Genomic DNA, 72089 nt, shown 5'->3' on the forward strand with positions numbered 1-72089 from the left:
TCCCCAAGCTGCAGGTCCGGTTATGATAGAAAACTCAGCAGCTTTGGCAGTAAATTCACAACTCCAAACTTCCCGTCAACCATCCAAAATCACCCCGAGGCCTCCGGGACCTCATCCAAAAGCACGAATAAGGCATATACCACTAAACAAACTTACACCAATTCCAAAACACCTCAAACAACATCGAATCAACCAAATAACAACGGATTCAAGTCTAAGGTTCCAAAAATCTTCCGAATTTTGATTATAAGTCTATCAAAACACCTCTGAATGACCTGAAATTTTGCACAAACGTCACGAATGACACACGGACCTACTCCAACTTCCGGAATTCCATTCTGACCCCTATATCAAAATCTCTCCTATCAACCGGGAAATGCCAAAATTTTAGTTTCGCCAATTCAAGCCTAAATCTACTCCGGACCTCCAAAACACATTCCGATCACGTTTCTAAGTCTCAAATCACCCAACAGAGCTAACCAAATCATAACAATTCCAATCCGTGATCATATGCAAAAAAGTCAAAACTTTGTCAAACATTTCAAATTTTAAGCTTCAAACTGAGAACTGTTCTTCCAAATTCATTCTGATTACCTTTAAAATCAAAACTGACGATTTACATAAGTCATAATACATCACCCGGGGCTAGTCATGCCCAATAACTGGCGAGTGAAGTGCAAAACCTCAAAACGACCGGTCAGCTCGTTACATCCTCCCCCACTTAAATATACGTTCGTCCTAGAACGTGCCTAGAGTTGTTCCAAAAACCATCAAATCGCTATGTAACCTGACCATGCACATATCCGAGGGTGATACCATGTCACCCTATCTCATATAGGTCAGATAATACAATGTAACTGAAATTTCACAATCCAACCTAGCCGATAAACCTTAGAACCACATTTCCACTTTTGAGATCATCCACAAGATCAGAATCTCATGTCTATACTCTGACTATGCACGAACAAGCTGTAACAAGCTATACCTGCAACCTCAGATGCAATTACATGATATACCACATAGCTCAAACTCTCGTAGCGATAACTTCTGATAACAACCGTTGCTCAGAACAACCGACTATCGATAATAAACCTCTTATCAAATAAAGCCTCATTCCAACACTTCTGTATACTGTTGATGATAAATGAAACACGTAGAAAGTGATAACCATTCCTCAAATTAACCATTCGTGAAGCCACTTCTCCTTTGGCAAGGACCATAGCAAATTTCTGAGCTGAACATCGATATTATCCTTCCAAAACGCTGAAATCGAATCCGTTTGTATTCATCCTATATCCCAACGGGTTCATCTAATCCAATACAACTACTCTGATGACATGACACATCAATATAATCTAAATACATAAATCGTGCAATCCGCGCACCAATAAGCAACAATTTGAACGTACTCAAATCATAAAAAAATGACTCAAATGAGAGAGTTGTACCGCAAGCCCACCAGTACCACCACACACAATGCTGAGAACCCATCACACCTCATAGAAATAGGACACACGAATCTAAACTGAAGGGTCACACCTCTACATAACTTCGCTGCAATCTGTGACCCTATCCAAACACTGGTCCACATGAAACACCTCAAGTCACTATGCCCAAAATCGACAACCAGGCGCGATTTGATGTTTAGAACCAAGAAAATCATCATAACCACGACGCATCAATTAACATAACATTACGCAAACTTGAAGGGGACACAATCGATACGACATCCGCCTAGAAATACCCAATACTCTTCCCGCTCGAATTCCCACTAAGAAACCCCAATAAAACCGCACCACATGTGCCTATAACCAACAAATCCAAATGTCTCGCTACACGGGAAGATAACTCATAGATCTCCCTAGATCAATAATAAGCTCAATAATAATCGAATCAACACATCCCTCAATGATACAACTCAGAGTCAACCAAGCCGACTCGATGTAGAACACACATCCATATTGTCCTACCAATGAACCCCTTATCAAGGAGTTCCTGAACCTGCTCCTTCAACTCATTTAACTCCGCCGGTGCCATATGATATGGTGCCCGACACCAGATCAATACCAAAATCAACAACCCTATTCGGCAACATGACCGACAGCAGGAAACACATCCGGAAGGTCCCTCACCATCGGAACTGAATCAATGGTAGGAGTCTCTGCACTGACATCCATTCATGAAGGCCCAAATAAGAAAGACAACCCTTCCCAGCCATCCGCTAGGTCTTCAAAAATGAAATCACCCTACTGGGAACATAATCCATCAAACCTCGCCACTCAATCCGTGGCATCCCCGGTATAGCCAATGTCACCACCTTAGCGTAACAGTCCAGAATAACACGACATTGAGACAACCAGTCTATACCCAATATCACACCATAATCTAGCATACTCAGCAACAAGGATCCACTCAGGTCTCCAAACCTCCAATCGTTAGCACACAAGACCGATATACGCGGTCCATAACCACGACCTAACTTGTTTATGAGAACTCCCAGTCTCCAAATTCATACAGCACGAGAATCACCATATCTGATCCCAAATCCACCATTTGAATATGCAACACACCTCTAATATGCAATCATCCTATGAGAGGTACTCTTATAATTCTTCTATGCCACCAAGTAAACTCGAATATCAGCATTCGATCCAACAAGAGGGTGCCGCAATACTAATGAAGTATCCTCAACTCAAACACATTGTCGTTTCTAAAATGTATACCCTCATCAAGACACACCAATCAGTGATCTCATTTATCTAGTCATCTAAAACTATCCATGCTACCTAAGAATTTGTGACCTTCCTTTCAAAACTGAACCGTGACCTTACACATGCAAATATCAATAGTAAACAACATACCGTATATACCATACCATCGTAGGATAAACATGAGAACTTCATATCCATTTCGAGCCATAAGCAACTATGTACTCAACTAGACAAGCACTTTCCATTGATCCCAACTAGAAGAAAATCACTATACGTCCCATGCTCCTCACGCTCGTAGAAAATATACATCTCTAACAGTGGTAAAAACCATCAAGAACTCTCTGAATTCCATTTACACAAAACCAAACCGTCAGAACTGAATCCTTCCAACTCAACCAAGCTACGCAGGCCATCAAAACCTAAGAGCATTGCCAGGAAACACCTGTAGAAACTCATTACCTCGTAAGCACCCAAAGAACTAATTATATCCTTACCATGCCAATCTGGCCTACTACCAAGCTATACCATTTATCCAAGTTTCTTATGCATTACCTTCGAATTGATACTTCTCCTTGCCATAATACCGCAATCCTCAACCTAGACTCGCCTCACAAGACCCAAGCATAAAGACACACCGCCCTAAAACTCATAAAAAAGTGTATTCTTCTAAAGCACCCCCAAAAGTACTACAACCGAGATACCCGCTCTGAAAAGACCTTATGCAAATCTAAAGCCATTACTTCGCCTTCCTAATACTGGTATGTAGAATCCATAATGATATAGAAATGACACAAGTCCTGACATCCTCCCATATAAAACTCAGTTTCTAGTCAAATACACACCTAAAATCCCAATTATTACATGTAAATTCTTGAACCATTAGAACCATTCTGGAGAGTCATCCACTTTGCTCAAACCTCAATTAGACTGACCGAACGACATGTGACTCATTAGAACAGCAACACCTATGGAAGTAACCCCACCTTAATGCAACCGAACAACTTCTTGTTCTATGCACCGTACATCCTTTACCAATAACAACTCAAGTCATTCCGCGATTCTCATACACCCATAAAGCATAACATGACCTTCATTGAGATTTCCTTTACTCAAGCCATCCTCGGTCTCAACCTCCTTAAGCCATAACCGATTCACTGGTACGCCTAAAACTGGATCCAACATAGCACATGACCGTGCAATCAACTAATTAATATCAAACTCCCCCACTTAGCTAAAATCCATAGATCAAAATACACAATAACTCATGATGCATATACTCTATTACTGCCATAATACCATAGTGAGATTAAACTCAATCCTTTATAAGCTCATGCAACACAGACCATCTAGTACTTCAAATCTTCTGAAAATATCTCATTCAGCCTCATAAGAACCAAGCCCACTCTCTTAAGCGACCCAAATTCAAGTCACAACACATATATTTCACTAGTAATAGAAATCTTCAAACAAACAACATAAGGATCACACAAACTTCAAAACACTCTGCAGGAGATAACCCACCTGCTTCGCCTCAAACTAACATCTCTTTATACCCTTCAGTGGTCATAAATATTATGCTGTCACTTAATATTCCTGAGTCTAAACTCATATCACAAGGTGAAAATCTACTTCATTTCCCAACTAGGTAACATGAAAAGATCCTTCAACACGCCCATAACTCGGGTCATACCTCAACTCTCGATGGAAATCAAGCACTGGATAGTTCTTACTACCCCCAAGCAGACCCTTCTCATCTCATTCAACATCATATGAACACATCTCACAGTCACATCATACTCATCACACAGTCATCCAGCCATCACTTCCACTAATAGGGACACTACCGAACATATAAATTCAAAAAGCACATGCTCACACAATCAATGCCTCAGTGCTCAAGCTATAGGAAAAACTTGGCCTTAAGTCCTCCAAACTCGCCCAACATCAACACCAGAGATCACACCTTGCCCTTAGATCAGGGAATCACAGGCCATCGATGCAAATTTGATACCGAGCACTCATGCGCGCATACGAATGCATAGAAGGAATTCAAAAAGTTACATTTCAAGATGAATCAAGGGCGCACAATAAGAATTCAAGAATGTGAAGTTTTTCCTAAAGGTTCTGCAACCTCCCAAAGATAAATACAGACATCTCTGTACCGATCCGCGAGACTCTACTAAACCCGCTCATGACTCGTGAGACCTATGTAACCTAGGCTCTGATACCAACTAGTCACGACCCTAAAATCAACACGATTGTGATAGCACCTATAATGAAACTAGGCCAGCCGAAACAACCCCCAAATTAAACATTTAATCAATAACAATCATTTTAAGCCTTTAACTAATCAGATATCTCATAATGTAAGTCTAAATGAACAACGCGGAATACATACATAAGCCCGACATCAGGGTGTCACAAGTTACGAGCATCTACTAAGGTCTGGATACAACGAAGAGTTAAAAAATGTACTAAATATAGTCTAAGGAAGAAAAGAGAGAGAAAAATAGTAATGTGAACGTCGGGTAGCTACCTCGCTAACTTCGATAACTCTGCCACTGATCAATCAACACCTGCTACTGGGTTCCAAAACACCTAGATATGTACACAAGGTGCAGAGAGTAATGTGAGTACGCCAACTTAGTAAGTAATAAAAGTGAATGAAAGTAGAGCAGTAAGAAAACACGTAAGTCACGTGATAACACTACAACAAATGTAGATCATTTCTAAAGTAGTACACAAATCATTTACTTCGTAAATCAAGATCAGTTTCAGTAAAAAAATCTTTTAAAACAACTTTCAATAGTTTCAAACGAGTGATAAAATAGTGAGTATGAATGATAGAAAATGTAAACAGCCCCTCGGGAAAAACATGTATTATAAACTGTCCCTCAGGCATAATATCAACAGAACCAGCCCCTCGGGTTACCTCACAATCACTCGTAATCGGCCCTTTGGGCATAACATGAATCAAGAACCGCCCCTTGGGTAAACATGGATCAACAATAGCCCCTCGAGAAACAATAAGAATCAACCACAGCCCATCGGGCTACATCACATCACTCACACTAAGCATTTGTGCTCACTGGGGGTGCACTGACTTCGGGAGGGGACCCTTACGACCCAATCAAAATAACAAGCCATCTCGTGGCATAATCAAACAGGCTCTCGACCTCATATCAAGCCACCTCATGGTGTAAGAACTTAGGCTCTCAACCTCATAATCATGAATCAATATAATACTGCTACGGTGCATAGCCCAATCCCATAATATCCTCACAACACAGGCCCTCGGCCTCATTCAGTCAGAAATCTCTCAAGCTACTTGGGCAACAGTAAAAAAACATAATGCTCAGCCCAAAATATCATTTAAAATATGCAAACGGTGTAAATATGGCTGAGTTATGAAATCAGTAGAATACAGCATGACCGAGTGCAAATATGAAGTCAAAATAGTGAGAAATAGTTGTAAAAATCCCCTAAGGGTCCAAAACAGTTGGTTCGAGGCCCAAATATGGCATTCAGTCCAAAAAACAATAATACTTTCCAAAACACAATGATATCAAATAGTTTTCAATCAAATACGCGACTTAAGAGTCATACGGGATGGGCTAAGTCACAATCCCCAATGACTCCACGCTCGTCATCTAGCGTGTGCGTCACCTCAAAGTACCACAACGATATGAAATCCAGGGTTTCATACCCTTAGGACAACATTTACAATCATTACTTACCTCAATCCGGTCCAAACTTTAGCACGCAATGCCCTTTGCCTCTCGACTCAGTCTCCAAATTCTCCAAATAACAGACTTATACCATCAAAATATGCTAAGGGAACAAAGCCCACTCGAAGCCAAACCCAACCCCTGGGCCCATGTCAAAATTCCAATAAAAATCACAAAACTAAAATCCTTACACTCTCACGAGTTCATACATATCAAATACATCAAAATCCGACCACAAATGACCCCTCAAATCCCTAGATTTAGGTCTCCAATTTCCAAGCCCTAACTTCCAATTTGCTACTGATTTTCCCATATAATTCAAATTTACAACATTAAAAATTATCATAAAAACGAGTTTAGGGACCAAGGACCTTACCTCTAAGAAACCTTCTTGAATTCCCCTTTCAACTAACTCTCCAAAGCTTTCTCCCAAATGAAATATGGTGAAAACCCACTCAAAATTGCGAAGGGTAAAATTTATATGTTCTGACCCAGTAAAACTGCATCTGCAGTCCATTAATTGCACCTGCAAACCCGCACCTACGGTCTCAGGTGCGCATCTACAGATTCCACTTATCCGCCCAGCCACCGCACCTGCGGTCATATACTCGCACCTGCGCCATCACAGGTGCGCCCAAAGTTCCGCTTCTGCAGTTCCAGCCTTTCCCTCTCTTGGCCGCATCTACAAATTCACTTCCGCTTCTGCGGGCTAGCACCTGCGGTCCCCAAGTCGCAAGTGCGGTTGTGATAGAAAACTCAGCAGCTTTGGCTGCAAATTCACAACTCCAAACTTCCCGTAAACCATCCAACATCACCCTGAGGCCCCTGGAACATCAACCTAAAGCACTAACAAGTCATATACCACTAAACAAACTTACACCAATCTCCAAAACACCTCAAACAACATCGAATCAACCAAATAACATCGGATTCAAGCCTAATGTTCCAAATATCTTCTGAATTCCGCTTTTGATCAGAAAGTATATCTAACCACCTCAGAATGACCTAAACTTTTTCACACATGTTACAAATGACACAACAGACCTACTCCAACATCTGGAATACCATTCTGACCCCTATATCAAAATCTCACCTATCAACCGGAAAACGCCAAAATTTTAATTTCGCCAATTCAAGTCTAAATCTACTCCGGACCTCCAAAGAACATTCTGATCATGCTCCTATGTCCCAAATCACCTAACGAATCTAACCAAATCATAACAATTCTAATCCGAGATCATATGCTAACAAATCAAAACTTGGTCAAACCTTTCTAATTTTAAGCTTCAAACTGAGAACTATTCTTCCAAATTCATTCTGATTAACTTGAAACCCAAAACTGATGATTTACATAAATCATAATATATCACCTGGAGCTAGTCATGCCCGAGAACTGGTGAGCGAAGTGCAAAAGCTCAAAACGACCGGTCGTGTCGTTACACTTTCCAAGGCCCGTGCTCATCCACCAGCTGCACAAATCCATTCACTCCTTGTGGACATCAACTAAATGTGCAATAATATCTTCATATCTAAAGTCATGTTGCATCCTTCTTCATATCAATCAATACTTTCCGTAATATTCAATCTCTCGGTATATACCAGCCAACGTTTCAAACTAAGCCCGTAGGCCCAATCACCATCAACTAAAATTCCCAAATCATTTCAATTTTCCTTCAAGGAGTGCATTTATCCTGCCACTGAACCCATATTCTTCTCTGCCACTCTCTCACTTTGGCCAAACCCTCTTCTTTAAGCAACTATTCAATTTCCGCTTCTTGCACCTGGCTTCCATAGAAATTTAACCACCACATGAAACTTTCCACTTGTCCTTCCTCATCTCTTGTTGCCCAGTTTTTGCCTTAATTTAATCCCTATCTCTGCAGCATTTGAATCAATAGATCGCTACTAACTTTAAATCCCCGAAGATCATCTTTCTCGAGACATCAACACTAGAAACACCGGTTCAATCCTGAACCATCGCACATCGCGATCTTTTATAGTCGCTTCCCATCATTTCACAATACCCTGCCCCAAAGGTGAATTGAAGAAAACCATTACACTAGCGAACTTAACATATTCAATCAAGGACGATGATACCACGTAGGCAAGTATCCTACCATCACGTCAATATTGCGCGACAACCATTTATGAGCATCATAGCAATCTGTGCATAGCCTTAAAGCTCTCAGAAGTGTAGCTACTGAACTGAAGTGACCAAATATCCTTCCACAAGGCGGCGACAATAGCCCAATAAGCTATGTTGGGAGAACATCCCGCAACACATTTGTAGTATCATTACAGTTCCTCAGTTCCCAATTTGATAACAAGTGTTTCACGTCGCACAGGATTGAATAGAAAGGAAACAAGGGAATAAAATTTATAGGAATCAAACTACATGATGAGGAATCAAGAAGGGAAGTACTCCTAACAGCCATGTAGCCTCTCGAAGATAAGTACAAATGTCTCTGTACCGATCCGCAAGACTCTACTAGACTAGATCATGACTCATGAGACGTAAGGGAACCTAGTGATATGATACTATGTTGTCACGACACAACATCCAATAAGGTCATTATGGCGCCGGACACAATTGTCAGGAAAGCCAACACCAATTTACAAGAAATTTCTTGTTTTAATATTTTCGAAATCGTTTCCTTTACACATTAAACAATAAACAATGAATTCCACCGAATAGATATTTATGTCTTAAACAAACTTAATGTTAAATAATCCCATAAATATCTCAGAACCCGGTGTCACAAGTGTATGAGCAATTACTAAAAAATCAAATAAAGCACAATAACTGTCCGGAATACAAATTGGTCAGAAAATAAATACAATATATTGAAAGATACTATATTGGTTGCGGGTCGCCTCGAGGAATACAACTCACCTAGTCTCTGTATCATCCATGATGCTACGCCCAGTAGGCAACTAGAATTACATGTGCATGTGCAATAAAAATGCACAGCAAGTGTAGCATGAGTACGAAAACAACATGTACTCAGTAAGTATCCCATCTAATCTCAAAGAAGTAGAGACGAGAGGTCGACTTCGACACTTACTAGTGGCCCAATAAAGATACACCAATAATATAATAAATCAAGGATTTTATACACATGATTTGTAGTTCAATAGAATGAAGCAAGTATACAATTCTTTATTTTATAGGAAATTACCAAATTCCTTTTCACCAATTATACATTTATTTCCAAGCCAGGGAGAAACAATGTCAACTACAATAAATTTCAAGGCAAGAAATACAAGCATGCGCAAATCATGCCGAGGAAGTACGACCCGATCCAACAATAGATGCATCTATTTAATCTAATGAGGCGTTCAGCCCGTTCCACAATAAATAAACACTTTTAAACAGTCAAATCAAGAATTCATCAAGGAGCAATTATTTAGGAAAAACAAGTTCATCTTTTAAAAGTCAAGAAACGATGACTAGTTTTTTAGGAATTCATATACACTTTCAATATGTTTTAAGCATTTCAAATTGACAACAAGATTTGCAAATATTACAAGTAAAGCATGCTTTTTGGATCCTAGACTACCCAGACTTAAGCATAATAGTAGCTACGCATGGACTCTCGTCACCTCGTGCATACGTAGCCCCCACAAATAGGAGTACATAACCAATTAACTCACCTATGGACACAATTCCCTCTTACAAGGTTCGAAAGGAGACTCACTTCACTCCGAAGTTCCATAACCAGCATTTCACGCCCTTCTGAAGACTCAAATTGATGCTCAACATTCCAAAACTAGCCAATAATTATATAAACCCATTAATACATGTTCAATTACTCATAATAATCTAATTTATAACAATTTCTAACCCCGATCGAAAAGTTGACAAAAAGGCCCTCAGGCCCACATGCTCGGATTCCAAAAAATTTCGAAGATAAGCCCATAATCTCGCGAACTCAAATATATAATTTACTCTCAATTTCATGTCCAAAATCGTGGTGAAAATTCGAAAATACCAATTTTCTAGGTTTTTCTTCAAACCCCAAGTTTCTACCAATTTTCATGCTAAACTCTATAAAATTTCCATCTATTTAACTCAAAACTAGCATAAACCACTTACCTCATGCTGGTGATGAAAAACGGCACCTCAAAGTTGCTCCAAAATTGGCTCCCATGGAAAAATGGAGTGAAAATGAGCCCAACCCTCGCTTAAAGAAACCTCACTGCCTAGTGATTCTTGCACCTGCGGTCGCTTGAACGCTTGTATGGTTCCGCAGGTGCGGCATGTAGTCCTCTTCTACGGTCCTCTTCCATACCCTCCACTTCGCATATGCGCCTCCACTACCACTGGTGCGGTCCCGTTTCTGCGGCGGGGTGACCGTATCTATGGCGGGGTGACCGCATCAGCGGTCCTAGCACTGCTATCCAAAGTCTCATCTGTGACCCTCATGGCCACTTCTGCGGCTCCTTACCTGCGGGAAAAACCTCGCATGTGCGATTACACCAGATACTAGCTGCTTCAATTATTCATCAATTCCAAATTTGATCCATTAACCATCCGGAATCGACCCGAGGCCCCCGGGACCCAACCAATCATACAGACAAGTCCCAAAACATAATTCGGACCATCTCGAGGCCTCAAATCACATAAAACAACATCGAAATTATGAATCACAACCCAATTCGAGCTTTATGAACTTTAGAACTTCAAACTTCTATATTCGATGCCGAAACCTATCAAATCACATCCGAATGACCTCAAATTTTGCACATAAGTCATATTTGACATTACGGACCTACTCCAACTTTTGGAATCGAAATCCAACCCCGATGTCAAAAAGTCCATCTCCGGTCAAACTTCTCGAAGACCTTCAAATTTCTAACTTTTGCCAAATGACTCCAAAATGGCCTACGGACACCCAAATCCACTTTCAATCGCTCTCCCAATACTAGAATCACCATACAGAGATATTCCCAGATTTGGAATCCCAAATGGATATTGATAACACTAAAATGCACTTCAACCCAAACTTATGAAATTCTTCCAAAAATGCTAACTTCTACATTAGGTGACGAAATATTCCTGGGTCTTCCAAAACCCGATCTGGACATACGCCCACTACTGAAATCATCATACAAACTTGCTGGAACCTTCAAATCCTGATTCTGAGGTTGTTTACTCGAAAATCCGATCTTAGTCAATTCTTTCAACTTAAAGCTTCCAAAATGAGAATTTTCTCTCCAAATCAACTCCAAAATTCCCGAAATTAAATTCCGACCATGCTTACAGGTCATAATACCTGAAGTGAAGCTACTCAGGCCTCAAACCGCAGAACAACGTGCTAGAGCTCAAAATGACTGGTTAGGTCGTTACATTACCTGTAATAACTACGTACAAGATATATTTATTAGTGTGTTACTCTCATTCTTTTTCAACCCATTTTTCTTTTGATTTCTCTAATGGTATTATGGTTATATGGGGATTAATATTTCCCAGTATTTTAAAAGTCATGAACTCGCACTAAGATCTTTAACACGTTTAAGCTTGGGATCATACTTTGAGATAAGAACAACACAAGCTCCACAACCACCTGCAACTAGTTATAGTAATTGAATAGCTCTTTTCAAACTAAGTTCTCAATAATCTATACAAACATCATAATAAGATTAAAATTGAAGAGTTGAAAAGCACCACAAAGACTTTTAAAGAATAAAAGATTTCTAGTGTAAACTTATTACCAAATTGCGAAACAAGAATACACCGTAACAAAGTATGGAACTGTGCTATTTCTATAAGTACTATAATGTATGATGTCAGCTAGACAAAAAAGCAGTTACTTAGCTAGCAGTTCGGGAGAACCTAGTCATTTTTATTTCATTCATAACTATCACTATTGTAACGGCCCGACCAATCGTTTTGAAAGTTATAGACACGATCCCCTATTAACTACTTTTCCCATATTTGTTTCTACTATTGTGACTTTCTGGGAGATTTCCTTTTTGGTTTTTTTGAGTGTTTTGGGACACTTAGTCCCCAAACGGAGGCTTAAGTCGTAGAATTTGGACCGTAGTTGGAATTGTATGAAGATGACTCTGGAATGGTGTTCCGTCAATTTTATCTCCATCCGGTGATTTTGAGCTTAGGGGCATATCCCGATTGTGTTTTGGATGTCCGTAGCTCATTTAGGCTTGAAATGGCAAAAGTCGAATTTTTTGGAGATTTGGGCTAGTAGTGAATTTTTTTTATATCGGGGTCAGATTCTAATTCCGGAAGTTGGAGTAGGTCCATAATGTTTAAAATGACTTGTGTGCATAATTTGAGGTCATTCGGACGTGGTTTGATAGGTATCGGCATCGGTTGTGAAAATTTAAAGTTTCAAGTTCTTTAAGTTTGAATCGGAGGATGGTTCATGATTTTAGAGGTTTTTTATGTTATTTGAGTGCTTGACTAAGTTCGTATGGTGTTTTATGATTGGTTGGTATGTTTAGCTGAGGTCCCGGGGGCGTCGAATGTATTTCGGATGCTTAACGGGTTGAAATTTGGACTTATGCAATTTCTGAATTTGCGGGCTTCTGGTGTTTTCGCACCTGCGGTGGGGAGACCGCACGTGCGGATCGCATGTGTGGAAAGAGATGCACAGAAATGGAAAAATGGAGGAGTTCCAGAGGTCGTAGTTGTGAGGTGCATTCTGCATCTACGATGCCCGTGGATGTGGTGGAGAGACCAAAGAAGCGATGAAAGACCATAGAAGCGACCAAATATCTGCAGGCGTGCACACGCAGGTGCGACCCCCTTTTTGCAGATACGGACCCAACTGTCTTAAGTGATTTTTTCACTTCTGATGATTTTTCTGCAGGTGCGATGAATGGACCGAGTGCGGATTAACTAGCAGAAAATAGCTAAATTGAGGATTTGAATTCATTCTTCATTTTTGGACTTGAGAGCTCGAATTTTGGCGATTCTTTGAAGGATATTCAGCGGTAACTATTGGGTAATGATTCCTAACTCGCTTTTGGTTGTTTTCCATTAATCCATTGTTGATTTCTTCTTTTAATTAGAGATTTGAGTTGGAAAATTTGGAAAAGTTCTTAGGCCATATTTTGCGATTTTGACCAAGATTTTGGTATCTTATTTGAGTAAATTTGGTATGGTTAGACTCATGAATGAATAAGTATTCATATTTTGTGACTTTTACCTGATTCTGAGACGTGGGCCAGGAGGCTTTTTTGTCGATTTTCAAAATTCTTGCCTTAGCTTTGATTTCATTAGCTAGACTAGTTTCTTGTAACTATATTTATGTTATGTAATTGATCTAGCAAGATTTGGGCCATCCAAGATGAAAGGGAGAGAAATGGGAGGGATTATGATGGTGATGGTAGCGAAAAGGAGAAAGAAAATAGAAAAACGGATAAAAAACAAAAAATTAGATTGCAAAAGAAATATTAATAAAGAAAAGTATGGGTGAGTTATTGTGATGACCCAAAAGGTCATCACTTGTGTTACAAGTAAATTCTGCATTCCGAGGCTTTAGAAACCTCTTTTTGTCTCACCTCGATATGTGTGTGCAGTCAAGGTGCATTTCCGAAAAGCTTTTATGTGAAAACTAAATAAAATAAGGAAATTGGCTATTAAAATTGAATAAAATTGACTTTGGTAAACATTCTTGGTAAACGGACCCGAACCCACGATTCGATGGTCTCGTAGGGTCTGTAGTAAAATTTGGGACTTGGGAATATGCCCAGAATCGAATTCCAAGGTCCCAAGCATGAGAAATGAATTATTGAAAAACTTGTTTAACTAAAATTATAGGAGTTTATGGAAATAAAAAGAGGTTTGAAATTAATGGTATCGGGCCCGTATTTTGATTCTGGAGCCAGGTACAGGTCTTATATGATAATTAAGTTGAATATGTGATGTTTGGTTAGAATCGGAGTTCGTTTAGTATAAATCGGACCTTTATTTGAGATATTGGAAATTTTAATGTTCTTGAGTGATTTAATGAATTTGAGGCTTATTGCATAGTTGTTGATGTTATTTTGATGATTTGATGGTACAAACAAGTCAGTATGATGTTTTTGGACTTGCGTGCATGTTTGGTTTAGAGCCCCAAGGGCTCAGGTGAGTTTTGAATAGGTCGCGGAGTGAAATTGGACTTAGGAAAACTACTGTTATATTGTAGGTCTGCAGGCTTCGCAATTTGTGAGGCTTATGTCGCAAATGCGACCTTAGCAGGCACCGCAATTGCGAATATTTATTCGCATTTACGAAGAAAGCAGAGACAGGTCTTCCTTCGCAATTGTGAAGCTTTGGCCGCAATTGCGAGTTCGAATTTGCGAACAGGACATCGCAAATGCGATATCTGCGCATGTGCAAATTATAACTTAGCTGAAAATTCTTCATTTTTCAAACTCCCTCAAACCCTAAGCTCTCTTGGGCGATTTTCCAAAGAAAAGTTCTTCTCCAAATTGATTGTAAGTCATTTCTAACTCATTTTCTTTAATCTATAACATATTTTCACATGATTTCAACTCAAAATCAAGGATTTTCATGGGGGAAATTGGGTGTTATGGGTAAAATTTAGGATTTTCAAATTTTAGGAATTTGGACCTCGATTTGAGGTCCGATTTCAAAATAAATTATATATTTGAATTTGTGGGTGAATGGGTAATCGGGTTTTGGTCAAACCTCGGGTTTAGACCATGTGGGCCCGAGGCTGATTTTTGACTTTTTGGGGAAATCTTTAGAAAATCTATTTCCAAGTATTAAAATTGATTCATTTAGCATTTATTGATATCATTAAGTAAATTGTGGTTAGATACAAACAAATTGGTGGTGGAAACAAGAGGTAAAGCGGTAGCTGAGGCATGAATTGTGTTCATAGCATTGAGGTAAGTGTTTGGTCCAATCATAGCTTGAGGGATTAGGAGTTGCGTATTATTTGCTATGTGTTAATTGTTGAGTACGACGTATATGCATGATGACAAGTATCTATACGTCGGGGTCAAGCATGCCCGTGAGTCTTATACCATGATCAATGTGACTCCGTTTCATATTGTTCATGCTTTATATGATGATTTCTATTGTTGAACAAGGCTTGTGGAAGTATTATTGGAAATTGAAAACTGTGGAGTGTTGGCTCAAGTTGAGAAATGAGTTGTGAAGTAATTGTGGAAAAGAGAAGAGATTTATGGTATTGTCTCCCCTGCTGGGATGTTATTGATTTTGATATTATCTCCCTTTCCGGGATACTATTACTCATGATATTATTTCTCTTGCTGGGATATTGTTGTTATGCTATTGTTCCCTTGCCGGGATTTTATTGTGATATTATCGATTCCCTTGCCCAAATTGCTTTGTGATTGTTGTTTGGGTGAGGAAGAGTGTAAAGCACGAAGGGTGATGTCGTGCATGATTTTGAGAGTGTTAATGCACAAAGGGTGATGTCGTGTCGATATTGTGAGGTAAAAGCACAAAGGGTGATGTCGTGACTCACGGTGTACAATGTTGTGCCATAATATGAGTGATAATGCACGAAGGACAATTTCGTGCCATAATTATGTGAGGTAAAAGCACGAAGGGTGATGCCGTGCCGATTCTATTGTTTTTTATGGTGAGGATGAGAGTAAAAGCACGAAGGGTGATGTCGTGCACGTGTTATTGAGTTCTTGATTCTTGCTGATAATTGAATCATGGCTTTCTTTACATTCTTCTATTGGTTTTCTGTTGTTACCTTATATTCCCCGCAACATGTTATCCTCCTCCTATCTTTAACTGTAAATTTTTGCCTTTATTTTTCTGCTGTATATGATTTAACTGCACAGGTTTATTTGGTAGTCTTGTCCTAGCCTCATCACTACTTCACGGAGGTTAGTCTAGGCACTTACCAGCACATGGGGTCGGTTGTACTAATACTACACTCTGCAACTGTGTGCAGATCCAGGAGCTGCAGCTTTTGGATCGCAGTGAGGTTGCTTCCTTCAGTCCATCAGGCCACCCGAGGTAGTCCTGCAGGCGTTCGCAGGCCTTGGCGTCCCCTTCCTATCTAGTTTTTCTTTTGTTCTTTATTATTTCAAATATAGACATGTATCTATTTTGTTCGGACCCTATTTGTAGTATAGCTAGACAATCTATGAAATTGTGACACCAGTTCTGGGTATCTTTTGTTTATGGATTTGTATTGGTTTTATTTTAAATTGTTACATTTCATTCTTCCTCTTTATTATTTATGCTATTTATATAGTGTTAATTCACAACTGTTAAAGGATTAAAATAGAAAAGGTAAAATATTTGGAATGATTGGCTTGCCTAACTTTCATTAGTAGGCACCATCACGACTCCCAAGGGTGGGAAATTCGGGTCGTAACAAGTTGGTATCAGAGATCGAGGTTGCTTAAGCCCCACAATTCATGGAAAATCTTAGTAGAGTCTGAGGGATCGGTACGGAGACGTCTGTATTTATCCCCCATAGGCTATAGAGTTAGGAAAAAACTTCACATCTATTCTTCTCTATCGTGCAATTTCATTCTCTCACTGCTAAATTGAATCATCTACTCTTTTTCTTTTACAGATGGCGAGATCACATACCACTTCTTTAGCCAAGCGACAACTTAGACCGTTGATGGATCAACTGCATCTTCAGATGCCTTGTGGAGATTGGACAGGTTCACCAAGTTTTTTTCTAGTACTTTTGGTGGTAGATCTTCTGGGGATCCCTAGGATTAGTTGGACAACTGTCATGAGGTTCTTCGGAACATAGTGATAGTGGAGACCAATGGGGTAGACTTTGCTGCTTTTCATTTTTCTGGATCCGCCAAGACTTGGTGGACAAATTATTGTTTTGCTTGACCAGCCGGGTCACCAACTTTGACTTGCGATCAGTTCTCTCAGCTATTTTTGGAGAAGTTTATTCCAATCACTCAGAGGGAGAACTATCGGAGGCAGTTTGAGCATCTCTAGTAGGGTTATATGACTGTTACTCAGTATGAGACCAGATTTATTGACTTGGCCCGTCATGCTCTTCTTATACTTCCCTCCGAGAGAGAGAGGGTGAGAAGGTTTATTAAGGGACTCGTTCAACCTATTCGATTGTAGATGGCTAAGGAGACGGGGAGCGAGATTTATTTTCAGGATGCGGCCAATGTGGCCAGGAGAGTTGAGATGGTTCTATCATAAGGGAGTTATCAGGGGTCAGACAAGAGGCCTCGTCATTCAGGCCGGTTAAGTAGTGCCTCATCTGGAGGCAAGGTTTCTTTTGGTAGGGGTCATTCTTCCAGGCCATTTCATTCAGCACTTCAGGCTTCTCCTGGTGCTCTAGGTGGTCATGGTTCTCATATGTTGTATTCCGATTAGTTGCCCTACAACGCATTGCCAGCTCTTATCAGTGTACCTCTACTCCAGAGTTTTCAGAGTGTTTATTCAGGTCGTCAGGGTCAGTAGTCTCAGTAGTCGAGGGCTTGTTATACTTGTGGCAATATGAGGCATATTGCTAGATTTTTCCCTCGAGCACCGAGCAGCTCTCAACATCAGAGTTCCCGTGCTATGGGTCAGGCATCGAGTGTTCCACCGCCCGCTCAACCAGCTAGAGGTGGAGGTAGAGGTGCTAGAGGTGGAGGTAGAGGTGCTAGAGGTGGAGGTACAGGTATTAGAGTTGGAGATAGAGGTATTAGAGGTGGAGGCTAGGCCGCTAGAGGTGGATGCCATCCAGCAGGAGGTCGTCCTAGGGATGTAGTTCAGAGTGATAGGGCCCAGCCCCAATGTTATGCTCTTCCAGCTAGGCTTGAAAGTGAGGCGAATGATGCAGTTATCATATGTACTATTCTAGTTTGTAGTAGAGATGCTTCAGTTCTATTTGATCCAGGATCTATATACTCCTATATGTCATCTTATTTTGCATTGTATCTATTCATGCCTAGTGATTCTTTGAGTGCTCATGCATATGTGTCTACACTAGTGGGGTGATTCTATTGTGGTAGATCATGTCTATCGTTCATGTATAGTTGTGATCGGGGGTCTTGAGACTCGGGTAAATTTGTTACTCTTGGTTATAGTTGATTTTGATGTCACGTTAGGGATGGACTGGTTATCATCTTACCATTCTATCTTGTACTGTCATGCCAAGACTGTGACCTTAGCCCTGCCGGGTTTAGCTCGTTTAGAGTGGAGAGGGACTCCTAATCATTTTATCCATAGGGTTATCTTATATATGAAGACTCGGTGTATGGTTGATAAGGGATGTTTGTCCTATTTGGCATATGTTCGTGATTCTAGTGCTGAGGTTCCTTCTATGGATTCTATGCCTGTTGTTCGTGCGTTTCCTGAGGTATTTCCTTCAGACCTGTCGGGTGTCACGCCCCCTTTTTCTCGCGAAATCGGGTTTGGAACATTTGGGAGGACAACTCGTTCCCTTTTGGGAATTGGATTTGAATTGGAGAGTCTCCACCTAATGATTAAAGTGCATTAGGACACTAGGAAGGAATTGATCTAGAAAACAAGAGATTGGGTAAGGGCTAGAAATTATCCCGAGGGGAAGGTGTTAGGCATCCCTCAGGATCCACTAGTGTGGTTCCCGGCTATGCTACAATTGTGACTTTAAGTAACAAGTAGGCAAATAGAAGTTTCAATATAAGGGGTTTTCACGTAATGGTTGCAAATAGATTAAAGTTTAAAGAAAACAAAAGGAAGCTGAATTTTTTGAGGAAAACAGTTTGAAAATTTTGAAAAATAAATAAGTAAAGGAATAGGGAGTCCTAGGTTTATAAATAATATGGATCATCCCACATAACATCCGGTAATCACTTCTCAAAGAGGGGATACGCGAGATGTTATCGTGTGGTCATCATATCCATATCTACCATTTCCCATCCCGTTAAGGTATTAAAGCGCGGAATGGTTTCGTTACTTATTGCATGCTATTACCCGCCCCATTCCTATCAGTCCTAGAGGTACTTGGGACTACTAATCCTAAAATGGAAGGGGTGTGAGGTTTTGTAGTTTTAAAAGACAAAATTCAAAGGCGACAATCAAAACATATATAGCAAGTATTGGGAAAGCATGTAAACAGATGCAGCTCAAATAAACCTCCTTAAACCAAAGAAAGCATATAGTTTTAGCATGTCTTACACGTACTGATTAGGGTCTGATTAAACTAAAAAGGTAAAAGCAGGCTGATTTGTCACATATTTTTTAGAAAGAAGTCTGAATTAGATCTGCCCGCTGGTTGTAATTATCAAAGACTAGCGCAGTTATAGATTTTACCCTAAAGCTTGCCTAGGTGTTAGGCGAAACCTATAGGCATGATATCTATTAGTTTCAGAAATAAAGTAGTAAACTGATTACAGGAAGGTTGCCAGTTTTTTACCAAGTTCTGCAGATTAAACTTAAAACGAGCGAGGCAATTCTGATTTGATTGATAGTTCCTATAGGCATATTTTCTAGGCATTATTAATTTAAAACATTATCATTGGTGTACAGGAATCCTCTAGGCAGGTCATCTATATGCAGTCGATTGTTTAAGCCTATAAACCCATTTGCCTAGTGATAGATGCAGGTGCAAAATGCAGGAAGTCCTATAGGCATATTATCTATATGATAATGCAGAAGTGCAGAAACCTATAGACATGGTCTCTATATAATGCAGAAGTGTAGAAACCTATGGTCTCTATGTAATGCAAAAGTGCAGAAACCTATAGACATGGTTCTATATGAAATGAAGAAGTGCAAAAACCTGTAGACATGGTATTTATATGAGATGCAGAAGCGAAAGCTGAAAGCAGGATAAGTGAATGCAGAAGTATAATAATCCTCTATGAATATGGTATCTACCCCTTTGCATGCACGATTGACCCTCCCTTTTTCACTAACAGCCCCAATAGTTATTATAAATTATTACAACCTAGAATGAATAAGAAAAGCAAAATTACATCAGAAATTAAAGTACAACTAAGGGGAGCCTAATTCAGACTCCATGTCTGAAATATGAGATGAACCAACTCCAAAGATCAGGATCCCAAGCCTTTCTCTTATTTGGATGTGTCGGAGTTCCATAAGAGCCTCAAATGGACTCCGAGCAGTGCTCACACCTAAACACATACAGGATTAAGAACATAGTGCAGTGTGGAGGGGTCAGCCCTCAAGTATCCAAGTTTAGAGGGAACTCAAGGTCCCAAGGCAAGGCTTATAGGAGGGGGCAGAGCTTAGAAGCTAAGAGTAAGTGCAGAGTTTGAAAAGGGGAAAGGGGAAGTGGTAGAGAATCATAGACAGGCTAGTGGGCATACCTAAAAGTGGGAAGTGCTGGCACACCCCACAAGCCTGTTAGAACACATTGTTTTGGGAGTCAGGATCCTCTAAGGGATCAAGTCCAGACATGAACAATAATTTGCATATTGTCATGTCGTGAACTACAACTCAAATCACATAGAGGGGAGTAGGGGTACATGGATTCATAGAAGAAACATGTAAAATAAATTAACATGTTAATTAAACATTCAACTCTATATAGACAGTAAAGTAGACATGAACATAAAGGCTATAAGTGAACACATTGGGATGATGTTGAAGCTAAAACTAGAACATACCAGTCTCAAAGAAACAAGTGAAAGAAAGCAGTAGTCTTGCAAAGCCAAAGTGCAAATAGGCAGTCATAATGCTATGATCTTAGAAAAGAATTGTGAGGTTATAAGGGTGAAGTATAAATTGTAAAAGTGTTGAACTGAAAAGTCTGTTAAAGTGCAGAAGGGTCGTGCCCTTTTATAGTGTAGAAAGCAAGCAGACATAGGTAAGAAAATAGTTTGAAAATCAATTACACAAGGTTTTCCCCTAATTAAGGGATTCTGATTTCAAATGGGAAAAACTAATTAATGAAATAGATTCATCAAACACTTTTTCAATCAGCATAAAAGGGGTAAATACATAAAGATCTATTTAAGGACAGGGTCTTGACAGCACACAGTTTGTGCAAATAAGGAAAGGAAATCAGTTAATAACCAAGAAAATCGAAAATTGAAGATTTTGTATAAATGAACCAAGTCAGAAAATGGGAAAGATTTCAACTTAAGGAAAATCAGTACCAATCAATTAGACCTATTAAAAGGAATTATGAATCAATCACAAGTTGGAAAACCATTCTGAAGAAAGATTCCTCATATATAAAAGCATACAGACACGTTAAACATGAAGAAATTTGTCATGCTATTCAGAAGAGTCTAGTGTAGGAGAATCAGAATTGTGTGCAAACAAAAGAAGTTCACACTTAGTTCATAGACCCAAAAATAAGTCTGAAAGAGTCAAGGGTCCTCAAACAGAACCCCAGTTTGATCATATGACCAAACTCGGAGGAAACCCCCAAATTCTTGGGTTTCCGACTCGAGTCAAATACAGAGATGAGGAGGCAACATGCTCAGAGATTTCCTTTCAGAATCTCATGAGAAGACAAGAAAATACAAATAATATTCGAAGCAGACATGCGTAGGTGCATAATGAGAGAATACTCACGACAGTAAAGGAAACGTGTTTAAGAAAACCTTTTAGAATAGACTTAAACAGAATTCAGTAGAAGGCAAAAAAAAATTAAGAACTCAGTAGGAAATACATACAGTAGAAGAGCACAAAAATACCGGAAAATCAGAGCAAAAGATCATATAGGAAGATAAAACAAGATAAACATGCGAGCATGGTACAAGACACAGTAGAAAAACAAAGCACAGAAGAACATGCATGATAAAGGAAAACATAAGAACACTGTAGAAGAACATACGTGGTAGAAAAGAAAATATAAGAACATAATATAGACAAATACACACAAAGAAAAGAAGAAGAAAAGTCAGAGAAACATTTTAAGCTTTTTAGAAAAACCCTAAATAAGAAAGAAGTGATTTTTGAAAGAAAAACTAGGAAAAACATTTAAAAACTCAAGTAGAGCACAGATGTAGAACAGATTTAAGAAAACAATCAGAGAAAACCTCGAATAGCTAGGGTTTTAAAGGAACCCTAAAGCAAGAAAGGTTTGGAAAAGGTCCGATCCGAGTCGGATAAGTCAGAAATAGGCTCATAATGCTTGGATATGCCGGAGCAAGGCCGGAGAGGCCATAGAACCTCAAATCGGAGAGGATATGAACGGATACCATTGAGGTCAGACCTCGAAACTTCGAACACCAAGTGTTTAAGAGCAGGGGGAGATGAGTTTAAGCCATCCATGGCCTGAGAGGCCATGGATTCCGGTGAGCTGAAGGTAGAAGACAGTAGGAGATGATTAAGGTTTCAAGAACCTTCAAGAGATTTTGAGAGATGAGAGGATTCAGAGGTGGCGGTTGGTGAGAAATGGGATAGGGTTGGGGGTGTTTGGGAATTAAAAAGGAAAGGGTAAATTCTGGCCGTTGATCGAAATGATCAACAGCCTGGATCAAAAGGGGAAACCGAGCGGGTTGGATAAGCGAGTTAGAGGCGGGTCATTTTAGGAATTGGGCTGCCCCGTTTGAATTTGAAATTGGGGTTAATTGGGGCTGATTTTAGGCTATAATTGAAATGAAATAGGGCTAGTATTTAAATAACCACCTTTTCCTTTTGTTTTATAAAAAATAGTAAAATAATTTCTAGAAACAAATTAAAGGTACTAAATCGACTAAAAATATGAAAATATTAAACTAAAAATACTGGAATCAAATTTGTAATTATAAACACAATTAAATCTTAAAATAGGTTAAAATTGCAATTATATGCAATTTAACTTTAAAAATGCTAAACAAATTTGTAAAAATATGCAAAATTTATGTCAGCTATATTTTAATATAAATATGAGAATCCAATAAGTGAATCACCCAAAATAATAATTTTGGGGATAATTATTGGGTTTTTCTTGATAAAATAGGGAAATAAATGGATTTAAAAATCTATATAAAAATTAAGAGAAAATAGTAAAACCTCGGGACATGCTTATATATGCATATACCTTCTATTTTGAAAGTATTTTGCATATAAAAATATACAGGGAAAAATTGGGCATCAACACCGGGTATGCCACCCGACAGGGATATTGATTTCTACATTGATTTGGCTCCGAACACTCAGCCCATTTCTATCCCGTCGTATCGTATGGCCCCACCCGAGTTAAAAGAATTGAAGGAGCAGTTGCAAGACTTGCTTGATAAAGGCTTTATTAGACCTAGTGTCACGCCTTCGGGTGCGCTAATGTTGTTTGTTAAGAAGAAGGACAGATGAATGAAGATGTGTATAGATTACCAGTAGTTGAACAAGGTTACAATCAAGAATAAGTATTCATTGTCGAGGATCGATGATTTGTTTGATCAGCTTCAGGGTTCCAAGGTATTTTTGAAGATTGACTTAAGATCTGGCTACCATCAGTTGAGGATTAGGGCATCCGATGTCCCTAAGACAACTTTCCGCACTCGGTATGGGCATTATGAGTTCTTGGTGATATCATTTGGGTTGACAAATGCCCCATTAGCTTTTATGAAATTGATGAACCGAATGTTCAAGCCTTACTTCGATTCGTTCGTGATAGTCTTCATTGACGGTATTTTGATCTATTCCCGCAGCCGGGAGCAGCATCTGAGATTTGTTCTTCAGACTTTGAGAGATAGTCAGTTGTATGCTAAGTTTTCGAAGTGTGAGTTCTGGTTGAGTTCAGGTTCATTCTTAGGTCATGTTGTATCAGCAGAGGGTATTCAGGTAGATCCGAAGAAGATAGAGGCAGTCAAGAACTGGACTAGACTAGCATCAGCTACAGAGATCCGAAGTTTCTTTGTTTTGGCAGGCTATTACTGTCGGTTTGTGAACGGGTCAGGTTGACCCAGAAGGTGCCCAGTTCAGGTGGTCGAACGAGTGTGAGGCGAGCTTTCAGAAGATCAAGATCGCTTTGACTAAGGCGTCGGTATTTGTTTTGCCTACAGGTTCAGGGCCATATACAGTTTATTGTGACGCATCGCGTATAGGACTTGGTGTGGTGTTGATGCAAGATGGCAAGGTCATTTTTTATGCTTCGCGATAGTTGAAGATTCATGAGAAGAATTATCAAGTTCATGATTTGGAGTTAGCAGCCACTGTTCAGGCATTGAAGATTTGGAGGCATTATCTGTATGGCGTGTCATGTGAGGGGTTCACAGATCACAAGGGTCTACAGTATTTATTCAAGCAGAAGGAGCTAAATTTGAGGCAGAAAAGGTGGTTGGAGCTATTGAAAGACTACGATATCACCATCTTATATCATCCGGGAAAGGCCAATGTGGTGGTTGTTGCTTTGAGTATAAAGTCATCTAGTATGGGTAGTCTTGCGTATATTCTAGTCGGTGAGATACCGCTTGCCTTGGGTGTTCAGGATTTGGCCATTCAGTTCATAAGGCTAGATGTTTTTGAGCCCTGCAGTATGGTAGCTTGCACAGTCGCCCGTTCTTCATTATTTGAGCGTATTCGAGATCGGCAGTATGATAATCCTCATTTGCTTATCCTTAGGGACATGGTGTGGCACGGGGGTGCCAAGCAGGTTACATTGGAAGATGATGTAATTTTTAAGATGCAAGGTCATATTTGTATGCTTAATGTGGATGGACTTCGAGAATTGATTTTAGAAGAGGCTCATAGTTCCTGGTACTTTATTCATTCAGGCCCTACTAAGATGTATCAGGATTTGCGGGCATTATTTGTGGAGGAGGATGAAGAACGATATTGTTGCATATGTGGCTTTGTGTTTGAATTGTCAGTAGGTAAAGTACGAGCATCAGATACCTGGTGGTTTGTTCTAAAAGAATGAGATTCCTGAGTGGAAGTGGGAGAGTATCACTATGGACTTCGTTGTTGGACTCCCATGGACTCAGAGGAAGTTTAATGTAGTGTGGGTTATTGTTGATAGGCTGACCAAGTTAGCACATTTCATTCTTGTGGCAGTCTCCTATTCTTCCGAGAGGTTAGCTGATATCTATATCCAGGCAATTGTTCGTCTTCATGGTGTGCTCATGTCTATCATTTCGGACCGAGGTCCACAGTGTATCTCACATTTTTGGAGAGCAATTCATCATGAGTTGGGCACACGGGTCGAGTTGAGCACAACATTTCATCCTCAGACAAACGAGTAGTCCTAGCGTACTATTCATTGACTTTGGAGGCTCATGGGATCAGGTCTTGCCTTTAGCGGAGTTTTCCTATAACAACAGCTACCAGTCAAGCATCCAGATGGCTCCTTATAAGGCTTTGGACAAGGATCGGTTATTGGGTATGAATCTAGTACAGGATGCCTTGGACAAGGTTAGGATTATTCAGGATAGGCTTTGTACAGCTCAGTCCAGGCAAAAGAGTTATGCCGACCGTAAGGTTCATGATGTGGCATTCATGGTCGGTGAGCGGGTGTTGCTTCGGGTGTCGCCTATGAAGGTCGTAATGATTTGGGAAGAGGGGAAATCTTAGCCTTAGATTCATTGGTCCGTTTGAGATTCTTGATCGATTGGGAGAGGTGGCTTACAAACTTGCGTTGCCGTCGAGTTTATCAGCCGTGCATCCAGTGTTTCATGTGTCCACACTTCGGAAGTATAACAGTGATCCATCCCACGTGTTAGATTTCAGCACTGTCCAATTGGACAAGGACTTGTCCTACGAGGAGGAGCTGGTAGATATTCTAGACCAACAGGTTCGTCAGTTGAAATTGAAAAGTTTCCCTTCTATTCGTGTTAAGTGGAGAGGTCAGCCTGTTGAGGCAACGATGTCACGACCCTAAAACTAACCCGATCATGATGCCGCCTATCATGAAACTGGGCCAGCAGACACAACTCCCAAATTAACCATTTAATCAATAACAATCATTTACAAGCCTTTAATTAATCAGATATCTCATAATATAAGTTTAAATGAATAGTGCGGAATAAATACACAAACCGGACATCGGGGTGTCACAAGTCACGAGAATCTACCAAGGTTTGAAAATATACTAAAAACAATCTAAGGGTTACAAGAGGGAGAAGAGCAGGGCTGCGAACGTCGGGTAGTTACCTTGCTAACTCCAATGACTCTGCCACTGAGCAATCAACACCCGCTACCGGGTTCAGAAATACCTGAATCTGTACACAAGGTGCAGGGAGTAATGTGAGTACGCCAACCCAGTAAGTAATAAAAGTAAATGAAAGTTGAGCAGTAAGAAAACATGTAAGCCATGTCATAACGCCATAGCAAATGAAGTACATTTTCAAAACAGTACATAAATCATTTACTTCGCAAATCAAGCTCAGTTTAAGTTAAACCTTTTAAAACAACTTTCAATAGTTTCGAAAGAGTGATTAAATAGTGAGTAAAAATGATAGAAATGTAAAAAGCCCCTCGGGCAAAACATGTACCATAAACTGCCCCTCAGGCATAATATCAACAGAACGAGCCCCTCGGGCTACCTCACAATCACTCATAATAAGCCCCTCGGCCTTAACATGAATCAATAACAGCCCCTTGGGCAACAATATGAAATAACAATAGCCTCTCGGGCTATATCATATCACTCATATTGGGTACCCACGCTCAATAGGGGTATACAGACTCCGGGATGGGCCCCTTATGGACCAAGCGCAATAACAATCCATCTCGTAGCATAATCAAACAGGCTCTCAGCCTCATATAAAGCCACCTCATGGTGTAACAAATCAGACCATTGGCCTCATAATCATGAATTAGTACCACACTGTTGTGGCGCGCAGCCCGATCCTATAATATCCTCCCAACACAGGCTATCGGCCTCACTCAGTCAGGAATCTCTCAAGACACTTAGGCAATAGTAAAACATGATGCTCAGCCCAAAATATCATTTATAATATAAAAACGAAGTAAAAATGGCTGAGTTATGAAAATAGTAGAATACGACATGACTGAGTACAAATATGAAGTCAAAACAGTGAGGAATAGTAGTAAAAATCCCCTAAGGGTCCAAAACAGTTGGCACGAGGCCCAAATATGGCATTCAACCCAAAACATGATAATATTTTCCAAAACACAATGATATCAAACATGTTTTAATCAAATACGCAACTTAACAGTCGTACGGGACGAACTACGTTACAATCCCCAACGGTGCATGACCCCATGCTCGTCATCTAGCACATGCGTCTCCTCAAAGTAGCATAATGATGTGAAATCCGGGGTTTCATACCCTCACGATAAACATTTACAATCATTACTTACCTCAATCCAATCCAAACTCTGGCCCACGATGCCCTTGCCTCTCGACTCGGTCTCCAAATGCTCCAAATCTAACCAAATACATATTTATATTGTCAGAATATTCTAAGGGAACAAAGCCCACTCGAAAATAACCAATTTACATCAAAAATCTCGAAATTGGCCAAACCTGACCCCCGGGCCCACGTCTCGGAATCTAATAAAAATTACATCAATAAAATTCTTATCCTCTCACGAGTCTATACATACCAAAATTATTCAAATCTAACACCAAATGCCCATTCAAATCTCCAAAAGAATTCTCAAACTTTTCTTCCATTTTTCCCTAATTTCCAATCTAATTTCTCAAATTAAGTGATGAAATTCAAGACTAAATCATGGGATTAAAAAAAATGAGTGAAGAATACTTACCCCAATTGCTCCACTAAAAATCTCCTCAAATTTCACCTTCTCCCGAGCTCTCTAATGGGTTTTGTGATATTGGACATAAACCCTCGATTTCCAAATAAAATCTGACTGCCTAGATATTTTCTTCATCGTAAATGCGACAGCACTCTCGCGTTCACGAAGCACAAAGATTCACTAATAAGAATTCTCTTTTTCGCGAACGCGAGGACCCACCCTCGAACGTGATGACCACACAACTCGACCCTAGGCGCACGCAGAACACCAATCGCGAATGTGTAGGCTTAATTGCCTGAACTCCACATGATCGTAGACTCTACGCGAATGCGAGGCCCAGGTCGCGAACGTGTAGCCTTGAACTCATACACCTTCGCGAACGCGGGACCAACATCGCAAATGCGAAGAACAACTTGACTACCCCTCTCATTAACCCTTCGTCAACGCGAGAGCCCTCTTGCGAACGCGAAGAAGGATTTCTCTGCAACAAAATACCCGAACATCTGCCAAGTCCAAAGTCCAAAAATTGATCCGTTAACCACCCGAAACACACCTGAGGCCCTCAGGACCTCAACCAAACATGCCAACATAACCCATATCATCATTCAAACTTGTTCCAACCTTTGGAACACTCAAAAACAATATCAAAACATCAAATCACTCTTGGATTTAAGCTTAAGAATTTCAAAACTTCCAAATTCCGCTTTCAATTAAAAGTCTATCAAACCTCGTCCGGATAACCTGAAGTTTTGCACACATGTCACAAATGACATGATAGGACTACTCCAATTTCTGGAATTCCATTCCAACCCCCATATAAAAACTCACCTATCAACTGAAAAACGCTAAAATTTCAATTTTCACCAATTCAAGCCCAAATCTACTCCGGACCTCCAAAACACATTCTGATCATGCTCCTAAGTCCCAAATCACCTAATGGAGCTAACCAAATTATAAAAATTCAAATCTTAAATCATATACTAACAAGTCAAAACTTGGTCTAACCTTTCAAATTTTAAGCTTCAAACTAAGAACTGTTCTTCCAAATCCACTCTGATTACCCTAAAAAAACCAAAATCGGCGATTTACATAAGTCATAATACATCACACGAGGCTAGCCATGCCCGAGAACTGGCAAGCGAAGTGCAAAAGCTCAAAACGACCGGTCGGGGCGTTACAAGCGACCTGGGAGTCCGAGTCCGATTTACGGAGCCAATATCCTCATCTTTTCTCCGACTCAAGTACTTCTTTTATATGTACGTTCGAGGACAAATAATTGTTTTAGAGGTGGAGAATGTGATGACCTTCTCATCACTTGTGTTACAGGTAAATGTTGCATTCTTGAGTCCTTAAAAACCTCTTTTTATCTTACCTCGATATGTGTGCGCAGTCCGGGCGCGTTTCCAGAAAGCTTTTATGTGAAAACTAAGTAAAATAAATAAATTGGCTTTCAAAAATGAATAAAGTTGACTTTGGTCAAAATTCTTGGCAAACGGACCTAGAACCGTGATCTGATGGTCTCGTATGGTCCGTAGTAAAATTTGGGACTTGGCCTTATGCCCGGAATCAAATTCAAAGGTTCCAAGCCCGAGAAATAAATTTTTGAAAGAAATTATTTAACTGAAATTATAAGAGTTTGTGAAAATAAAAAGAGGTTTGAAATTGATGGTATCGGGCCCATATTTTAGTTCAAGAGCCTATAGACATTTGATTTTTGATCCTTCCCAAGAATTTTCACATTTTTAGCGTAAATATTTAATTTAGGTCTAATATAGCTATTTTAGCTAATTTTGACTATTTTACCTTATTTCGTCACAAAAAGAAAAATTACAAAAAATATATATATACTTTAGTTTATGCGTTTCTCATAAATTTGAAAAATACAAAAATAGTACCTTATTTTTGTACTTTATATAATTTCTAAAATTATAAAAAATAGTTACTAATGTCTTGCAGCCATTTTAATCTTTTGAAAATACAAAATTAGTACTTTGTATTTTTTTTATCTTATCTTCATATAATTTCGAAAATTACAAAAAAAATAATTTCGTTAATGTTTTATAGTCATTTTAATCTTTAGAAAACACAAAAAAAACAATACTTTATATTTTATCTTTATATAAAAACGAAAATCACAAAAATAGTTTTATTAATGTTTTGTAGCTATTTTAATCTTGAAAAAATATTAAAAAATAGTTTTGTTTTAAATGTCAGTCTTATTTTGGTAGTTATTTTACTTACATAGGATTAATTGAACAACGTCGTGTTCTTATTCTCGGGTCCGGGCAAAAGAATAATATTTGGGTTCAAACTACCCGTTTTTAGGCCTAATTTTCGGACCTAACCCATAACAATCCAAACCCACCATACCTTACACCAACTCCAAGATAATGGGGAACATCTTTTGAAAAAGAAGGAGGAATACACGGACATCTTTTGAAAAGTGGGGAAAAGGAACGGAGGAGGGGAGTTTGAAAAAAGGAAAAGGTTGGATTGAAAAACGAAAAGGAAAATTGGAAAGGGACGGGTGGATTTAAAAAGGAAAAAGTTGGAAAGGAAAAAGGGGTCTGGAAAAAGAAAAGAAGGGAAAAGAGAAAAAAAGACAAAATTAGAAGAAGGGGGTCACCTTCTTCTTCATAAGGAAAAAACGAAAAAAACAACGGGGAGGAGAGAAAAAAGGTTTTGGACTTCATCTTCTTCTTCCTAAAAAAATTGAAAAGAAAAAAAAACTCCCACTCTCTCACATCAAAACGACCCCTTCTGCTTCATCTTCTCGAATCAATCTACTGCGTCGAAAAAAAAACCCAACAACAGCCAACATCTCGGGTCGTTGACAGTCTTGGTCCGAGCTTCCTATTTCCGTCGAGGTTTCCATTTCGGTCCAGTGATTACTGTCGTTTTTGTGTGTGAAGATTCAATGTAAGACCCACTTTCTTTATTTTGGATTTGTTCTTGCTTACATGTTTCTGTCTATGTATTTTGCTTCTTCGGTAACTTGTGTGAAGATTAATGTTTTCCTTGATTATTTGTTTTGATTTAGACACTAATCCATTAAAAGTGTGAATCCAGCGAAAGAGAAAAACAATCCAACAAATATGGAAATAGGTATCATAATGTAGTAACTGTGTTTGGTTATATGTTGAAATTGATTTCGACTGATTTTCATATCCTTTTATTAAGTTTATTTCAGATGGATCTCTATTCTATTTAATCACAGAAGAAACGAAAATAAGAAAAGTTTTACTGTTCGGTCATGGTTGTTGCGCCAGTAATATGCCCATGTGATTATTTTACTTGTTGTTCTCTTTTTAAAAGTGAATAAAGCCATGATAACCCTGTGGCCCATGTGATTATTTTGCTTGTTGTCTTTTTTTAAAAGTGAATAAAGTTATGATATCTTTGTGGATTCCTTTACGTTAATGTTGTCTTCATAGTTTATATTTTTTAGTTTTTTCTTGTTTTCCTTATAGTTAGCCTATGGATATGAATATGGTTAAGTTTGTTTTGATTATGAACATTCGTGCTTTAAGTTAAATGTGATCTTTTGAAAATAAACCGAGGCGTGCCATTTAGCAAATTTCATGGCCCTCGCAAAGTGCAAACGCGCAGTTGCTTTAGACGCATATTTAATAAAATTACTTTCCTAAATTCGGGTGCGCATTTATGTGATCCAAATCAAATCTCAACGACGTTAAAATATGTTAAAAACTACGGGCACATTGATTGTGACATGGTCCGAGATGCATGTCCACGACGTTGCAATTCTTTAAAAATAAGAGCGGGATGAGCCTTGCCGAAGAAAAATACAAAATTGCGGGGCCCTCAGTACATATTTGCTTTAAAAAATTGCTTAAACTTCGGGATGGACCGTTTAGCAAAACTCCACGGCCCTACCCAGAATGACAATACGCTAGTTGCTGTAGACGCACCTTTAATAATTTATTTTCCTTAAACTCGGGTGCACATTTATGTGACCCAAATCCAAATCTCAACCGAGTCGAGATATGTCAACAACCACGGGTGCATTGATGTAACGTGGTTCAAGATATGTTTTCACGATGTTGCAATTCTTGATAAAAATAATAATAATGACAAAAGCGGTTAAAAGTTAAAATTCGCACATAGGTTCTATATGTATAAAATCAGATAATCAAGCCGAATATGACAGTTGAGCGACCGTGCTAGAACCACGGAACTCGGGAATGCCTAACACCTTCTCCCGGGTTAACAGAATTCCTTATCCGGATTTCTGGTACGCAGACTGTAATATGGAGTCATTCTTTTCCTCGATTCGGGATTAAAATTGGTGACTTGGGACACCCTAAATCTCCCAAGTGGCGACTCTGAAATAAATAAACAAATCCCGTTTCGATTGTCCTTTAATTGGAAAAAACTCCCTACGTACCCTCGCGGGGGCGGAAAAAGGAGGTGTGACAGCTCTGGCGACTCCGCTGGGGATTAGAAACCCAGAACCACTGGTTCAGGGTTAGAAATTCGAGCTTAGATAAATTGTTATATTTGGCTTTATCTGATTTTTACATGCTTGAGCCTAATGTGCAAGATGCTACTTTTACCGCTTTGATATTGTTTGACTGCATATATAAACTGTGCCGAACCCTTCTCTCTTCACCTCCGGCGATGTGCTTACTGGTTGAGACTCCCTATTCTGTTAGTGTCATAACCTGAAATAAAAAAGAGGCTCGGATAAGTTACGAAGTCGGATGGCCTTTTGGTTCCCGGTAAGTTGCCCCCTCCTCGACTTGAGTTGTCCGCTCGGGTACACAGTCTAGAACACCGACTCAGGTTTTGAACATAGAATAACATGACTTCATGACGGATCCCTAGTAGGAACGATTATTTGCATCATGTTGCATTTGACTTAGGGGACTCAACATAGGGGTTGGGTTCGTCTAGGACTAGCAACCTGAAATGAAAAGACCATCCTGCTGCATCCTATTTGTGTTGTGCATTTATTCTGAACCCGCATGTTGACCCGTTTTTGAATCTCGGGAACATTGGAAAATTAAAAAAAAAAGAGAAAAAGAGAGAAATAACAGTTAGGGAGTTGATTGATTATTTTAGAAAAACCCAGTGTCCAAGTGCTATTGGAACTCTGCCGAAATATATTTTACTTTTAAAATTATTTGTTTACCCAAAAAAAAAAACAGGAAGTGTGTAGGAAAAAGTTCTTTATTTTAGTTTGCTTTGTTTTTAAAAAAAAATAAAAATAAAAAAAAATAAAAAGGGATAATATGTTTGTTTTCAGAATCAGTTAGTTTACTTGCCCGAACTATGCGGGTTTGATTCTCACCAGATGTGAGATACGTAGGCAACCCTCATCGGGTCCAACCCCACCCTGTGCTAAAAAGACAAAAACAAATAAATAATAATAAAAAAAATATGTCAATTTTTAATTTAATCATAGAAAAGTTGGGTGATGCTGTTTTTGTCAAAAATAGTCGAATTAACCCCGAAAGGGACGCCGGAAGGCTGACTTTGCATAAACAACCACCTTTGGGTCATTTTTTAAAGATTTGGTCCAGTTGACCCACACAGCCTTAAAAATCTTCGTCCCCGAGACGTTGAAAAGCCGTGTTTGCAATATTGAGTTTTCTAATTTGGAAAACGATAAAAAGAGTCATGAATAAGTCAGGTGATGTTGTTTTGTCATAAATAGCCGAATGTTCCCGAAAGGGATGTCGGAAGGCTGACTTTGTATAAACAGCCACCTTTGGGTCATTATTTTAGATTTGGTCCAATTGACCCACACAGCCTTAAAAAACCTTCGTCCCCGAGGCGCTGAAGGGCCGTGTTTGCAACACCAGGTTTTTATTGTAATTTGAAAAAAAAGAGTCAGCGGTCAGGTGAATACCATTGGGTTTTATCAAAAATAAGCCAAGCCAGTTTTGGTCGCGGCTTAAACCGTTCTTGCCGAAATAGCCTTAGAGTATCTTTCAGTTGTCGAAAGGCTATTTTCGTAAAAGAACGAACAAGTTTGTAAAGTGTCATAAAATAATCCTCCCCGGCCTCAAAATTCATGTGAAACTTGGAAGGGGCTACATTTGCAAAAATAACCGTTCGGTTGCATTTGTCAAATGGAGAGAGGAAGCTGGCCATTTGTTTTTGGAGTTTGTAAATCTTTTGATTATCATATGTGAGTTGTTTGATTTCGAGTTTGTAGGTCATCTTTAAACCTTAGAAACCCAGTTTGTTTTATTATGAAAATTGAATAAATGTTTATTATTGTTTATCTTTATTGGTCCGAACTACGCAAGGTCTGATTCATGCGGGGTCATGATACATAGGCAATCTCCATAAGATTCGACCACAACAAAAAAAAACGCAAAAAAAAAAAAGAGAATGAAAAAGAAAAAGAAAAAATGAAAATAAATGATGAAAAAATCGAAAAAAAAGAAAAAAAAAACAGATGTTGTTAATAATGAGGACCTTTAGAGTCCATTCTAACCTGTTTTGTTTTGAATCACAAAGAAAGAAGGTGGTTGGTTTGTGGTAAGCCGGAAATACAAGGCCCAGAAGCATACTTTGCGGGGATCAGGCCTGATAACAGAAGCACTCAAATCATATGGGGACTTGTTGACTAAAGTTGATGATATTGAAGTTGGCAATGGTCTGGGCAATACTGATGCGAAGCTCAGTAGATGAGATGCCAGTTTTGATAAAATGGGAGGACGCTTCGTTCCTTGGTTAGTAGGAGAGAAGTTTTTGGTGGCTTATTTTGTTGTCATTTCTGTTGTCCGGATTATTCTTAGGGTTGTAATCTGAATATTGTCTTGTGTCAAACCTTCTTATCTTTCCAGTTTGTCATATCAGTTTGTTTAAGTTTTGTCAAGGCTGTGTTAGGATTTTATTATGGTTGTTTTGTTTGTTTTATTATTCAAACCATTTCGCCGGTAGTCTAATACAAAAGCCGGTCTTTTATTGTTTCCAGTCATCTTTTTGTTTAGTCCTTTCATCATTTTGTTCAGCGCCGATTCTCGTGACATGACATGCGCACACAGTTTGGGCCTAATCTTAAAAGTTAATCATAAAACCCTCGGAAGGTGATCAAAGCATTTAAAGGAAATAAGAACGGTTTGAGATTATTTGAAGCCCGAGTCATGTGGAACTGGGGCAAGTAAAACATAAAGAAAACCGTTAAATGCAAGATTCGCCAAATTGGCATGAGGGTCGTTCATGAGAGTGAGAGTGTCGCCCAGCAGTGCTTTAGAAATGACAAATGAAAAAGCAAGTGTTTAACATAATTGTCAAGTCCAGCACCATCGGAAGAGACTATAAATCTATGTTCAATTGTGTTGTTTGCACTTGGCATGTTTTGAAGACTGGAATGACGAAGGCATTTTGTTCTGCTACCTAAACACTTTATCCTTCGTTACCCCTTTTGAGCCTTATTTATTTTCTTTCATACCCCTCGTTCAGAATCAATAGCAACGACTAGGAAATACGAGCCTAGAAGGTAAAGGAAAAAAAAATAAAAAAAAAACGAAAAAAAGGAAAAGAAAAGAAAAATGATAACAATAAAAAAACAAAAAAAAGTCAAATGAAAACAGAGGAATTGGGAACTACGTTTGACCTGATTCCTCAAAGAGGATACATAGGCGCTTCACGGCTCGGTCATAGTTTTGAAAAATGAAAAAAAATTATTAATTAAGATATCCCCAAGCAAGAAACTGGGGCAGAGGTTGCGTTCGTTGTAAATAAATCTGGTTCCGAAGGTTGTAATTAATAACCCAGAATCGATGCGCTTTTGAGCCTTTAATACCCTTTCTTTCTAGCCCTATCCAAAACCCACATTACGGTCCAAAGAAAGACCTTCTGATCAGTCTTCAAAAGATGCCAAGTCAGACAAATGAGAGTCTTACCCGCGAACATAACATTCTGTTCCATAACAGAAAGGACTCTAATCTCCAGCAGAGAGAGTCATACCGGCAACACTCCAAATCCCCAGCTGGAAAGTGATACAAATGAGAGAGTCTTATCGGTGAAAATCTTCACGGACACCATAAGGCGATGAAAGCTGAGAGAAAAACCCAAAATGAGAGAGGCTTGATAGTGAAAACCCTTCGGGCACTACAAGTCGAATAAGATTGGGAATCAGATGGGGAATAGTCAAGGGAAGACCTTGAAAGACGATTGATGACGAAGGATAGGCCACATATGCATGTCATGACCATTAGAGTCAGTGTTTTCATTTGATAGGTTTTTATTTATAGTTTCTTTTGTTAAAGAGTCATTTTTTCCTTTGTCTTTTATTCTGTTCCCTTTTATCTTTTCCTTTCATAGAAATTTCCCCAGTAGAGTCTGTTTGGTCAAGACCAGTGGGAAATGACTTCAAAGTAGACCATCAGCTTTCCAAGATAAGATCTGACTAGTACATCCAAGTGATATAGTCAGGAAGGAACAAGCGCGAGGCCAGTGTCAAGAAAGATATCCCCAGCAAAAGGAGATTGACAAAAGGATCAACTAGTGTCAAGAGGGATATCCTTGCCAAAATCAAAGGTTATTAAACCTCAAGGCCAAGGCCCGTGGACAAAAAGGAGAGCAATGAGCATGATTTGGAAAATTCATGTGATACTAAAAGGTAGGGAAAATCCAAGTTTCCGAGCCATGCCACGAAAGAAGAGAGATATCCCCAGCAGAAAGGGATTATCCCCAGCAAATAATATCATCCCCAACAAGTTTTGGAACGCAGAGCAGGGAAGGAGAAAGGGAAAAGCCATCCCAGTGGGAGTATCACAACCAACCACCGCGTTTTAAACTAACAAATTTTGTTTGATTTGAAACAGGTAAAGGAAATGGCATTGATGACAGAAAGACATGCCACAAGGGATATTATCAAACTGGGGCAGAAAATTTTCCTTTCATTTAGAAAATTTTCTGAAAGTCAGATACCCAGTCGGGGAAGAATAAAGATAGCACCAGTCTCAAGGGAAGTGGGCTTTGAACCAGTTTTACCCCCCAATAACAAGTTTCAATGGAGGAAGTTGTTCCCCAGCGGACATAACAAAGGGATGAAACTTGAGCTCAGAAAAAGCAGAAGGCCAGTATCATTCCCAACAGCCTTCCGAAGAGTGAAGCACTAGTTCTGAAAGAATCAGAATCCCCCAGCAGTGTTATCCTCGACAGCGTTATCCACAGCTGATAACATTTTATCCCCCAACATGTAAGTAAATAATTCCCCAACAGTCTCGAGGAATCCAACACAAGTTTAGTGAAAATCGGTATCCTCAGCGGTTCCTTTCGGGGAAAGGCAAAACGAGTCGTAAGGGAGGTAATCTTTGAAGGATGAAGCTATGTAAAAAAAAAAGAAAAAAAAAGAAAAAAAAGAAAAATAAAGAAAAAAAAGGAAGCAGCTTGCAGAGGAATGAAACATCCTACTTAAAAGGAAGTAATTTTGGAAGGAGTAAGATAACATATTACTCAACAGAGTTATCCTCAGCAGTGTTATCCCCAACGGATCATCGAGATGTAGAAGCATCCTCGACAGAGTTTCGAGCAACCCAGAGTAGGTAAAGAAGAAAGGGGAAAAGTCATCCCCATCAAAATAATCCCCAGCAGTTTTGAGGGAAGACAACACAGGTAAGTAATTAATTCAGGAAGAAGGAAATGGTTCACACATAGGAGACGCACTTCCTAAGTGAAGATTTCATTAATAGGAGACGCACTTCCTAGTTTGAAATCATTAAAGTTTTACCCATAGGAGATGCATTTCCTCTTAAGTTTGTTTAGTTTCTCCCATAGGAGATGCATTTCCTCCTAAGTTTAGTTTTACCCATAGGAGATGCATTTCCTCCTAAGTTTGTTTTAGTTTCACCCATAGGAGATGCATTTCCTCCTAAGTTTGTTTTTACCCATAGGAGAGGCATTTCCTCCTAAGTTGTTGTTGAACCAATAGGAGATGCATTTCCTCCTAAGTTTAGTTTCACCCATAGGAGATGCATTTCCTCCTAAGTTTGTTTTTACCCATAGGAGAGGCATTTCCTCCTAAGTTGTTGTTGAACCAATAGGAAAGGCATTTCCTCCTAAGTTTAGTTTCACCCATAGGAGATTCATTTCCTCCTAAGTTTGTTTTTACCCATAGGAGAGGCATTTCCTCCTAAGTTGTTGTTTCACCCATAGGAGAGGCATTTCCTCCTAAGTTTGTTTTTTTACCCATAGGAGAGGCATTTCCTCCTAAGTTTGTTTTTTACCCATAGGAGAGGCATTTCCTCATAAGTTTGTTTTTACCGATAGGAGACGCATTTCCTCCTAAGTTTGTTTTTTTTAACCATAGGAGACGCATTTCCTCCTAAGTTTATTTTCTCCCATAGGAGATGCATTTCCTCTTAAAGTTTATTTTTACCCATAGGAGAGGTATTTCCTCCTAAGTTTAGTTTCACCCATAGGAGAGACATTTCCTCTTAAAGTTTAGTTTCACCCATAGGAGAGGCATTTCCTCCTAAGTTTGTTTTTACCCATAGGAAACGCATTTCCTCCTACGTTTAGTTTTACCCATATGAGATGAATTTCCTCCTAATTTTGTTTTAGTTTCACCCATAAGAGATGCATCTCCTCCTATGTTTGTTTTAGTTTCACCCCATAGGAGATGCATTTTCTCCTAAGTTTAGTCTTACCCATAGGAGAGACATTTCCTCCTAAGTTTATTTTACCCATAGGAGAGGAATTTCCTCCTAAGTTGTTGTTGAAATCAGGAGTCCGCCTGGAGAATAGAAATATTCAATTTCAAATTTAGCAATCAGAATTCCGCCTGGAGAACAGAGACATACTTTTCATGTTTGACGTCAGGAGTCCGCCTGCAGAACAGAGACATACTTTTCAAGTTTGACGTCAGGAGTCCGCCTGAAGAACGGAGACATACAATTTAAATTTTAAAAGTCAAGAGTCCGCCCGGAGAATAGAGACATTCCATTTCAAATTTAGCAATTGGGAGCCCGCCCATAGAACAGAAGCATACATTTCAGTCTTTACATTTCAAGAGTAGAACTTGGGAGCCCGCCCATATAACAGAGGAATACATTTCAGTCTTTAGATTTCAAGCATTAAAGTTGGGAGCCCGCCCATAGAACAGAGGCATACATTCAGTATTTTCAATTAAAATATTGAAGTTGGGAGCCCGCCCATATAACAGAGGAATACACTCAGCATTAATTTTCAAGTATTGAAGTTAGGAGCCCGCCCATAGAACAGAGGCATACATTCAGTCTTTTCATTTCAAGTGTTGAAGTTGGGAGCCCACCCATAGAACAGAGGCATACATTTCAGTCTTTTCATTTCAGGGATTGAAGTTGGGAGCCCGCCCAGATAACAGAGGCAAACATTCAGTCTTTTCATTTCAAGTGTTGAAGTTGGGAGCCCACCCATAGAACAGAGGCATACATTCAGTCTTTTCATTTCAAGTCTTGAAGTTGGGAGCCCGCCCATAGAACAGATGCATACATTTCAGTCTTTTCATTTCAAGAGTTGAAGTTGGGAGCCCGCCCAAAGAACAGAGGCATGTATTTCAGTCTTTTCATTTCAAGTGTTGAAGTTGGGAGCCCGCCCATAGAACAGAGGCATACATTCAGTCTTTTCATTTCAAGTGTTGAAGTTGGGAGCCCGCCCATATAACAGAGGGATACATTCAGCATTAATTTTCAAGTATTGAAGTTGAGAGCCCGCCCATACAACAGAGGCATACATTTTAAGATCAAGTCAGAGGACAATAAAATAGAGGGTTACAATAGGAATCCCCAGCAGGAAACAATAAAAATCCCCAGCATTCAATCCAAGCTGGAAATAGCAGAAAAAAAAAAGGAAAAAGAATCCAAAGTGCAGAAGGGTAGAAAAGATGTGCGCTGCTCAGTAGTTGGTTGAGGTCGCAAGAACTGCAAGCCTGGTCCTGATCCGAAAAGTTGAAGAAGGATGAACTAGCATCTACAACTAGCAAGTTTCAAGGTTCAAATCCAAAGTCTACATGAAGCACCATTCAAGATTCGAGACCAAGTTTCAGAAGATTTATAGATAGGAATCCTTGTAACTAGTAGCTGATAGGCTTAGTTAGTTTTCTTCATCTTTCATTTTTTGTAATAGCAGGACCGCGGACCAGAACCTCAACGGAATGGCACCTCGATCGGCTCTTCACCTCAGTACACTCTACCATCTCTCTCATTTCCGAACTACACGTGGCCTGATTTCTCTATAACCAAGGATATGTAGGCAGCTCAGATACCAGGGCTCGGTCACATTCCTTTTCTATTCCTTTAGTTTAGTCCCTCCAAATAAGGGTCGGGTCAGAAACATGTCTAGTCGTTCTTTGTCGGAAAACTCTTCGTGTTTCCAGTCAAAGAGGGGCAGCTGTAGACATGTGATTTTTGACTCTTCCCAAGAATTTTCACATTTTTAGCGTAAATATTTAATTTAGGTCTAACATAGCTATTTTAGCTAATTTTGACTATTTTACTTTATTTCGTCACAAAAAGAAAAATTACAAAAAATATATATACTTTAGTTTATGCGTTTCTCATAAATTTGAAAAATACAAAAATAGTACCTTATTTTTGTACTTTATATAATTTCGAAAATTATAAAAAATAGTTACTAATGTCTTGCAGCCATTTTAATCTTTTGAAAATACAAAATTAGTACTTTGTATTTTTTTTTATCTTATCTTCATATAATTTCGAAAATTACAAAAAAATGATTTCGTTAACGTTTTATAGTCATTTTAATCTTTAGAAAACACACAAAAAAATAATACTTTATATTTTATCTTTATATAAAAACGAAAATCACAAAAATAGTTTTATTAATGTTTTGTAGCTATTTTAATCTTGAAAAAATATTAAAAAATAGTTTTGTTTTAAATGTCAGTCTTATTTTGGTAATTATTTTACTTACATAGGATTAATTGAACAACGTCGTGTTCTTATTCTCGGGTCCGGGCAAAAGAATAATATTTGGGTTCAAACTACCCGTTTTTAGGCCTAATTTTTCGGACCTAACCCATAACAATCCAAACCCACCACACCTTACACCAACTCCAAGATAATGGGGAACATCTTTTGAAAAAGGAGGAGGAATACACGGACATCTTTTGAAAAGTGGGGAAGAGGAATGGAGGAGGGGAGTTTGAAAAAAAGGAAAAGGTTGGATTGAAAAACGAAAAGGAAAATTGGAAAGGGACGGGTGGATTTAAAAAGGAAAAAGGGGGTCTGGAAAAAGAAAAGAAGGGAAAAGAGATTGAAAAAAAAAGAAAAAATTAGAAGAAGGGGGTTACCTTCTTCTTCATAAGGAAAAAACGAAAAAAAAACGGGGAGGAGAGAAAAAAGGTTTTGGACTTCATCTTCTTCTTCCTAAAAAAAATTGAAAAGAAAACAAAAACTCCCACTCTCTCACATCAAAACGACCCCTTCTGCTTCATCTTCTCGAATCAATCTGCTGCGTCGAAAAAAAAACCCAGCAACAGCCAACATCTCGGGTCGTTGACAGTCTTGGTTCGAGCTTCCTATTTCTGTCGAGGTTTCCATTTTGGTCCAGTGATTACTGTCGTTTTTGTGTGTGAAGATTCAATGTAAGACCCACTTTCTTTATTTTGGATTTGTTCTGCTTACATGTTTCTGTCTATGTATTTTGCTTCTTCGGTAACTTGTGTGAAGATTAATGTTTTCCTTGATTATTTGTTTTGATTTAGACACTAATCCATTAAAAGTGTGAATCCAGCGAAAGAGAAAAACAATCCAACAAATATGGAAATAGGTATCATAATGTAGTAACTGTGTTTGGTTATATGTTAAAATTGATTTCGACTGATTTTCATATCCTTTTATTAAGTTTATTTCAAATGGATCTCTATTCTATTTAATCACAGAAGAAACGAAAATAAGAAAAGTTTTAATGTTCGGTCATGGTTGTTGCGCCAGTTATATGCCCATGTGATTATTTTACTTGTTGTTCTCTTTTTAAAAGTGAATAAAGCCATGATAACCCTGTGGCCCATGTGATTATTTTGCTTGTTGTCTTTTTTTAAAAGTGAATAAAGTTATGATATCTTTGTGGATTCCTTTACGTTAATGTTGTCTTCATAGTTTATATTTTTTAGTTTTTTTGTTTTCCTTATAGTTAGCCTATGGATATTTATATGGTTAAGTTTGTTTTGATTATGAACATTCGTGCTTTAAGTTAAATGTGATCTTTTGAAATAAACCGAGGCGCGCCATTTAGCAAATTTCATGGCCCTCGCAAAGTGCAAACGCGCAGTTACTTTAGACGCATATTTAATAAAATTACTTTCTTAAATTCGGGTGCGCATTTATGTGATCCAAATCAAATCTCAACGACGTTAAAATATGTTAAAAACTACAGGCACATTGATTGTGACGTGGTCCGAGATGCATGTCCACGACGTTGCAATTCTTTAAAAATAAGAGCGGGATGAGCCTCGCCGAAGAAAAATACAAAATTGCGGGGCCCTCAGTACATATTTTCTTTAAAAAATTGCTTAGACTTCGGGATGGACCGTTTAGCAAAACTCCACGGCCCTACCCAGAATGACAATACGCTAGTTGCTTTAGACGCACCTTTAATAATTTATTTTCCTTAAACTCGGGTGCACATTTATGTGACCCAAATCCAAATCTCAACCGAGTCGAGATATGTCAACAACCACGGGTGCATTGATGTAACGTGGTTCAAGATATGTTTTCACGATGTTGCAATTCTTGATAAAAATAATAATAATGACAAAAGCGGTTAAAAGTTAAAATTTGCACATAAGTTCATATTTGTATAAAATCAGATAATCAAGCCGAATATGACAGTTGAGCGACCGTGCTAGAACCACGGAACTCGGGAATGCCTAACACCTTCTCCCGGGTTAACAGAATTCCTTATCCGGATTTCTGGTACGCAGACTATAATATGGAGTCATTCTTTTCCTCGATTCGGGATTAAAATTGGTGACTTGGGACACCCTAAATCTCCCAAGTGGCGACTCTGAAATAAATAAACAAATCCCGTTTTGATTGTCCTTTAATTGGAAAAAACTCCCTACGTACCCTCGCGGGGGCGGAAAAAGGAGGTGTGACAGAGCCCGATACATGTTTTATATGATAATTAAGTTGAATCTGTGAAGTTTGGTAAGAAATTGGAAATTTTAATGTTCTTGAGTGATTTGATGAATATGAGGCTTAATTCATAGTTGTTGATGTTATTTTGATGATTTGATCGCACGAGCAAGTTCGTATGATATTTTTGGACTTGCGTGCATGTTTGGTTTGGACCCCCGAGGGCTCAGGTGAGTTTTAGATAGATCTCGGAGTGAAATTGGACTTAGGAAAATTGTTGTTATGGTGCAGGTCCAATTGCGAAGCCTTGCTCGCAAATGCGAGATCACATTTGCGAAGAAATATCGCAATTGCGATGATGGGTTTGGGCAGGGAACCTTCGCATTTGCGAGGCTTATGTCGCAAATGAGGCATTAGCAGGCACCGAAATTGCGAACATTTATTCGTATTTGCGAAGAAAGTAGAGGCATTCCTTTTTTCGTAATTGCAAAGCTTTGGCCACAATTACGAGTTTGCATTTGCAAACAGGACATCACAAATGCAATATATGCGCCTGTGCAAATTGTAACTTAGTCGAAAATTCTTCATTTTCCAATTCCTTCAAACCCTAAGCTCTCTTGGGAGATTTTCCAAAGAAACGTTCTTCTCCAAATCGATTGTAAGTCATTTCTAACTTATTTTATTTAATCTATAACATCTTTTCACATGATTTCAACTCAAAATTAAGGGTTTTCATGGAGGAATTGGGTGTTTTGGGTAGAACTTAGGATTTTCAAATTTTGGGGATTTAGACCTCGATTCGAGGTCCGATTTAAAAATAAATTATATATTTGAGTTTGTGGGTGAATGGGTAATCGGGTTTTGGTTCGAACCTCGGGTTTTGACCATGTGGGCCGGAGGTCGATTTTTTATTTTTTGGAGAAATCTTTAGAAAACCTATTTCCATGCATTAGAATTGATTCATTTGGCATTTATTAAGTAAATTATGGCTAGATACAAGCGAATTGATGGTGGAGACAAGAGGTAAAGAGGTAGTTGAGGCTTGAATTGTGTTTGTGGCATTGAGGCAAGTGTTTGGTCTAACCTTAGCTTGAAGGATTAAGAGTTGTGTCTTATTTGTTATGTGTTAATTGTTGAGTATGACGTATAGTCATGGTGATGAGTATTTATATGTCGGTGTCAAGCATGCCCGTGAGACTTATACTATGATCAATGTGACTTCATTTCGTATTGTTCATGCTTTATATGATGATTTCTATTGGTGAACAAGGCTTGTGGAAGTATTATTGGAAATTAAACATTGTGGAGCGTTGGCTCAAGTTGATAATTGAGTTGTGAAGTAATTGTGGAAAAGAGAAGAGATTTATGGTATTGTCTCCCTTGCTGGGGTGTTATTGTTTTTGATATTATCTCCCTTGCCGGGATATTATTACTCATGATATTGTTTCCCTTGTCGGGATATTGTTGTTATGCTATTGTTCCCTTGCCGGAAATTAATTGTTATATTATTGATTCCGTTGCCCAAATTGCTTTGTGATTATTGCTTGGGTGAGGAAAAGTGTAAAGCATGAAGGGTGATATCGTGCATGAGTTTGAGAATGTTAATGCACGGAGGGTGATATCGTGTCGATATTGTGAGGTAAAAGCACGAAGGGTGATGCCATGCTGCACGATGTACAATGTTGTGCCATAATATGAGCAATAATGCACGAAGGATAATTCTGTGCCATGATTATCTGAGGTAAAAGCACGAAAGGTGATGTCGTGCACGTGTTATTGAGTTCTTGATTCTTGCTGATAATTGAATCATGGCTTTCTTTACATCCTTCTATTGGTTTTCTGTTGTTACCTGATATTCCCCGCAGCATGTTATTCCCCTCCTATCTTTAACTGTAAATTTCTACCTTTATTTTTTTGTTGTATATGATTTAACTGCATAGGTTTATTTGGTAGTCTTGTCCTAGCCTTATTACTACTTTGCCGAGGTTAGGCTAGGCACTTACCAGCATATGGGGTCGGTTGTGTTGATACTACACTCTGCACTGTGTGCAGATCCCGGAGCTACAGCTTTTGGACTGCAGTGAGGTTGCTGCCTTCAGTCCATCAGGCCACCCGAGGCAGTCCTGTAGGCGTCCGCAGGCCTTGGCGTCCCCGTCTTGTCTAGTTTTTCTTTTGTTCTTTATTATTTCAAAGACAAACATGTATCTATTTTGTTCGGACCCTATTTGTATTATTCCTAGACAGTCTATGAAATTGTGATACCATTTCTGAGTAGCTTTTGTTTATGGATTTGTATCGATTTTCTTTCAAATTGTTACATTTCATTCTTTTGTTTTATTATTTTCGCTGTTTATATAATGTTAATTCACAATTGTTAAAGAATTCAAAATGGAAAAGGTAATATATTTGGAATGATAGGCTTGCCTAGCTTTCACTAGTAGGCGCCATCACGACCAAAGGATGGAAAATCCGGGTCGTGACAATTATTTAATTACGTGGCATTTTTATTGAGGAAGTCCCTTTAATAATGGAAAGCGGTTAAAGTTGGGTTACTCTTGTCTACTGTAATGACTCAACAATCGTTTTAATATTTAAAACCCCGATCCCCTATTAACTGCATTCCTTATGTTTGTTTCTACTATTATGGGTTGCCGGGAGGATTTATTTGACGTTTCGGAGAGTTTTGGGGAACTTAGTCCCTAAATGAGAGTTTAGGTTTAGAATTTGGACCGTAGTTGGAACAGCATGAAGACGGCCTCGGAATGGAATTATGTTTGTTCTGTTAGCTTTGTTGGGTGATTTCGAGCTTAGGGTCGTGTTCGGATTGTGTTTTGGAGGTCTGTAGCTAATTTAGGCTTGAAATGCCGAAAGTTGAATTTTTGAAGTTTCCAGTTCGATAGTGAGATTTTTATCCGAGAGTCAGAATGGAATTCCGGAAGTTGGAGTACCTCCGTAGTGTTAAATGTGACGTGTGCGCAAAATTTCAGGTCATTCGAACGAGGTTTGATAGACTTTTTGATCGAAAGCGTAAATTTAGAGTTTGGGAGTTCTTAGGCTTGAATCCGTGGTTGATTCGTCGTTTTGATGTTGTTTTAGGTGTTTTAAGGAATGGTATTGAATTGGACAGTGGTACTAGATTTGTTTGCATTTTTAGGTCAAGGTCCCGGGGGCCTCGGGATGGTTTCAAATGGTTTTTGGAAGAATTGTGAGTTGTTTGAGCAACTTCAGCTACTGATATTCTATCATAACCGCACCTGCGGTTGGGTCCCGCATGTGCTTAGCCACAGAAGCGACGACATCATCGCAGAAGCGAAAAAGGGGAGGAATAGCAGGAGCCTGTGTATGGGGAGTCACAGGTGCGGAAAGCTGAGTTTAGTGATTTGTCGCAGATGTGACCTTTGTTCTACAAAAGCGGGACCGCAGTAGCGGATTAGCTGGGCAGAACATATAAATAGTTGCCTTCGCGAATTTGTGTTATTTTCACCTCTTTTCAAACGGGAAGAAGCCTTGGAGAGCATTTTCAAGGGTGATTTTCAGAGGAATTAGTTGGGGTAAGGTTTTTGGTCCCTAACTCGTTATTGATGTGATTTTTATCATTATAAGCATGAAAGCTTAAGGAAAATCAATGGTAATTTGGGGGTTATAGCTTGATTAATTAGAGAGCTTTGAGTGATAATTTGAGGGACCATTTGAGGTCCGATTTTGGTACTTTTGATATGACTGAACTCGTGAGAGTGTGAGGATTCTGAAAATGTAAATTTTACCCGATCCGAGATATGGTCCCAAGGGGAATTTTGGTCATTTTACCTAATTTTGTGTATTAGTTTAGAATTTCTTTGTAGAATCAGTTACTTGAAGTGTTATTTACATTTTGCAATTGAATTGAATAGATTTGGGCCATTTGGAGTCGTGTACTCGTGGCAAGAACGTGGTTTCGGGTTGACTTTGAGCCGGTTCGAGGTAAGTGGCTTGCCTAACCTTGTGTGGGGGAACTCCCCTTAGAATTTGGTATTATTGATATTTGAAATGCCTTGTACGTGAGGTAACAAGTGCGTACTTCTGCTAATTGTTGAAAAACCCGAGTTTTATTAAGTAATTTTAATTGTGTTTCTTTTTTTTTCTGTATATACTACTTGCAAGTTAAGCCTATTGTTAGCTTAGGGAAGCATGTCTAATTGACTTAATTGCCTTACTCTCTCAAACTGCGTTATTTGCATTATGTGCAACATGCTAGACTTGAAAAACATGTTTACCTTGGTATGGAAGTTAAATTGAATTGTGTATTCTTTGTGTTGTTGTTGTGTATTTACTTTGGGACTACGGGACGGTATCCCGAGAGATCCCCCTACATGTTTACTTTGGAACTAAGGATCGGTATTTCGGGACATCCCCTTGTACTTTTACATTGGAACTGCGGGACTGCACCTAGTAGATTCCCCCTGTACTGAGTATTTATATTTGGGACTACGGATTGGTATTCCGGAAGATCCCCTCTCATTATGAGTTGGACTACGGGACGATATCTTGGGAGATCCACTAGATATTTATATTTGGGACTATAGTACGGTATCCTGGGAGATCCCTAGTTGTTATCTCTATGTTGAGTTGTATTTCTTTCTGTGTTTACTTTGCCTCAGTGGTAGTTGTTGTTGTTCTTTCTATCATGTGTTACCTTTATTGTTGTACCTATTTATATTGTTTTGTTCTGCACTGTTAAACCTTGTTTTTCATTTAACCTTAGTAAGGACCCCACCTTCCTCGTCACTACCCGACTGAGGCTAGGCTTGGCACTTATTGAGTAACGTTGTGGTGTACTCATGCCCTTTATGCGCATGTTTTTCATGTGCAGATCTAGGTATTTCCACTTAGTTTCATCATCCTTAAGGCGAGAGGACTCTCCCAGAGACTTCGAGGTATATCTGCCACGTCCACAGACCGAGGAGTACCTTTCTATTCTCTCTTTGAGTATTAGCCCTTCTGTACTTATTTTGTTAGACATTCTGGAGTTGGAACTTGTAGACATTCAAAGGCTTGTCGTTTCACGAGATTCCGGGTTTTGGGAAATGTTGTTATCTCAGAGAGTTGTATTGTATATGCCGAGCGACATCTTATTTCCTTTCATTATTTTGGCTTTTAATTATTTCTTTTGCAAATTATCTTATTTCCCGCATTTGTTAAGCTTAACTAGTTGTAGAGACTAGGTGTCGTCACGACAGATCACGGAGGGCGAACTAGGGTCATGACAAGTTGGTATCAAAGTTCTAGGTTCATAGGAGTCATAAATCACAAGCCGATTTATTAGAGTCTCGCGGATCAGTACAGAGACGTCTGTACTTATCTACCAGAGGCTATGTAACTGTTAGGAAAATTCCACTTCATTTGATTTTCGTGTCGTGCGAGATTTTGATATAACAATTCTAAACTTCTGTCTTCTATTCTCTCACAAATGGTAAGGACACGTGCTACTGGAGGTGACCAGACACCCGCACCCCCTACTAGAGCTGTCAGAGGTCGAGGCCGAGGTAGAAGCCGAGGTAGAGGCCGAGGACGCACACGTGGTACAGCTAGAACACCCGCGCGAGCTATCGCCGAGAAGCTATCAGCAGTTCTAGCCCGAGCCCAAGCACTTGATACGCCTACTAGTACTACTACTCTAGCTCTCCAGGAGACTTTTGCATAGTTTATGAGCATGTACACCACTCTGGCTAAGGCAGGGTTGCTTCCCCTTGCTGCAGCTGCATCTTAGGACGAGGAAGGAGCACAAAATCTCGCCGCCCGCACTCTTGAGCAGTGAGTGAATGTTGATCAGGCCTAGAGATTATTCATGTACTGCATGCAGTCCCACATCAGCCCGAGAATGGGGCAGCGGCTTCCGAGGATGAGCAGCAGAGACTTCAGAGGTTCAAGTAGTACAAGCATCCTGTATTCAGTGGTTTAGTATCAGATGATGCCTTGGGATTTCTGGAGGAGTGCCATCGTATCCTTCGCACTATGGGTATATCAGGATCGAGTGGGGTTTCTTTCACTACCTTCCAGCTTTGAGGAGCCGCCTACCAGTGGTGGCGTACTTATGAGTTGGACAGTCCAGCCGAGGTAGCATCCCTTATTTGGAATCCATTATCAGATATGTTCCTAAGAGAGTTTGTTCCTTGGAGCTTCAAGGATGCTTGGCGCATAGAGTTTGAGGATTTGCACAAGGGCACTATGACTATTTCGGAGTATGATGTCTGTTACACTGACTAGGCATGCACCAGCCTTGGTTGCTACAGTTCATGAGAGAGTTTGCCGGTTTATTGAGTAACTTATTCCCAACACCAGGTCTAGCATGGATCGTGAGTTGGATATGGATATTTCTTATCAGTAGGTGGTGAGCATTGCTAGGAGGATAGAGGGTATGTATGCTCGGGATAGAGAGGAGAGGGAGGCCAAGAGGTCTCGAGAGTCGGGCCATTATTTTGGTGCCCGAGTTCCGGCTGTTGTTCGTCATGGTAGTGTTTTATGAGTCTCCCCATTCATTCAGTTCTTTCTGCAACTAGTGGTATTCCAGCTCCTCCCAGACCTCAGGAGCCTTATTATGTACCTCTAGTATCTAGCGTGCCTCCTGCACGGGGTACTTTCAGTGGTCAGTCTAGCATACCTGGTCAGATCCAGTCACAGCCATCACGTCCTCCCAACGCTTATTTTGAGTGTGGTGACACATGGCACATGGTGAGGGAGTGCCCCAGAATTAGGAGGGGTACACCTCCATAGATTTCTAAGCCACAACGTGCCCCGCAAAGTTCCCAAGCTATGATCACAGCACTAGTTGCTACCCCACCTGCCCAGCGAGCTAGAGGCGGAGGTGAGGGAGATAGAGGTCTCCCTTGAGGGGGAGGCCAAGCTAGATATTATGCTTTTCCTGCCCGTACCGAGGTTGTTGTCTTCGATTCTATTTTCATAGGTATTGTCATGGTTTGTCATAGAGATGCATCGGTTTTATTCGATCTAGGCTCCACTAATTCTTATGTGTCTTCTTATTTTGCTCTGCATTTGGGTGTATCTCGGGATTCTTTGAGTTCCCCTATTTTTGTTTCTATTCCTATGGGAGATTCTCTTGTTGTGGACCACGTTTATCGGTCGTGTTTGATTGCTCTTAATGGTTTTAAGACCAGAGCCGATTTGTTATTGCTCATCATGGTAGATTTCGATGTTATCTTAGGCATGGACTGGTTGTCGCCCCATTATGCTATTCTTGTCTGTCATGCCAAAACTGTGACGTTGGCTATGCCAGGTATTCCGAGAGTTGAGTGGAGGGGTAACTTAGATCATGCTTCCTGTAGAGTTATTTCATTCCTTAAGGCTCAGCGTATGGTTGACAAGGGGTGTGACGCGTATCTAGCATATGCGAGAGATGTTAGTATTGATACCCCCATAGTTGATTCAGTCCTAGTAGTACGGGATTATTCTGATATGTTTCTAGTTGACCTTCTGGGTATGCCACCCGATAGAGATATTAACTTTGGCATTGATCTATTGCCAGGCACTCAACCCATTTCTATTCCTCCTTATCATATGGCCTCTCCTGAGTTGAAGGAGTTAAAGGAGCAGTTGCAGGAATTGCTTGACAAGGGTTTCATTAGGCCCAGTGTATCACCTTAGGGTGCTCCTGTCTTATTTGTAATGAAAAAGGATGGTTCTATGCGTATGTGTATTGCTTATAGTCAGCTGAACAACGTTACAGTGAAGAACCGTCATTTTTTGCCTTGTATTGATGATTTGTTTGACCAGCTTCAGGGTGCACGAGTGTTGTCTAAGATTGACTTGCGTTCAGGGTACCATTAGTTGAAGATTTGGGAGCCAGATATCTCGAAGACTGCTTTCAGGACTCGGTATGCTCATTACGAGTTCCTTGTTATTTCATTTGGGCTGACCAATGCCGCAGCAACCTTTATGCATTTGATGCACTCTGTGTTCCGGCCATATCTTGACTCGTTCGTCATTGTCTTTATTGATGATATTCTGGTATATTCTAAGAGTCGGGAAGATCATGAGTAGCACCTGAGGACAGTGCTTTAGACTTTGAGGGAAAAGAAGTTATATGCATTGTTCTCGAAATGTGAGTTTTGGTTGGATTTTGTGGCCTTCTTGGGTCATGTGGTGTTGAGTGACTGTATACAGGTGGATCCGAAGAAAGTGGAGGTAGTGTAGAGTTGTCCCAAACTATCCTCAGCTATAGAGATCTGCAGTTTTCTTAGCTTGGCGGGTTATTATCGTTGATTTATTGAGGGGTTTTCATCTATTGCAGCACCTATGACCAGGCTGACCTAGAAGGGTTCTCCGTTCTAGTGGATGGAAGAGTGTGAGGCGAGCATTCAGAAGCTCAAGACAGCTTTGACTGCAGCCCCAGTTTTGATATTGCCTACAGGTTCGGGGTCTTATACTGTCTATTGTGATGCCTCGAGGATTGGCCTTGGAGCGGTATTGATGCAGGATAGTAAGGTGATTGACTATGCATCCCGACAGTTGAAGGTTCATGAGAAGAATTATCCTGTCCATGATCTCGAGTTAGATGCTATTTTTCATGCCTTGAAGATCTGGTGTCATTATTTGTACGGTGTGCCTTGAGAGATTTATACTGATCATCGGAGTTTTCAGCACTTGTTCAAGAAAAAAGACCTTAATTTGTTCTAGAGGAGGTGGTTAGAGTTGCTGAAGGACTATGATATCACTATCTTGTATCACCCGGACAATGCCAATGTTGCGGCCGATGCTTTGAGTCGCCAGGAAGAGAGTTTGGGGAGCTTCTCTTATTTACCAGCAGTAGAGAGGCCCCTGGCGTTGGATGTTCAGGCCTTAGCTAGCCAGTTTGTGAGGTTTGATCTTTCGGAGCCCAGTCGGGTTCTAGCTTGCATGGTTTCCCAGTCTTTATTATTTGATCGTATCAGGGAGCGTTAGTTTGATGACCCTCATTAGCTTGTCCTCAAGGACAAGGTTCATCACGGTGATGCTAGAGATGTGACTATTGGTGATGATGGGGTATTAAGGATGCAGGTCGGATCAATGTACCCAATATTGATGGGCTTCAGGAGTTGATTCTAGAAGAGGCCCATAGTTCGCGGTATTCCATTCGTCCGGGTGCCACGAAGATGTACAAGGATTTGAGGCAGCACTATTGGTGGAGGTGGATGAAGAAAGATATAGTTGGGTTTGTATCTCGGTGCCTCAATTTTCAACAGCTGAAGTATGAGCACTAGAGACCGGGTAGATTGCTTCAGTAGATAGAGATTCTGGAGTGGAAGTGGGAGCGGATCACCATAGACTTCGTAGTTGGACTCACATGGACTTTGAAGCAGTTCGATGTCATTTGGGTGATTGTGGATTGGCTGACCAAGTCTGTGCACTTCATTCCTATGTGTACTACCTATTCTTCAGAGTAGTTGGTGGAGATTTATATCATGGAGATTGTTCGTCTGCATGGTATCCTAGTTTCCATCATTTCATATGGAGGTACTTAGTTCACATCATGGTTCTGGAGGGCCATACATCATGAGTTGGGTACTCGGGTGGAGTTGAGTACAACATTTCACCCTCAAACGGACGGACAGCCCGAGCACACTATTCAGATTATTTGAGGATATGCTCCATGCGTGTGTGATTGAGTTTGGAGGGTCTTGGGATCAGTTATTTCCATTGTCGGAGTTTGCCAACAATAATAGCTATCAGTCCAGCATTCAGATGGCACTGTATGAGGCTTTATATGTTAGGCGGTGTAGATCCCCGATGGGTTGGTTTGAGCCGGGTGAGGCTAGATTATTGGGTACAAAATTAGTTCGGGATGTTTTGGAGAAAGTTAAGGTGATTCAGGATAGACTCGGTACAGCCCAGTCTAGACAGAAGAGTTATGCGGACCAGAAGGTCCGTGATGTTTCCTATATGGTTCGAGAGCGGGTTCTGCTTTGGGTTTCGCCTATGAAAGGTGTTATGAGATTTGGGAAGAAAGGGAAGTTGAGTCCGAGGTTTATTGGTCCTTTTAAGATATTGTGGTGTGTTAGGGAGGTTTCTTATGAGCTTGCCTTACCTTCCAGCTTGGCAGAAATTCATCCGGTATTTCACGTTTCGATGCTCTGGAGGTATCACGGTGATCCGTCGCACGTGTTAGATTTCAGTTCAATCCAATTGGATAAGGATCTATCTTACGTTGAGGAGCCAGTGGCAATATTGGACAGGTAGGTTTGAAAGATGAGGTCAAAGAACATTACATCAGTGAAGGTTTAGTGGCGGGGTTAGCCGGTCGAGGAGGCGACCTGGGAGACCAAGCAGGATATGCGTAGCCGTTACCCTCATCTTTTCACCACTTCAGGTATGTCTCTATGCTCGTTCGAGGACGAATGAATGTTTAAGTTGGGAGGATGTAATGAAACAGCCAGTCGTTTTAAAAATTAACGCCATTATCCCCTATTAACTGCATTTCCCATGTTTGTCTCTACTATTGTGGGTTGTCGGGAGGATTTATTTGGGGTTTTGGAGAGTTTTGGGATACGTAGTCCCTAAATGGGAGTTTAAGTTTAGAATTTGGACCGTAGTCAGAACAGTGTGAAGACGACCACGAAATGGAATTCTGTTGGTTCTGTTAGCTTCGTTGGTGATTTCGGGCTTAGGGGCGTGTTCGGATTGTGTTTTGGAGCTCTGTAGCTAATTTAGGCTTGAAATGCCGAAAGTTGAATTTTTTAAGTTTCCGGTTCGATAGAAAGATTTTGATCCGAGAGTCAGAATGGAATTCCGGAAGTTGGAGTAGCTCCGTAATGTTGAATGTGACGTGTGTGCAAAATTTCAGGTCATTCAGAAGAAGTTTGATAGACTTTTTCATTGAAAGCGTAAATTTAGAGTTTAGGAGTTGTTAGGCTTGAATCCATGGGTGATTCATCGTTTTGATGTTATTTTAGGTGTTTTAAGGATTTGTATAAGTTTGTGACAATGGTACTAGACTTGTTTGCATTTTTGGGTCGAGGTCCCGGGAGCCTCGGGATGGTTTCGGAAGGTTGTCAGAAGAATTGGGATTTATTTGAGTAGCTTTAGCTACTGATCTTCTGTCATAACCTCACCTGCGCTTGGGTCTTGCAGGTGCGTAGCATCAGAAGCATCGGCATCATTGCAGAAGCAGAAAAGGGGAGGAACAGCAGGAGCCGCAGAAGAGGGAGCTTTACCGTTAAAATGATACCGCATCTGCGTTTGGGGAGTCGTAGGTGCAGAAAGCTGAGTTTAGTGATCTGTCACAGATGTGGCCTTTGTTTCGCAAAAGCGGGACCACAGGTGCGGTCCCATGACCGCAGAAGTGGATTAGCTGGGCAGAATATATAAATAGTTGTCTTCGCAAATTTATGTTATTTTCACCTCTTTCCAAACGGGAAGAAGCCTTGGGGAGCATTTTCAAAAGCAATTTTCATAGGAATTCGTTGGGATAAGATCTTTGGTCCCTAAACTCGTTATTGAGGTGATTTTTATCATTATAAGCATGAAAATTTAAGGAAAATCAATGGTAATTTGAGGGTAGGGCTTGATTAATTAGAGACCTTTAAGTGATGATTTGAGGGACCATTTGAGGTCCAATTTTGGTACTTTTTATATGTCTGAACTCGTGAGAGTGAGAGGATTCTGGAAATGTAAATTTTACCCGATTCTGAAACGTAAGTCGGAAAGGCGTTTTGGTCATTTTACCTAATTTCGCGTATTAGCTTAGAATTTCTTTGTAGAATCAGTTACTTGAAATGTTATTTACATTGTGCAATTAAATTGAATAGATTTGGGCCATTTGGAGTTGAGTGCTCGTGGCAAGAACGTGGTTTCGGGTTGACTTTGAGCCGGTTCGAGGTAAGTGGCTTGCCTAACCTTGTGTAGGGGAACTCCCCTTAGGATTTGGTATCATTGATATTTGAAATGCCTTGTACGTGAGGTAACGAGTGCGTACTTGTGCTAATTGTTGAAAAACCCTATTTTCTTTAAGTAATTTTAATTGTGTTTCTTTTTTTTCTTATACTACTTGCAAGTTAAGCTTGTTGTTAGCTTAGAAAAGCATGTCTAATTGATTTAATTGTCTTACTTGCTCAAACTGCCTTATTTGGATTATGTGCAACATGATAGGCTAGAAATACCTGTTTTACCTTGGTATGGAATTTAAATTGAATTGTGTATTCTTCGTGTTGTTGTTGTGTGTTTACTTTGGGACTACAAGACGATATCCCCGGGAGATCCCCCTACACTTTTACATTGAAACTACGGGACTATACCCGGTAAATTCCCCCTGTACTGAGTATTTATATTTGGGACTACGGATCGGTATTCCGGGAGATCCCCTCACATTATAAGTTGGACTACGGGATGGTATCCCGGGAGATCCACTGGATATTTATATTTGGGACTACGTGACAGTATCCTGGGAGATCCCGATTGTTATCTCTGTGTTGAGTTGTATTTCTTTCTGTGTTTACTTTGCCCCGGTAGTAGTTGTTGCTGTTATTTCTATCCTATGTTACCTTTACTGTTGTAGTTATTTATATTGTTTTGCTCTACAATGTTAAACCTTGTTTTTCATTTAATCTCAGTAAGGACCCAACCTTCCTCGTTACTACCCGACTGAGGTTAGGCTTGGCACTTACTGAGTACCGTTGTGGTGTACTCATACCCTTTCTGCGCATATTTTTCATGTATAGATCCAGGTATTTCCATTCAGTTTCATCATCCCTGAAGCGAGACGACTCTCCTAGAGACTTCGAGGTATATCTGTCGCGTTCGCAGACCGAGGAGTCCCTTTCTATTCTCTCTTTGAGTATTAGCCCTTCTGTACTTATTTTGTTAGTCATTCTGGAGTTAGAACTTGTAGATATTCAAAGGCTTGTGGTTTCATGAGATTTTGGGTTTTGAAAAATGTTGTTAGCTCAGAGAGTTGTATTGTATATGTCGAGCGGCATCTTAAATATTGTTTCCTTTCGTTATTTTAATTTTTTTTAATTATTTCTTCCGCAAATTATCTTATTTCCCGCATTTTTAGGTTTACCCAGTCGTAAAGACTAGGTGCCGTCACGATAGTTCACGGAGGTCGAACTGGGGTCGTGACATCTACTTTCTCAACAGTAAGGACGTATTTGTATCGATAGTGAAATATGGAATAAACGTGGACAATTTGCTAAAGCAGAGGGTAAATATGCCTTTTTGCCCAAAAGAAAATGTGATTGTGGTTCCCAAAATCACATGACCCCTCCCAAAAGCTCTATCGGCACTTAATGAACTATAACTCATATAACTCCTAGTTATCTTATTCACTATATAGGCAAAATATTCTTAAGGATAATGTATGCACAACTCTAGCAAAATTCTATTGTACATATTATTTTTTTAACAAATTCATCCATTCATATATAAAATTCCTTCAACACTGCCGGAATCGAAAATTTCACAATAGCTTATACCTATACTAATCATTGAAAATACATTCATAGAAGCAGACTGGCATACATCACAACATTATTTATTTCACATGCTGGCTAGCTAGAACAAGCCAATATTGCCAAATCGTCATCACTCAACACAAACACAAACATTATATATATATATATATATATATATATATATATATATATATATATATATATATATATATATATATATATGTATATGTATATGTATACCTTCAACATAGAACTTCTATTTCTTGAGAAGGTGACCTTCTACATCTTTGGTGATATCAATGACCACACCCATGAAAGCAAGGGGCTCAGGGGTATCTTCAGTTTTCTTCTCGTACACAAATGTCCATGTAGTCCACTGGTCTTCAATAGATATGCTAATAATGAAGGAATTATACAATTCTAATAAATCTCCTTCAATTACTTTCCAAGTGCCTGATTTCTTCTGAGGATCGGTGGCTTCAATTATATGCTTCATAAACTTCTCTCTTCCATCTATAATCATTAAAATACAAAAATAATATTTAACTGACCAATTTCTCATAAAAGATATAAATATTTACAAAATAATATCTTCATATTTCTTTTCTGCCTTTGTTTTTTATTTTCATTTCTACAAAAATTATCCGAATGGAATTATTTTTATGAATCTCAAAAGAATTATTAAGCAATGATAATAATATAAAGTGATTATAAATAATAATAATAACAATTTATGAAACTTTTGAGTGACAAAGATTAATAATAATGTCAAAGCGTTTGTTGGAGCAAGCAAAGTAAAATTAACAGTTAACATAGTTTTAACTGAGAAAATGACTTCCACCTACAAGTGAAAAGAATTTTTTTTTCCTTTTCTCAAAATATTTCTTGGAAAATGACCTCCGTAATTTTTATATATAGAGAAAGAGAGGCAGGTGGGGATGTGTGTTACCTTCGTTATATATCTCGCTAGCAACCAAACCAACCTTTCCGATTTCACCTTCATGAATCTCAAAATGTTTGATTTTACTAGGGGTTATGTTGGGTATAAGATGAGTATTAATGTGAAAAATATCATAAACAGAATGTCCTTCACACTTCACCTCCATTGAAACAATCAACTTTCCATTCACACCCATATTTTCTTCTCCTAGGAATAGCAATAAGTTGTGAAAATTAAATAAGTGGTGAGAAAATGTTCAGAACTTGAATATATCATGTATTTTAAAAAAGCAATATCTTTATCAGACAAGTGGTAATTAAAGTTTTAGTTACATGTGTTGCATGTATTTTCTATTACAAGAGACAACAAAAATTCAGTGCAATCTCACAAAGTAAGGTCGGGATAAGATAAAACGTACGCAGACCTTAACCTTACTTTGTAAATGTAGAGAAACTATTTCCGATAAACCCTCGGCTCAAGAAAAAAATAAAAAGAAACGGACACAGCAAATGGTAACAACAAGAAGATAAGGTGGTAAGAGAGTTGCATGTGTTTTCTATCAATAAAAAATGTATAGAAGAAAAATAAACTATTGTAAAATAGCAATTAATCTTAAAATTAATGCAATATTTGTTTAAATGATGAAAATGAATGTTATTACGTTGATACAGTAGCTGAATTCAATATTTTCCAAATATGCAAAGACGATGAATATATGATATACAAATATTCTAATTGTTGAATTTCACCTAATATTTCTTTGTAAACGATATTCTTGGTATGTGTACTCCTTCTGTCGCATCGGTGTTGTCTCATGATTAAAAGTTTTTGTTAACATTAAAAAAACTGTGTTGAAAGTGCAACATATTATTGCCTACATGAAAAATCTTGTTATGCACAATATCTTGTGCTAACGTAATTAAGGATTCTTTGGACAGTTTTAGAAAAATAATGTGACTTTTTAGAAATTAAGAAATATATTAATTAAGATGTTATATGCAATGTATCTTGTGCTAACCTAATTAACAGACTCTTTAAACAATTTGTTTTTGGGGCGACTTTTTCAAAAACTACAGAAATATTACAAATGCTGAACGAAAGAGCAGTTTTATGCATATTTTATTAGAACAAACATAAAATGCCCTATTGTAAGGAGATGATTTAACATTTAAAAAGTCTGAGACTTTGTCACATTTTTTGGTACAACGCAAACCAAATAGAGCTATATGCTCCCTTCGCACTTCACTAGACTGTCAAACCCTTTTGAGATTGATTGATATAGATTGATAAGGGAGGTAGATTTGTCACCAAGGGAATTCATTAAAAAAAGAAGAAGAAAAGTTAACCACCTTTAATATATATACATAAAAAGAATTTTAATCTTATATACATAGTATAATTTCTCAGTCACGTCACGATAAGATAGTGCAATTAACGCCTCAACTTTATGGCATTATATGGAAATCCTATCTCATGAAAACTGTAAAGAGAGTTTAAACCTAATAAATGGTCAAACCCATACATAAAACAGAGGAATGCTATTACAACCCATATCCACATGTGTTAGTTCATGACATATATTAGTTAACATAAATCCAAAAAGGAATTATCTTTGAGATGATAAGAAGTCAATCCTATTGGTCTTAAGTGATACAAGAGTGTATAAGGGTGATTAACCAGTATTAGAAGTTAAACGAATCAAGGATGTTGTAACTCGTATTTTCAGGTAATCTAGCGGTGCTTAATACACTCAAGAGGTCATTTATTAAGGTATTTTAATCATATAATATCCGTATCATAAGTCTTGAAGTCAAACGAGTTATGAAACAAAAGTCGACAAAAGTTGTCGCAACTTAGGTTCATAATTTTACTTAAACATTAGGTCAAATGTTTCTAATCTTTTCTCATAATTTACAAGGAATTACGGGGTGATCTACCAACCAAATTAAAGATCTATGAGTCTAGTTTCCAACGCATTAAACCGTTCATCGATACGATCTCGGAGTAGAGAGATATTCACATTTTCGCGAGACTGCGCCAAGCACCTCTCTATGGGGCCCACTAAGTCGGTTTAAGATATTTGGACCTATATAGGATGCCTCCAACCCATTTTAAGTCATTTCTTTTCACTATTTTCAGACCTTAGAACCCTAGGAACATCCTCTCAAGGTTCTCTCAAGATTCAAGACCCAAAAAAAGGGCAAACAACACAAATCAAGTGTCGGGAATTCCGTGGCGCTAGTAAGTCTCTTGTTCTTCTTGTTGTTGCTCATTTTTGTGTCGTTTCAGCTCGTGTGGGAGGTAGCATTGGAGGGATATTTCATGGAAATTTAAGGTCAAATTGGAGTTGTTCTTTCTGTATAAAGGTAAGGAACCTCTTACTCTATATGTATTTAAGATTATCCAAGTTGCGGCTAAGCCATTGAAGCTAGAACTTGTGAGATATATATCGAAAGGCTTGGTAGTAATGTTATTGTTTTGTGGACTGTTTTGCGTTGTTGTTGGGCTGCGTATTTTACTACTATCTTGTGGAGTTTTGGAGGAGGAAGGGTGTGGAGAAACACCATATATATGTAGGGTTATGGGCTGATAGTTATTCGTAACATTTCCAGGTTGTTTGACACGACTACGGTGGTCGTCGTATGTATGGAGTGATTAGGCTGTGTGTGGACTATTTTGGGAGGCTCAATACGTTTATTATTGATGTTGTTTGGGCTGTTTGGTGACTGTTTTGAATGGTGTGAGGTCATATATATAGGGGAGGTGCTGTCCGTTTCATCGTAAAATAGGTTGTGGTCGATACATAATAGTTATGACGCTTAAATGATAACGATAGTATCGTTTCTCTTATTGTAGACTAAGGAGTTTTGACAATTGCATAGCTTGAGATTGGGGCAGTATATACAAGGTATGTGAGGCTATCCCTTTCCTTCTTTTGCACGACTCCGATTGTACATAATGTAATGAACGAGCTTCCAAGATACTCTACTCTTAGAAGCTAGCAGTACTTACATTGTTTTCCCTCTTATGGAACGATTGATGTTAATGTTGCTTCTCTTATTCTTATGTTATCAATGTTATTGGTACTTCCTGATTCTTATAAGGTTCATAGTGAAGAGTTAGTCCTAATAACGTGTATAGAGGATACCGACCTTACGTCACTCCGAAAGGTTTAGAATGTGATTCCATGAGTCGAGCATGCATTATATATATGTATCTATTTTACTCTACCGAGCCACGCTATAGTTGGCCGGGTACGGCACCTATTGTGCAACCACTGATCAGTTGGGTTTTACCGAGCTCCACGTGGCCGGGTACGATTCTACCGAGCCTATTATGGCCGGGTACGATATGATGATGATGATGCCCACAGAGGCGAATGCTTTAAAGGTTTATGTATTTATACATATGTATCATGCATTTCATGTAAGTAGCCCTCAGAGGTACTAAGATGTTACAGGTTGTATATTCTCTATCCTTGCTTACATTACTGATCGTATTTATGGTTCCTTGCCTTACATACTCAGTACTTTATTCGTACTGACGTCCTTTTATTTGTGGACGCTGCATGTCGTGCTGCAGGTCCTGATAGACAGGCAGGTGCAGCTCCCCCACCACAGTAGACTGTCCAGTTCAGCGGTGATTGGCGAGATCCCTTCTCCGGACTTGCCTTGGTCTTGGTATGCAATTTTTGTTATAGACATTATGGGTATGTCGGGGCCCTGTTCCAGCTATGTTGCAACACTTATGTTCTTTTAGAGGCTCATAGACAGGTGTCGGCTCATGTATAGTTTGGTATGCCTTGTCGGCTAGTTTTTGTTGTATAGTCTTTCATAGTAGCATGGTAGCTCATACCTTATATGTAGTTTCTTGATTGTCTGGTCATCCCCTGCTATGTATGTTCATGCCGTCATATTTTATTGCTGGTTGTCCATGATCTAGGTCTACCATTTATATTGATCTTGTCAGCCTTAAAAGATAATAATGAAGGTTAGATGAAATGTACGTTGGTGCTCGGCAAGTGTGGTCGGGTGCTAGTCATGGCCCTTCAGTTTGGGTCGTGACAAACTTGGTATCAGAGCAAGTCTGTCCTAGGGGTTGTCTATGAGCCGTGTCTAGTAGAGTCTTGATTATGGATGTGTAGCGCGCCACATTTATAATCAGGAGGCTACATGACATCTAGGGTTGTTACCTTCTTCCTGAATCTAGATCGTGCGTAGAGTTGAGTCGTAAGTGTTCGTCTCTAATATTCACCTTGTTTTTTTCCAGTGATGCCTTCGACTAGGAAGCAAACGATTAGTAGACGGCTTGATACAGCAGCGGGAGAGGGTACCAGTCAGGTGCCCCAAGTCAGAGCAGGACAAAGTGAGGCTCAAAGTGAGATGCCCTCTCATACCTCATCTACTCCATCTCCTCCAGAGGATATTAGAAGGCACCCAGCGCCTCCAGTTCCTCCGTCTGGCACTCCAGACCAGGATATGCGGAGTGCTTTGCAGTTATTGACTAGCTTGGTAGCTGCTCAGGATCAGAGGCAGAATACAGGTGCTGCTGAGAAACCAGTTAGTACAAGAGTTCGTGATTTTATTAATTTAGACCCTCCAGTGTTTACCGGATCAGACCCCAAGGAGGACCCACAGACTTTTATTGACCAAGTTCATCGTACACTTCGGGTTATGCATGTTAGTGATACAGAGGCAGTAGAGTTGGCTTCTTATCGGTTACGGGATTTAGCGGTTCTCTGGTATGATAGTTGGGAGAGATCCGGGGGTCCGAACCCTCCTCCAGCTGTGTGGAAGGAATTTTCTGAGGCCTTTCTTCGTCACTACTTGCCAGTTGAGATACGACGAGCTAGAGCTGATAAGTTCTTGAACCTTAGACAAGGTAATATGAGTGTGCGAGAGTACAGTATGCAGTTTGATTCTTTGGCAAGGTATGCTCCCCATATGGTGGCCGAGATGAGTGATAGGGTGCATATGTTCGTGAATGGGTTGGGACCACATCTAATAAATGAGTGTACGACAGCCTCCTTGGTGGAGGGCATGGATATTTCCCGTATTCAAGCTTATGCCCAGACCCTAGAGGATCGTAAGCGCCAGCAGAGGGCAGTTAGGGAGCAGGATAGAGGCCAGCATAAGAGGGCGAGATTTGCAGGGTATTCTGATGACTTCAGAGGCCGCATCAGGCCACAGTTTTCGAGGAGTTCGGCGCCACCTGTAGCTAGTGCTCCTCCACAGTTTCAGAGGCCTCGATATGATCGATCCTATTCTGGTCCAGGTCAGAGTTCGCGGGCATCTGGCTCGCAACATCACAGGGATACTAGTCAGATGAGACCCCCAACACCACATTGTGATCAGTGCGGCAAGGCCCACTTTGGACTGTGTCGTCGAGGTTCTGATGCATGCTATTCGTGCGGGCAGCCTGGCCATATGATGCGGGATTGTCCTAATAGAGGAGGTGATGGTATGGCTCAGCCGACTGGATCTGTGTCTGGTTCTTCCTCATCAGTTCGACCTCCAGCACGGGGTTTTCAGCAGTCGACAGGTCGTGGTAGGGGTAGAGGTGCAGTGCCGAGTTCGAGTGGTGCTCAAAATCGAACCTATGCTCTAGTAGGTCGACAGGATCTCGAGTCGTCTCCAGATGAGGGCGTTCGATCTGAGCCATCCGTCCAGGCCAATCCAACGGCTCAGGACCTCTATCAGTAACCCGTTTCAAAACCCGACCCAAATAACCAGCCTGACCCAACCCCTCATTTAAACCAAACGACCTCGTTTCACTACCAAACGACCCCGTCTCATTTCTCACCCTCGGATCCAAGCCGTTGAGATCGTATGATCTAACGGCTCAGATCCAATCCCATAGACCATATATAAACCTTCTCTTACACCCACGCCCCCTATACCAACACCCCACCCCTTCGTCCCCAAGCTCAAAGCCGGACCTCCCATTAGAAACCCTAGCCGCCCCCGTCTCCCTCGCCATTAAAGCCGGCGGCATGGACGCCGGTGGCCACCTCCTGAACACCCTAAGACCCCCTCACTCTCCTGAACATGGATCTGTTACTCCCTAGACTCGAATCACTTTCCTTCGACTCGAATCTTCATTTGAAGATTTGAGTCGAACCTGGACCTATGCCAAACCACCCCATCTTCATACCAGACACTCCCCTGACCTTCCTCGTGACCAAACCAAGCTTGGTTTGGTCCGAATCTACCCACAACTCCCTAAAAATCAGATCTGGAAATCCAGACCTTAGAACACATGCACCTGGGGAATCCGGCCGGTTTTCGACAAGGGTTTGAGGTCTAATAGACCTTAATCAAGGTGTTCTCATGTGAGAACACCCTGATTAAAGTTTGTTCGGCCTCAAGGGTTCGAAGTTGAATCAGAATTTGGGTCATTTTTGATTTCAAACCTTTTTGGTAAGTTTTTCTTTCTTTTGTTTTAGTTCTAATTAAGTTGTCAGCATGTTCTGTTGTGTTTGTTTGTTATGTTGTTATTTTTATTTCGGATTTCTTCCATCTCTGTTAAAGGCCTTTTATTTGGTCGATTGTCTTCTGTTTGTTCTGAATACACTCTGTGATAAACATGATCGTCAGTTAGATTAGTCGTCAAATGAACTAATTCATATAGGCCCAGTAATTTAACAAAAGTTGTCTGATACCCCTTAGGTCCCTGAACGTATTGTTTATACGAGCGACTGATTATTACCTGCTATAATTAGTATAGTCGACTCGATAAATGTCGTCGATTAGTTTTCTATAACTAATGAATCGAATGAGCTAATAATGTCGCATGACTAATGAGCCTGTATTGTGATTTGAATGTTGGGCATTACCCATGAATGGTAGTTTGTAACTACATTGTAAACAATTAAAGGCCAGGTTGGGGCAGTTCTGAAATCGAATGTTCAAAGCCCAAAGTGCCCTGATGCTGCAATAGGCAGGGCAGTAATAATCCAGGGTTAACAAGGGCATTCTGGGGTGTTGAAAAAGACAGAAAAGATTAGTATAAATGGGCTGACAAGTAGGGTACTAATTTAGGATTAAACTAATACCAATGGGGAACAAGACACAAGGGTATGGGGCTTAAATTGAATAATAAAATGATGCCCATAACTCCTGATTAAACAAAACCAGGCGTGGGGAATAAAGGGGGCTGGCACCAAAGATGCTTAGGCATGGGCTTTAACAGGGTATGGGCAGGCTGCAAGTTGCAGCATGAGGGCAGCCTAGCTGCACCGAGTCATTTGGCTTATAAATAGGCCATTTGAGAACTTAAAAAGGGGCTGGACATTTCTTAGTCTTCAAAAAAAGAAAAACAAGAAACATAAAGTCTCGGAATATTGTAACCAAACACTGTCTGAAAATTACATAAGAGTTTATATTGGTTTAGCTGTCTTGGCCAATTACTGTTGGTTGCCTGTTTGAGCTGCTTGTGGTTGTTGAATTGTTGGGGTGTTTACATTGAATACTCTGCTGTCTCTGCTGGTTCCTACTCTGTTTCTGGGATTTGTTGTTTGTTGCTCGACTACTCGGGAGCTTCATCTTTGTTGGTTGATTTTGTTGCTGTGTTGTTGCTGTGTGTCTGTTGCTGCTGTATTCGTTGCATACTACTCAACTGATCACTTTCTTTCTTCCTTTCCTTCCTATACCAGGTACACACCCAATACACTGTCAGATGTAGCTGGAAATTTGAGCATGAATGTAAATGAAAGACCTGAAGAATTTTGTTTATATACATAGTTTGCCCTTTTAAATATCATGTAATGTAGGAAATTTTATGCCTGTTTTGGATGTTGGAGATAGCCTTCAGGCCTGATAACTATCAATGAATGTTAGTTGAATGTTAGATTGTGTATATAGGATGGTGATAAGAGTATGCCTAAGGCAACAGGTTGTATCTCAGATTTAGTGCAATAGTGTAGTATAAGCATGTAATGTATGCCAAGCATAAAATTCGTACACTAAATGAGTTCTTTCCTTTCCAATAAATTGCTATATATAACTCTTAAAACCATGTCTTAAGATCAGGAACACAAATTCAGGGCCTCAACCTCACAAGGGTCGAGTTCAGGCCAAAACAGGCCAAGCCAGCCTGCTTCGAACAAGCAGTGGTCCAGGTCTGGCCAATCACACTGGGCTGGATTTGGGCCCTGTGATTACTTGTTCGGACAGCCTCGTTTCTGATTTTAGGCATTTCTGAATGTTGTTACAAACAACTTGCAAGCATGTAATTAATTAGGACTATCTACTGTTTTCAATTGATAAGGACAAACGCGATAAGAAACGTAGTTGCTATAGGATATCCTTTTAAAATAAGAACGAGATGAGCCTCGATGAAAATAAACAAAACGTGCAAATGCGGGGCCTTTGTTTAAATGTATATTATCGAAGCATTTAGGTTCCAGGACGGGTTGTTTAGCAAATCTCACAACCCTCCTAAAATAACAATACGATAGACCCTTTAGGACGCGCCTTAATAAATCTTACCTTCTTAAACTCGGGTGCGCATTTATGCGACCCAAATCCAATTCTCAGCGTAGTCGAAATGTGTTTCTAATCACGGGTACATTGACTGTGACGTGGTTCGAGATGCATGTCCATGACGTTGCAAATTCATTAAAAATAAAGAACGAGATGAGCCTTGCCAAATAAAAAATACAAATTGCGGGGCCCTCAGTCAATATTTGCTTTAAAAATTATTTGGACTTCGGGATGGACCGTTAGTAAAATTCCACGGTCTTACCCAAAATAAATACGCTAGTCACTTTAGGCGCGTCTTTAATAATATAATTTCTTTAAACTCGGGTGCGCACGGATGTGACCCAAATCCAAATCTCAACGGAGTCAAAGTATGTCGACGACCACGGGTACATTGATTGTAACGCGGTCCGAGATACATTTTCACAACGTTGCAATTCCTGATAAAAACAGTAAAGTGATAAAAGCGGTTTAAAGATAAAATTTTCACACAAGTTCATATTGTATTTAAAATCAGATAAATAAGCCAAATATAACAGTTGAGCGACCGTGCTAGAACCACGGAACTCGGGAATGCCTAACACCTTCTCCCGGGTTAACAGAATTCCTTATCCGGATTTCTGGTACGCAGACTGTAATATAGAGTCATTCTTTTCCTCGATTCGGGATTAAAATTGGTGACTTGGGACACCCTAAATCTCCCAAGTGGCGACTCTGAAATAAATAAACCAATCCCGTTTCGATTGTCCTTGAATTGGAAAAAACTCCCTTGCGCCCCCGCGGGTGCGGAAAAAGGAGGTGTGACAGCTCTGGCGACTCTGCTGGGGATTCTTTTGACCCAGAACCACTGGTTCAGGGTTAAGAATTCGAGCTGGAAATAATTGTTATTATTTGGCTTTATTATTATCTGGTTTTTTACGTGTTTGAGCCTAATGTGCTAAATGCTGCTTTTACTGCTTTGATATTATTTGGACTGTATATATAAACTGTGCCGAAACCCTTCTCTTCTCTCTTGAGGAGCGCACGCTGGTCGTGGCTTCTTTCTGTTAGTGTCATATGCCAAAATAGAACGAGGATTCGGAGGAGTTGCAAAATCGGATGGCCTTTTGGTTACCGGTACACAGCTCCCATCCTCGGCTATCTTAGCAAGAAATTCACAGTGCATGAGGTCAAGTACACTCAACTCGAGAAAACATGCTGCGCCCTAACTTGGGTAGCTCAAAAGTTGAAGCACTACCTGTCTTCATATACTACTTATCTCATATCCCGCTTGGACCCATTGAAGTATATCTTTCAGAAACCTATACCCACGGGAAGGTTGGCAAAGTTGCAAATACTGCTCACAGAGTTTGATATCATCTACGTAACGAGGACGGCCATGAAAGCCCAGGCATTGGCAGACCATTTGGCAGAGAATCCCGTTGATGAAAAATACGAGCCTTTAAGAACGTATTTTCCTGACGAAGAGGTGATGCATACGAATGAGTTGGAATTACCTGAGGAACCGGGTTGGAAGCTTTTCTTCGATGGAGCTGCAAACGCAAAAGGGGTTGGAATAGGAGCAGTACTCATTTCTGAAACAGGACGGCATTATCCTGTTACGGCTCAACTACGCTTCTATTGCACCAACAATATGGCCGAGTATGAGGCTTGCATTCTGGGTCTGCGCTTGGCTGCTGACATGGATGTCCAAGACGTCTTGGTCTTGGGAGACTCGGACCTCTTGGTACATCAAATTCAGGGTGAATGGGAAACACGAGATCTAAAGCTCATACCATACCGACAATGCTTGCATGATCTGAGCAAGCAATTTCGATCGGTGAAGTTCAAACACATCCCGAGAGTTCACAATGAGGTTGCGGATGCCTTGGCCACCTTAGCATCAATGCTGCACCACCCTGACAAAATGTATGTTGATCCTCTACACATCCAGGTCCGTGATCAGCACGCCTACTGCAATGCCATAGAAGAAGAAGCAGATGGCGAACCCTGGTTTCATGATATCAAGGAATACCTCAGGATGGGGATATATCCAGAACATGCCTCTGGAGACCAAAAAAGAGCCCTTCGGCGTTTGTCGAATGGTTTCTTCCTCAGTGGAGGAGTATTGTACAAAAGAACCCCGGATTTGGGATTGTTGAGATGCATAGATGCCGGGCAGGCAACGACGGTTATGGCGGAAGTACATGCCGGAGTTTGTGGGCCACACATGAGCGGATATATATTGGCAAGAAAGATCCTTCGAACAGGGTGTTATTGGCTAACCATGGAACACGACTGTATCACTTTCGTAAGGAAATGCCATCAGTGCCAGATACATGGAGATTTGATTCATTCTCCGCCAACAGAGTTACATACGATGTCAGCACCCTGGCCGTTTGTAGCATGGGGCATGGATGTCATTGGGCCCATCGAGCCAGCAGCGTCCAACGGTCATAGGTTCATTCTAGTGACCATTGATTACTTCACCAAATGGGTTGAGGCTAAAACCTTCAAATCAGTAACCAAGAAGGCAGTGGTGGACTTTGTTCACTCCCATATCATCTGCAGATTTGGGATCCCAAAAGTGATCATCACGGATAACGGTGCGAATCTTAATAGCAGCTTGATGAGAGAGGTATGCCAACAATTCAAGATTACACACCGCAATTCCACCCCATATCGTCCTAAGGCAAATGGAGCAGTCGAAGCAGCCAATAAGAATATCAAGAAGATACTGCAAAAATGGTGGAAGGATCCAGACAATGGCAAGAGAAATTACCATTTGCCTTGTTGGGTTACCGCACTACCGTCCGGACTTCCACAGGCACAACTCCTTATTCGTTGGTGTATGGAACTGAGGCCGTGATACCAGCGGAGGTCGAAATTCCGTCCCTCCGAATTGTCGCTGAAGCCGGATTGATGATGATGAATGGGTCAAAGCTCGATTGGAACAGTTGAGCCTGATAGATGAGAAAAGATTGGCAGCAGTGTGCCATGGTCAGCTGTACCAGAAGAGAATGGCAAGAGCGTATAATAAGAAGGTGCGCCCCAGGAAGTTTGAAGTAGGGCAGCTGGTATTGAAAAAGATCCTCCCACATCAGGTCGAGGCGAAAGGCAAATTCGCCCCAAATTGGCAAGGGCCTTATATCGTGACCAGAATATTGTCCAATGGTGCTTTGTGTTTGACAGATGTCGAAGGTAGATGTGTCGACATGGCTATCAATTCAGATGCAGTCAAGAGATATTACGCATAACTTCTTTAATTATGGCAACTTTTGGTTTATTTGTTTGTATTTGGCATTTGCTGAATAATGAGATGACGGAGACAATTCTTTCTTCTATCCAAACACTTTTAACCCTTGCTTTCCCCTTTGAGCCTTAAGCAATTCTTTCAATACCCCTCTTTTGGAATCACTAATGGGAAAGATATGAAAAAAAAGAAAAGAAAAGAAAAAGAAAAGAAAAGAAAAAGACATGAAAAAAAATGAAAAGAAAAAAGGAAGAAGATAAAATCACAAATGACAAAACCGTGGGAACTACGTTTGACCTGATTCCTCAAAGAGGATACGTAGGCGCCTCACGGCTCGGTCATAGTATGCATCATAGCAAATATAGGATGCATAATGTACATAGTGTGCATAATAGGCACAATGTGCGTAACGCACATAGCTCAACATAAGCATAAAAAATAAATTCCCCAAGCAAGAAAACTGGGGCAGAGGTTATGTTTTAAGTTCCAACAAAGGTTTGATTCCAAAAGTTGTAGCACATCACCCTTCAAATTGTTTTCATTTTTGTAGCCTTTCTTCAATCCCACACCAAAACCAACATCAACATCCAAAAGACCTCCCGATCAATGTTCGAGAGATGCCAAATCCGGCGAATAAGGCCGAGGATAATACACTGATCCCCAGCAAAGAAGAGGATCGTAAGACTGGGAATGGGTTGATAGTCAAAAGAATCCCCGGAAGAGAGGGTCATATCTACAACACCCCGAATCCTCGAAAGAAATAAAATGAGAGAGTCTTATCGGTGAAAACCTGCACAGGCACCGAGAGGCGATGTAAGAGGAGGGATATGAAATGAGAGAGTCTTATTGGTGAAAACCTTCACAGGCACCATAAGGTGCCGGGAGATGAGAGAAAAGAGAGAGTCTCATTAGTGAAAACCCCTCGAAGGGCACTATGAGGCGACAAGACAGATCAGCAAAAGCTACAACATCCGAAACGGACACTCCTTTATCATCCCCAGCAAGTCAGACCATCGGGCAAAGCGATTGATACAAATAGACTGGGTCGGGAATCTTTGGTGCACGTCATGATTACGGGGACCAGTCGTATCCTCCAGATAAGTTCTTTTGAGTTTCTTCTCCCACCAAAATTTTCGTTCAGAAAGATTTTCTCCTTTTTTTAGCTTTTATCTCTTTTCCTAAAATGTGTCTTGAAAGGATTTTTCAAAGCTTACTACCAGAAATCGAAGGGGAATTCATCCAATGCAGAATAATACAAACAGTCTTAAAGGCCGGTCCCAGGCAATGCAGGGATTGTGCCCGGAAATTTTGGAAGAAGTAAGCTCCAAAAGGGAGTGGTTTCGGGAGTTAGAAGCAGACTCCCACATCATGTGTTCAAAGAGAAAGCAGAAAAGGGGATAAATTGAAAACCAATCCCCAGCAGGAGAACAAAGAATTGATGATGGCAGCAAGATGCAACGCCGTGGAAGTCACCAAAAACCGGGGCAGAAAATTTTCTGCCGATTGTCGAAAATTTTCTCGGAAGAACGGGGAAACAATTTCAATACTTTTAAGTTCTAGGTCGCCCACCAGTATAATGCGGGAATACTTTTAGTTCTAGGTCGCCCACCAGTATAATGCGGGAATACATTTTAAGTTCTAGGTCGCCCACCAGTATAATGCGGGAATACATTTTAAGTTCTAGGTCGCCCACCAGTATAATGCGGGAATACATTTAAGTTCTAGGTCGCCCACCAGTATAATGCGGGAATACATTTAAGTTCTAGGTCGCCCACCAGTATAATGCGGGAATACATTTAAGTTCTAGGTCGCCCACCAGTATAATGCGGGAATACTTTTAGCTCTAGAGTTTGGAATCAGTAGCCCCACTTGAAGACGAAAGGTTACAACAGAGAGCCCCAAGCAGGAAAAACAATAAAATCCCCAGCGCCAAGAAGCAGAAGTCTGCCAAAGCAAGCGCACATTCAAAAGGAAGAAAGAACGCGTCTCAGAAGAAGCAGTTCGGAAACATTGTAACATGCCCAGTATGACAATACTGATGAAGAGACATACCACAGAAGAAACCAGTGGAAGATTTAAAGAAGAAATCCATGTTCCCAGCAAATCAAACAAAGTGATGAAAACTGGCATTCAGAAAGGCGGGGGACCAGCATCCTCTCCCAAAGTAACAAGATAAAGGCATCGGAGGAAAGCGTTAGCCGACAAGAAAGCAAGGCAGCAAGAACAAGTGGAAAAAGGATAAGATCTCATGATCCTCAGTCTAGCTTAGCTTCTTGTTTTCCTTTTAGAGCAATGTAACAGGGAGATCGGTTGAGCAGTAGCATCCTACAGCAGCATGCAACAGCGCACAACGACAGCAAGCACTACAGTCACACGGTAGTCCCAGCTACCAAAATTTCCCAAACTACATTAACCTGATTCCTGTTTCAGCCCAGGATATGTAGGAAACCTCTGAAGCAAAGGTTCGATCAAATCTTTTTCAAAAAAATGCTTCACACGGAGTATTCGGACGGGCAAAATCACTCGCTTTATCTTTGCGCGAAAACCCTTCGTGTCTTCGTGCAAAGAGGGGCAGCTGTAAGCACGTGATTTTTGCTTCACGAGCAATCACTCCCAAAGGAAAACAAAAGAAAAATAGTAACAAATGGCTTCGCTGTACAATTTTTTTTCCTTTTCGTGACATGTGTTATTAGTCGTTTGTAGGTCTGTCCATTTTGCATCTAGACATTATCAAACAAAAAATACAAAAATGCCTGTCGTTAAAAGAAAATTCAAAAAAATATATATATGTATATGCGCATCGTTCGTTCTAGGCTTTTAGTTCACTTACTTAAATATTTTGTGATAATTGTGTTAAAATGTTGCATTGTTGTTTAGTTTTAATCTCGTTATTTTATTTATTTTTTTATTTTTATTTTTTATTTTTTTTGTTTTAAAAGAAAAATGAAATTAGAAAACAAAGGGGGAAGGAAATCGGTTG

At 39.9% G+C, this 72089-nt stretch overlaps 1 protein-coding gene and 1 long non-coding RNA gene across 2 annotated transcripts; one reads left to right on the forward strand and one right to left on the reverse strand.

Moving 5' to 3' along the window:
- The first annotated feature begins 30477 nt into the window (after positions 1–30477).
- LOC138877094 (uncharacterized) lies at positions 30478–34921 on the forward strand. The gene is made up of 2 exons (XR_011402410.1): positions 30478–30896; positions 34467–34921. It is a non-coding gene; the product is annotated as an uncharacterized lncRNA (long non-coding RNA).
- Positions 34922–56698: 21777 nt separating this feature from the next.
- LOC104226843 (kirola-like) lies at positions 56699–57617 on the reverse strand. The gene is made up of 2 exons (XM_009778922.2): positions 57407–57617; positions 56699–56970 (listed from the first exon to the last, which is right to left on the reverse strand). The coding sequence occupies exons 1-2, from the start codon at positions 57591–57593 to the stop codon at positions 56714–56716; spliced, it is 444 nt and encodes a 147-aa protein (XP_009777224.1). The 5' UTR covers positions 57594–57617; the 3' UTR covers positions 56699–56713.
- Positions 57618–72089: the final 14472 nt, after the last annotated feature.

This window comes from Nicotiana sylvestris, chromosome 9 (assembly GCF_000393655.2).
Source record: "Nicotiana sylvestris chromosome 9, ASM39365v2, whole genome shotgun sequence".
In the NCBI taxonomy this organism is placed as follows: Eukaryota; Viridiplantae; Streptophyta; class Magnoliopsida; order Solanales; family Solanaceae; genus Nicotiana; species Nicotiana sylvestris.

Coding starts and splice junctions, on each gene's coding strand:
- LOC104226843 (XM_009778922.2), bottom strand. CDS start 57,593: ATGGGTGTGAATGGAAAGTTGATTGTTTCAATGGAGGTGAAGTGTGAA. Junction 56,971..57,406: donor TAGCGAGATATATAACGAAG/GTAACACACATC, acceptor TAATGATTATAG/ATGGAAGAGAGAAGTTTATG.